At 39.7% G+C, this 72,089-nt stretch overlaps 3 protein-coding genes across 3 annotated transcripts; all 3 read right to left on the reverse strand.

Annotated features, from left to right (window-relative positions):
* Positions 1 to 4,811: 4,811 nt before the first annotated feature.
* On the reverse strand, positions 4,812 to 5,228 carry LOC138906739 (uncharacterized). Its single transcript, XM_070196256.1, has one exon. It carries the CDS (start codon positions 5,226 to 5,228, stop codon positions 4,812 to 4,814), a length of 417 nt encoding a protein of 138 aa, XP_070052357.1.
* Positions 5,229 to 22,334: 17,106 nt separating this feature from the next.
* On the reverse strand, positions 22,335 to 22,838 carry LOC138906740 (NAC domain-containing protein 1-like). The gene has a single exon (XM_070196262.1). It carries the CDS (start codon positions 22,836 to 22,838, stop codon positions 22,335 to 22,337), a length of 504 nt encoding a protein of 167 aa, XP_070052363.1.
* Positions 22,839 to 24,115: 1,277 nt separating this feature from the next.
* Positions 24,116 to 33,802, reverse strand: LOC104089157 (uncharacterized). The gene is made up of 5 exons (XM_018768465.3): positions 33,692 to 33,802; positions 33,529 to 33,589; positions 29,839 to 30,002; positions 29,537 to 29,673; positions 24,116 to 24,443 (listed from the first exon to the last, which is right to left on the reverse strand). The coding sequence occupies exons 1-5, from the start codon at positions 33,731 to 33,733 to the stop codon at positions 24,320 to 24,322; spliced, it is 528 nt and encodes a 175-aa protein (XP_018623981.1). The 5' UTR covers positions 33,734 to 33,802; the 3' UTR covers positions 24,116 to 24,319.
* Between the last annotated feature and the right edge of the window lie 38,287 nt (positions 33,803 to 72,089).

Here is a 72,089-nt window from a genome sequence, read left to right on the forward strand (position 1 = left end):
GACAGGCAATCCATACCCAAGATGACATCAAAATCTACGATGTCAAGTAGTAGAAGATCCATGCTAGTCTCAAGACTCCCAATAGTAACCACACACGAATGATAGACATGATCTACCACAACAGAATCTCCCACCGGTGTGGACACACACACAGAAACATCATAGAATCATGAGGCATAACCAGATATGAAGCAAAATAGGAGGACACATATGAATAAGTAGATCCTGGATCAAATAGAACTAAACCATATCTATGGCAAACTGGAACAATACATGTGATCACTGCATCAGATGACTCGGCCTCAGGCCTAGCTGGAAAAGTATAAAATTAGGGCTGGGCTCCACCACTCTGAACCGCATCCCTGGGACGGCCTCTAATTGGATGGCCTCCACCTCTATCTGTCTGACCTCCACCTCTATCTGTCTGACCCCTGCCCCTAGCTGGATGGGCGGGTGGCAGAACAACTGGTGCTGGAATTATAGCACAGGAACCCTGCTGCTGTGAACTGCCCGATACCCGAGGGAAAAATCTAGCAATGTGTCTCGGATCACCATAAGTATAACAGGTCCTCGCCTATTATGACTGCTGACACTGGAACTGGCCATGTCAACTTGGATAACCACTCTGATAACTCCGGATGGGAGGTGCATTTATAGGAGCTGGTGGTGCATTGTAAGTTAGTTGGTCGGAATGAGACACATGAGGGCCATGACCATATGAAGCACTATGGGATTCCTGGAGCGCTGAATGAGATGGCCTGGGAGGATGGCCTCTACCAGAATTACCCCTGCCTCCAGACGAGGCACCACTGAACCCACCGAACTGACGAGGCCTCTTATCAGGACCCTGCCCTCTTTCCTGTGCAAGAACCATCTCGATCCTCCTCGCAACATTAGCAGCAGCCTGAAAGGAAATCTCACTTCCGGTCTCCTTGGCCATCTGAAGCATGATAGGGTGAGTGAGTCCCTCAATAAACCTCCTCACTCTCTCTCCCTCTGTAGGTAGTAAAAGGATAGCATGACTGGATAAATCCACAAAACGGGTCTCGTACTGAGTAACAGTCATACTGCACTGCTGTAGATGCTCAAATTGCCTACGGTAATCCTCTCTCAATATGATAGGGAGGAACTTCTCTAGAAATAGCCGTCAAAACTGCTCCCAGGTCAATGTAGGCGATCCAACTGGTCTGGTCAACGTATAATCTCTCCACCACCTCTTGGCGGAACCCGTTATCTGAAATACAGCAAAATCGACCCCACTGGTCTCAACTATGCCCGTGTTCCACAATACCTCAGGGCAGCGCTCAAGATAATCATATGGGTCCTCAGAAGGTGTACCACTGAAGTGAACTGGAAAGAGCTTAGTAAACTTATCCAGTCTCAATAAGGCCTTAGAAGACATGGCGGGCCTATCACCAGCCTGTGCTGCAACAACTGGCTGAACTACCCCAAATGGTGGGGCTGCTGGAACCTGATACCGGGGATCCATCTGCTCCGGAGCGGGAGTAGTGGGAGTTTGTGCTCCTCCCCCAGCCCGTGAGATGGCTGGTGCCACTGGAAATGTACCATTCTGGGCCACGCCCTCCATAAGACTCACCAAATAGACTAGGGAGTCCTGAAGTACTGGAGTAGCTATGAATCCTTCCGGGACCTGAACTGGTCTAACTGGTACAATCTGAACTAGAACCTCCTCCCGAAGATCCACCTGAGGCTCCACTACAGGTGCTGCTGCTCGAGCTCTAGACTGACCTCTACCTCTGCCTCTGCCTCGGCCTCTAGCACGACCGCGGCATCGACCTCTACCCTTGGTCATAGTTTCCACCGGGGGCTCTGGTCACTGTCCATCGGTAGATGTATTACGTGTTCTCACCATCTGTGAGAGAATAAGAATAGAATGATTCAATCATCGATGATAGAATAAGATCGCACGACAGAATAAGAAAGAAGTGATATTGTTCCTAAACTTCATAGCCTCTAAAAGATAAGTACATACGTCTCCGTACCGATCCTTCAGACTCTACTAAACTTACTCGTGACTCGTGAGACCTAAGTAACCCAGTGCTCAGTAGGCAACGTGTCACGACCCGAAATTTCCACCTTCAGGACCGTGATGGCGTCTAACATTTCACTTGCTAGGCAAACCAACGTTATAATAATTTAAACCATTTTTAAACAAATTAAATTAAATAGGAGTTCATTACGGAAATAAAGTGCGGAAGACCATAACAAACGAACCATCCAAATACATCCCCGAATCTGGTGTCACAAGTGCACGAGCTACTAGAATAACACAATTAAAGGTCTGAATAAAATTCAAACTATTTGGAAGATAACACACAGCTAAGATAAGATAGAAGGGGACTTCAGAACTGCGGACGCTGTGCATTTATACCTCAAGTCTCCTCTAGGTAGCTGAATCCGAGCAAATCTATGGTACGCCGCTGGAACCAACTCCAAAATCTGCACAAGAAGTGCAGAGTATAGTATGAGTACAATCGACCCCATGTACTCCGTAAGTATCGAGCCTAACCTCGACGAAGTAGTGACGAGGCTAAGACAGGACACATACATAAAAAACCTCTACAAGTATATACAAATACGAAGCAACAATAATATAATAAATAACACTTTATAAATTTGGGAGGGAACATGCGAAGGAGGATGACATAATAATTTCAGCAGGAGAATTATCACTTAGCAGTCAATTAATTCCTCAATAATAAAATGAGCAACTGATAATATAAAAAAGGTACAGCACCACCCTTCGTGATTTTACTCTCATTCCTCTCATAAACTGATAAATAAATAATAATAATTGGCACGGTATCACCCTTCATGCTTTAACTCTCTTTTGGCATGGTATCACCCTTCATGCTTTTGCACTCTCTGAAAATGGCACGGCATCACCCTTCATGCTTTTACACTCAAAATTGACATGGCAACACCCTTCGTGCTTTTACACTCTTTCTCACCATGACAATGATAACATAAATAATAAAAATGGTATGACATCACCCTTCGTACTTTTACACTCTTTCTCACAATATTCAACAATAATTAAATCAATAAAAATTTCATGAATAATGATCAAATATCAATAATGAACTTAAACAGGAATATCTTAATTAAATAGGCAATTATTCAAAATGAAATAAAATCCTCCAGCATGCTTTGACTTAATCACAACGCACAAGTACTCGTCACCTCACATATACGTTGTAGCCGCTCATTAAATCATGTAGCAAATAGACAATTAAATCCTACTCCCTCAAGTCAAGGTTAACTACGACACTTACCTCGCTTTGCAACTAAATTCAAGATTTCAATAAACCTTTGCCTCGCAAATTTGTATCCGAAATCTTCAAATCTAGTCATAAATAATTCAATATACTCAATACAAATCGTAGAAATTAATTCCGTATGAATTTACTAATTTTCCGGATAAAAATCTGAAATTCTTCTCACAAATAACAGTGGAACTCACATCTCAAATCTCGAAAAACTTTATGAAATCCGAACACTCGTTCTGAGACGAGTCCAACCATACAAAAATTATCAAATTCTGATGTCAAATGGACCTTCAAATCTTAAATTTTCGTTTTTGGAAAGTTTTACAAATATTCCAATTTCTTCCATCTAAATCCGAAATAAATGATGAATATAGACATGGATTTATGAAATATAATCATTTTTGGTTATATAACACTTACCCAATTCAAAGTCGTAAACAATCTCTTTGGAATCACCTAAATCCGAGACTCAAAACTCAAAAATGAGTAAAAATTATTAACACCCGATTTTTATGTGTTATGTCCAGCATTTTCGCATTTGCGGACAAATTTCTGCATATGCGGACCCACATTTGTGAGACAAAGCTCGCATTTGCGGAACAGGGCAGCCAAGCAGAGGTCCGTACCTGCGGTCCTTCACGTCGCAGAAGCGACTGCGCAGAAGCGCGAAGGGAGCCGCAGAAGCGAGAAAGATCACATATGCGATATTGGCACCGCAAAAGCGGGCATCACACCTGCATCCCAAGCTTCGCAGAAGCGAAGCTTCTCCCCTGGCCTCAAAGTCGCAGAAGCGACACTGCCTCCACAGAAGCAACCACGCACCTGCGGCCAAAATTGCGTAGGTGCGAAACACCAGAACCAGACATGCAAGTTTTTACAAAAATGATCCGAAACACATCCGAAACTCACCCGAGTTCCTCGGGACCTCGTCCAAATATCCCAACAAGTCCCTTAACATAATACGGACTTACTCGGGGTCTCAAATCATATCAAATAACATCGAAATTACAATTCACACCTCGATTCGGACTTTAGAGTTTCAAACTTTTCCATTTTCAAAACTTGTGCCGTAACATGTTAAATGAATCAGGAATGACTTCAAATTTGGCACACAAGTCATAAATGACATAACGAAGCTATTCTAATTTTCAAAATCGGATTCCGACCCCGATATCAAAAAGTCAAATCCGTGGTCAAACTTTGAAAATCTTTAGCCTTTAAATTTCTAGTTTTCGCTAAATGCCATAACTTGAGTTAGGGACCTCCAAATTAAATTTCGGGCATACTCTCAAGTCCCAAATTACGATACGGACCTACCAGAACTGTCAAAATACTGATCTGAGTCGGTTTGCTAAAAAGGTTGACCAAAGTCAACTCAATTGAGTTTTAAAGCTCTGTTTCTCATTTTAATCAATTTTTCACATAAAAACTTTTCGAAAAATTATACAGACCGCGCACACAAGTCGAGAAATGATGAATAGTGCTATTTGAGGTTTCAGAACACAGAAATAATTATTAAATTTAAAAATGACCTTTTGGGTCATCACACAACGAGTTCAGAATAAACTGAACCAAGAAGGATTCATCAACTTTCATCCCCAAGGTCTGAAGTCTTGCTGCAATGTTAGTCATCTCGATGATATGATTTTGCATACTACGTGACCCATTAAACTTCATGGTCGTGAGTTCAGCCATTAGTGTACCAGCGAGAGACTTATCTGCAGAACGAAAACGTTCTTCCACAAACTTCAGGTATTCCCTGGCACTTTCTGTTTGTGGAATAGTACTCTTAATGTTGTTGGCAATACTTATTCGCATAAACATAAGGCTCAGCCTGTTAGAGCGTTCCCATGCTTTATGGAAAGACTTCTCATCCGCACTGCTCGTATCAGTAATGGCAGCGGGCTTATCATTCAGCAGAGCCAAGTCAAGATCCATTATACCTAAGTGGAATTGGACTTGTTCATGCTATTCAGAGAAGTTCAATCCATTGAACACAGTAACAGACGAAGCATGCGAATGAAGAGGAATAGCTGCAAAATAGATAATACATGCTCACAAATCAATATGGATTCAGTAAAACAGTTAAAGCATATCGCAATTCTCCGTTGGGTATATACTACGACATGCTATCATAATTTAAATACCATTTAGTCTTTAATCGGTAATTAAATATTTTTAACCAAATATATATGACATCTTTGGACATACAATATATATTTGACTAAAGAATATTAATTTTACCTCATCATATTCACTATTAATAGAATAATTGATTCACCTTTGGATGAATCCTTAAGTTCTAGCAACAGTGAAATTTAATTTATCCATTAATTTTTAATTATAGGCATTTCATTAATTTTATGGATAAATTATAAGTTTATGTATGCATGGACATACTAGTTTGTCTACTTTCGCTACTAACAAACTATATAAACATAAATGCACATATAAAATAAATACCTAAAGATTTTATGCAAGTGAATATTTTAAACAATCTAATTTGATCATTTTGGTGACTAACAAACTATATAAACATTAATCACATATATTATCCATTGAGATCTTATCACTTTAATTGTCCAACAATTCAAAAGTAGAAACAAACATCATGACCTGAAGCGGAAGCGTAATGTTTGAGAGTGATAAGATACAGAATAAAATTGTCATATTATATTTTTCATACACATGATTTACATAATAAAATATGTACTTAACATATTCACATTATCAAGGTTGACTTCTTTATGTTTACTAACTCAAGCACCAAATCTTTAGCACAATCCTTATGAAAGTATTATTCTGAAGTCAGTAGCTTTAAACTTCTAAATAAACAATTTATTAGGCAGGAGACCCTCCTAATTGAAACATACCAGGAAATTTACAAACTCAATACGTTTAAATCTTTCCGTTGACGGCCTTAATATCCTTGGATATAATTATTTGATTTCACAACGATTGTTCAAGAAATACGTGCTAAGTCGATACTCAAGATAAAGAATATTGAATCTTATATTGTAAGGACTTTGTATGACAAACTGGAAGTAAACAAACTGATTACAACTTTGATGAAGAACTTTTTTCAATTAAAGCCACGATAAACTTTATTGTTTCCAATGTCTAGATCAGGTTCTTTGTCGAAAAAACTTTATCGACTAAAATCATGGCGACTTAATCGTACAATAAATGAAGACTATCAGTTCAAATAATCCAGGCTCTGATACCATATGTAAACATAAACTTAATTCATACCAGGATCTTGAACGTGATAATCTTACATAAAATTGTTACAGAAAACATATCTGAATCGTAAGTCATTATCACGAAGCAGAAGCGTTAATTGGAATTAGTTTCCCGCTCCTTGCCCTAGCTTTCGTTACCGCCGATTTTAGTGATGGGAGAGAGAATAGAAAATACGGTAACCCTAATGGGTGGGAAAAAGACCAATTTATAAAGGTTCTCACTTAATCCGGTACGTCTATCAACTAACCGATCAGACGGATGAGATTTGCTCATTAATTAAATATTAATTATGGACCTTAAACCTATTGGGCCACACACGTAGGAAAACTTACATACAAGTCCAACTACAAGGCAACTGGAGAAGTAGACAATTTCAAATTAAAGGAAAATTATATTGATGATATTTTGAAGGGATTTACCATGAGTAAAGACAAATCATACATGAGCAATATTGAAGAGAAATTGAAGTTAACTAAAGATGATACTCGCGACTTTGTTGATGCAACATATTTTAGAAAATTAATAGAGAGCCTAAAGTATGTAACTTCTACAAGGCTTGATGTTACTCATGGCATGATCAAATTTGAACACTACTAGAAATCCGGAAAAAAACGACCAACTTTGGTCGGTAATGGCCAATAACCGTCCAAAACGCGACCATTTACGTGTGGACGGTATTTTAGTGGTCGGAAAGGCATACCGACCAAAGTTGGTCGGAAATTACCGTCAACTTTGGTCGGTCAATTAAATTCAAAAAACAAAATATTGCAAAAAAAATCGACCAAAGTTGGTCGATTTTTTAATTATGTAATCAAAAGATTCACCATCTGAGAATCGAACAGGGGTCTGTATTGTGGCAGGATACTATTCTACCACTAGACCATTGGTGCATTTTGTTTTAAGACTATCTTTTATTTGATTTATACTCTTTAATTATATTTTCGCACGAAAATAACCGACCAAAGTTGACCGATTTTATTAAAAAATAAAATTACCGACCAAAGTTGACCGATTTTATTACAAAATAAAATTACCGACCAAAGTTGGTCGATTTTTTAAAATGACCGGCCGAATTAACCGACCAATTTTGGTAGTTTTTTTAATATTAATTTTTATTTATTTTAATTGAAAAACCGACCAAAGTTGGTCGGTGTCTTGAAAAATAAATTTCGCGGGACTCAAAAATAGTTTCCCGCATTTTTGCGCCAAAGAAAACCGACCAAAGTTGGTCGGTTTCGTAAAAAAAAAATTTAAAAAAAAATATTTTGAAAAACCGACCAACTTTGGTCGGTTGTTTGGCCGGTTTTTTGACCGATCAAAGTTGGTCGGTCGACCTTGGTCGGTTTTTGCCGAATTTCTAGTAGTGAAAGATCTTAGTTTAAGGGAGGCTGTTGGAAACTAAACTAAGATTAATTAGTATTCCTAAGTTGTCTAGGATTTGATATTTGGTAGTTTACTTAATTCATGTCTAGTTAGATTTTATTTACCAAATTCATATTGAAATAGGTTTTGTTAGTCTAGTCAAATTTGGTTTGTAGTATTATAAATAAGGGTGCTACTACATATTTTCTATTGTAGAGAGATAACTATGATGTAGAGAGATTCAAGAGTTTATGAGTTGTGAAAAAACCTCCTACCACGTTCTCTCCCTAGTTTAATAAATTTTTTCTATATAGCCTTTGTTGAATTTGTTGCTTGTGCCTAAATTATTTTTTCGGGTTATTTCAATCCTTCACTTACTAGGATTAAAGAAATATTTGGAGCATAAATTCTATGTTTTGTGCTATGAAGACTTTATGAATAAAAATCAGAGAAAAATCGAGATTAAAAACCCCGACTTTTATTGGTTTAGTTTAGTCTTTAGATTTATAGCCTGTTTGGCCAAGCTTCTTTTTAGGCCAAAAGTGCTTTTTGGGGCCAAAAATACTTTTGGCCAAAAATTGAGGTGTTTGGCCAAGCTTTTGGAAGGAAAAAAGTGCTTTTGAGGAGAAGCAGAAGCAGTTTTTGAGAAGCAGAAAAAAGTAGCTTCTCTCCAAAAGCACTTTTCTGAGAAATACTTTTGAGAAAAATACACTTAGAAGCAGTTTTCAAAAGCTTGGCCAAACACTAATTACTGCTCAAAAGTGTTTTTCAAATTAATTAGCCAAACATAAACTGTTTCTCTCCAAAAGTACTTTTAAATTGAGAAAAGCACTTCTCAAAATAAGCTAATTTTAGAAGTTTGGCCAAACAAGCTATTAATACCCCGACACAACTGGTTTGATTTTGGTAATTAGAAAATACGAACCAACCCGACCTATGTACACCCCTAGATATATCCATATTATCTATCGATTAACCTATTTTCTATCCGCATTAATATGGGTCAGATCAGATATTTTTATCCATTTTTACATTATTCATTTTTGACCCGCCTATATCCGACCCGTCCATTACCACTCCTAATTATCCATAGTGTTTGACACATGTTGATTAATTAAGTGGCTTAAGTATAGGTATAATAAAAACTATTTTATATTCAATGATTTAATGTAGACATTGTAGTATACATACATTATTTTCACTTTTGTTCACGAAGAAAACATGATCGAATACATTGTATCTTAGTAATGCTAGAATCGACAATAACTCAATATTAAAAGTACTACTATATTTTACCTTGTACGTGCTCTTTGCCTCGATCTTGAGTTCCTCATCTCCGAAAGCAATTTAGAAGTGAACGAAAAATGCAAATACATTATTCATTGAACTAAAAGTTTGATCTTATCCAAGAATTCTTTATAAAAAGACTTCGTCCTTTCTAGGAGAGATTTCGGCGAAACATTAGCCGTTAAAAAGGAAAAGAAGAACCAAAACAAATTGATTAGCAATTAAATACCATCAAATGTTGTGTCCACTTGTGATCTGAGATCTGAATATAGAGTTATTTTTAATAGAGAATAATTTTACCCCAAAATAAAATTTTCCAGCTCGAATCTGATTTAGCACACCAATAAAAATAACGAATATTGTGCGAGAAACAAAAAAGATTGAATAGAATTAAGTTAGCAAGATAGTCCAAAAACGTCAGCATCGAGCAAATGGGGATATTTTACTCCTTTGAAAGCCCATGCATGCACCAAGCTAATCCCCTTTGGCCACTAGACCACCACAACCTCCATTTCTTTGTCAATTGTCCAAGGTTTCCCATCACCTTTTTCCTTTATAGTTTATGATATTCTTATTCCTTTGTTCTTTTGTTTCTCATTTTTTTTTTCATTTTTCTTGCATCATCGTAACTTGAAACACGTCCATGTGGAAGAACTTTTGAATGTCAATTATTGTATGAGTTAATTTAGTTTTATAAATTGATGATGTCAACTTATAAATTATTGGACAACTCAGTGCACAAAGTATCTCGTATTCACGTAGAATTTAGAAAATGATCATGCTCAAGGAACGTGATATAGATACCCTACCCTAATGCAAACATCAGTGCTGCTTTCACCGCTCGAACCCGTGACCTATAGGACACACAGAGATAACTTTACTGTTGCTCCAAGGCTCCCCTTCTAAAGTAATTATTTACAGATAAATTTGTATAATAATTCGATAAATATAATGACTAACAAACCACATTAAGTTAAATTACACTAATTGTGTAATTATTTTTATGATATCAATGTATATATGGCGTCAATAATTTTGACTGATTAATTATATATATGTTCCTAATAAGAGTGTTAAAAATTGAGCGTCAAAGGTAATCAATGTTACACAGCGAACATCTTGCTCGCGCCTTTCAAATCGAGGATCAAAGTACTTGGACATTGACATAAAGACACAAATCTGCCACTTAGTTTATATGAACTCCACATAGCAAGAGGATCAAACCATTTCTATATCAACCTTAGTTTCATTATGTGAGTTAACAACTCATTATCAGTATTAGCATCTGGGGTCACCTAGGGTACTAAGACTATAAACCACTAAAAATTACGATGGAGTGGTAAGTATCCCTTCGTTCTTAATTAGATATATATGATTCGAGCTCTGCAAAGCTGTAATAGCTCATCCACTAGTGATATTATCTATTTGGGATTCGCCTAGGGTGTCACATATACCCTTCCTTAGGGACTCAGCGTCCTCGCTGAGGTTTGTCCCACCATCGTTCAAGGTTGTACATGGGGTGTCTCTAATACCATATGTAACAACCCAGCCACTAGTGATATTGTCCGTTTGGGCACAGGCCTGTACGGCTTTAAAACGCGTCACTAGGGTCTAAGGCTTATTTACTTATATACCCAACATCTCTCCCGTATTTTGTCGATGTGGGATTTGCCTAGGATGTCACAGAAACCGAATTAGTCAAGCTCAAAGTGGGTATGAGACATCGGGCGGAAAAAAAAATTACTACTATTTAATATTTTTATCTTTTTCATCATCTTTTCGATAATCAACATAGAAGTTTATTTTGAAATCTCAATTTAATTTCATAATCCTACTGATCATGAGGTTACTATTGTCTATTCCGATCTTTCCTGCTCTCATATTAACTATTTGAATAAGGGAATAGCCATTTTAGCCACGAGTTCCAAGTTCCAACAACCAACAACGAAAGGAAAAAAAACTAGTATAATAGTTGTAATTTAATTATTAAAGTGCCTCTTTTTTAATTCACAACTTTTAACCAAATCTATCCGAAAGCTTATCTACTAGTTTGATTGATTAATTTACCACGCGGTTATTATCCGAGGATAATTGTCTTTTTAAAATTAAGACTCAATGAAAAATTTCCTTTTTCTACCAATTAGGAGGCAAATATAAAGAAAATTAAGTTGTAGAAAGAGGTTTATGTCACGACCCAAACTCCCTCCGTATAACGTCGTGACGACACCTAGTCTCTATGACTAAGTAAGCCTAACAAATTGCGGAAATGTAACAAAAACGAAAGTAAAACTTGGCAACTAACAGCAGTGGATAACTGAATAACTAATAACAATGCCGCTCGGCATGTACAATAACCAATACTCTATAATACACAGTCTTCCCAAAACCCGAAACATCGTAAGTCACAAGCTATAGAAGGAAACTAGTATCTCTATACACCAAAGTCTAACAGAAAAAGTACGGAAGGTAAATGACATAGGAGAGAATAGATGGGGACTCCGAGATCTGCGGACGTGGCAGATGTACCTTGAAGTCTCCGTACATCAGCAAGAACTCTTAGCTAATAGTGGGGCTGATAAGTAGTACCTGAATCTGCACATGAAAACATGTGCAGAAGAGTAGCATGAGTACACCACAACGGTACCCAGTAAGTGCCAAGCCTAACCTTGGTCGAGTAGTGACGAGGTCAGGTCAGGCCCACTGATATATAATAAGTAAAGCAGGAGAATATACAGTATAATAAGAGATTAGAATTTAACAAAAGGAAACACAGCGAGGCAACAATATAACACACAGGGGTAAACAACAGGGGATCTCCCGAGATACCGTCTCGTAGTCCCAAACTAAATATACAGGGAGAACTCTCGAGGTACCGCCTCATAATCTCAAAAGTAAATATGCAGGGAGAACTCCCGAGGAACTGCCTCGTAGTCTCAAAAGTAAATATGCAGCCTCGTAGTCTTAAAAGTAAATATATAGGGAGAACTCCCGAGGAACCGCCTCGTAGTCTCAAAAGTAAATATGCAGGGAGAACTCCCGAGGAACTGCCTCGTAGTCTCAAAAGTAAATATGCAGGGAGAACTCCCGAGGAACCACCTCTTAGTCTCAAAAGTAAATATACAGCTCAACCGATAAATACCATAGCTAACAATAAGAATTTTATAGTTAAGACTGATAAAGAACAAGAAAAAATAGGAAATCAACTAGACATGCTTCACAGAGTTCAAATAAGCAGTTAAAGCACGTAGACATGTGATATTAGACAAAACAGAATAATTACGCATGTTGGAATAGCTCAATGAAGAATGAAAACAAACTAATACTCATTTAAATGGTATAACTCAAATTAAAGGAAAAACAGGTTTTTACTCAGTAAAATAATTTGGTTTTTTCAACAAATAGCCCGTGTACGTACTTGTCACCTCACGTACACGGTGCTCACATATGACAACAGTACCAAATCCTAAAGGAGTTTCCCCCACACAAGGTTAGACATGTCACTTACCTCGAACCAAGCTCAATCAATCCGTAAGAATGCCCTTTCCTTGATTATCCGACTCCAAATGGCCCAAATCTAGCCAAACACAATTGCATATCATAAATACAACTATAATAGGCTCATCTAATTAATGAAATTAATATTTTAACAAATATTCCGAAATTCGCCCTAAAAGGTCGACCGGGCCCACGTCTCGGAATCGGGTAAAAGTCACAAAATATGAACACTCATTCACTCACGAGTCTAACCATATCAAATTTACTAAAATTCGACACCAAATGGTCCTTCAAATCCTCAAATCAAACTCTCCAAATTCCTAGTCTCAACTCCCAAATTCCACCTTAAATACACACTAACTAGGTGGAAAAATAAATGGGGAAGCAAGATTATTGATTAAAAATAAGCACAAGGGACTTACTTCAAGAAATCCCTCAAAACTGCTCTCAAGAAATCCCCAAACCCGAGCTCAAAATATTAAAAATGAGCAAAAACCACGAACCCTTGAATTTAAGTGTTCTGTCCATAAATCTCGCACCTGCGGCCCATAGTCGCACCTGCGACGCCCGCTCCTGCGGAATTCTTCCGCTTCTGCAATCCCTCACGCCCTATCCCCTTCCGCTTCTGCAATCCATCTTCCACATCTGCGGATGCGCAGATGCGGTTATACCTCCACACGTGCGATCCCGCACCTGCGGTCTCCTCACCGTAGGTGCGAAAACACCAGAACTCAGATAGCTTCAGCAATTGCATAAGTCCAAAACTCAATCCGTTATGCATCTTAAACACACCCTGAGGCCCCCGGGACCTCAACCAAACATACCAACTAGTCCTAAATCACCATAAGGACTTAGTCGAGCCCTCAAATCACAACAAACATCGCTAAAAATACGAATCACCCTCCAATTCAAATTGAATGAACTTTGAAACTTTAAACTTCTACAATCGATGCCGAAACATATCAAATCGCGTTCGATTGACCTCAAATTTTGCACACAAGTCATATTCGACATTACGGACCTACTCCAACTTTCGGAATCAGAGTCCGACTCCGATATCAAAAAGTCCACTACCGGTCAAAATCTCCAAAAATTCGACTTTCGCCATTTCAAGCCTAAATCAACTATAGATCTCCAAAACACAATTCGGACACGCCCCTAAGTTCAAAATCACCCAACGGAGCTAAAGGAACCGATGGAACTCTATTTCGGAGTCGTCTTCACACAGTTCTGACTACGGTCAAAATCCTAAGACTTAAGCTTCCGTTTTAGGGAGTAAGTGTCTCAATTCACTCCGAAACCAAAAACAAGACCTCCTGGCAAGTCACATAAGCAGAAAAGATAAGTGGGAAGCAGTTAATAGGGTATCAGGATTATTACTCTCAAAACGACCGGTCGGGTCGTTACATCCTCCCCCTCTTAAACAATCGTTCGTCCTCGAACGAGCATAAATAGATACCTGAAGTGCTGAAAAGATGAGGGTAACGGCTGCGCATATCCTGCTCGGTCTCCCAAGTCGCCTCCTCGACCGGCTGACCTCTCCACTGAATCTTCACAGAAGCAATGTTGTTTGACCTCAGCTTTCGAACCTGCCTATCTAGAATAGCCACTAGCTCCTCAACATAAGATAGATCTTTGTCCAACTGGACTGAGCTGAAATCCAACACATGAGCCGGATCGCCGTGATACTTCCGGAGCATGGAAACATGGAATACTGGATGGACTCCTGCTAGACTGGGAGGTAAGGCAACCTCATAAGCAACCTCCCCAACTCGCCGCAACACCTGAAAGGGACCAATGAACCTTGGGCTCAACTTGCCCTTCTTTCCGAACCTCATAACGCCCTTCATAGGTGAAACTTGGAGCAAGACCCGTTCTCCAACCATGAATGCAATATCGCAAACCTTCCGATCTGCATAACTCTTCTGTCTGGACTGGGCTGTGCGAAGTCGATCCTGAATCACCTTCACCTTATCTAGGGCATCCTGAACCAAGTCTGTACCCAGTAATCTAGCCTCGCCCGGCTCGAACCAACCCACTGGAGACCGACACCACCTACCATACAGAGCCTCATATAGTGCCATCTGAATGCTCGACTGATAACTGTTGTTGTAGGCAAACTCCGCAAGTGGCAAGAACTGATCCTAAGCACCCCCCAAAATCTATCACACAAGCGCAGAGCATATCCTCCAGTATCTGAATAGTGCGCTCGGACTGTCCGTCCATCTGAGGGTGAAATGTTGTGCTCAACTCAACCCGAGTGCCCAACTCCAGCTGTATAGCCCTCCAGAACTGTGATGTAAACTGCGTACCCCGGTCAGAGATGATAGATACCGGTACGCCATGAAGCCTGACAATCTCATGGATATAAATTCGAGCCAACTGCTCGGAAAAATAGGTAGTCATCACAGGAATGAAATGAGCTGACTTGGTCAGCCTATCCACAATCAACCAAACTGTGTCAAACTTCCGCTGAGTCTGTGGGAGTCCAACAACGAAATCCATAGTGATCCTCTCCCATTTCCACTCCGGAATATATATCTTCTGAAGCGATCCACCTGGCCGCTAATGCTCATACTTAACCTGTTGGCAATTTAGACACCGAGCCACAAACTCCACTATTTCCTTATTCATCCTCCTCCACCAGTAATGCTGCCTCAAGTCCTGATACATCTTCGCGGCACCCGGATGAATGTAGTACCGCGAGCTGTGAGCCTCATGGAGAATCAACTCCCGTAACCCATCCACATTGTGCACACATAGCATGCCATGCATCCTCAATGCACCATCATCTCTAATAGTGACCTCATTAGCATTACTGTGTTGAACCGTGTCCTTAAGGACAAACAGATGGGGGTCATCATACTGACGCTCCTTGATACGATCATAAAGAGAAGACCGAGAGACCACACAAACTAATACTTGACTCGGCTCAGAAATATCCAATCTAACAAACTGGCTGGCTAAGGCCTGAACATCCAACGCCAATGGCCTCTCTGCTGCTGGTAGATATGCTAAGCTCCGCAAACTCTCTGTCCGGCGACTCAAAGCATCGGCCACCATATTGGCCTTCCCAGGGTGGTACAAAATGGTGATATTATAATCCTTAAGCAGCTCTAACCACCTCCTCTGAAGAAAATTAAGATCCTTCTACTTGAACAGATGCTGCAAACTCCGTTGATCGGTGTAAATCTCACAAGGAACACTGTACAAATAGTGCTGCCATATCTTCAAGGCATGAACAATAGCTGCTAACTCAAAGTCATGGACAAGATAGTTATTTTCATGCACCTTCAGCTGTCTGGACGCGTAGGCAATCACCCTACCGTCCTGCATCAACACCGCACCGAGACCAATTCGCGATGCATCACAATATACAGTATAAGACCCCGAACCTGTAGGCAATACCAATATTGGGGCTATAGTCAAAGCTGTATTGAGTCTCCTCACACTCCTCTGTCCACCTAGACGGAGCACCTTTCTGGGTCAGCCTGGTCATAGGTGCTGTAATAGATGAGAATCCCTCTACAAAATGACGGTAATACCCCGCCAAACCAATAAAACTCCGGATCTCCGTAGCTGATAACGGTCTAGGCTAACTACGCACTGCTTCCACCTTCTTCGGATCCACCTGGATCCCATCACTCGATACTACATGACCCAAGAATGCCACTGAGTCTAGCCAGAACTCACACTTTGAAAATTTTGTATATAACCTCTTTTCTCTCAGGGTCTGAAGCACAGTCATCAGGTGCTGCTCATGATCCTCCCGAGTCCGGGAGTACACCGGAATGTCGTCAATAAACACAATAACGAATGAGTTAAGATAGGGACGGGACACACTATGCATCAAGTGCATAAAAGTTGTTGGGGCATTGGTTAGCCCAGATGACATCACAAGGAACTCGTAGTGACCATACCGAGTCCTGAAAGCAGTCTTCGGGATATCTCGCTCCCGAATCTTTAACTGATGATAGCTTGAACGTAAGTCAATCTTGGAAAATTCTCTGGCACCCTGTAACTGAACAAATAAGTCATCAATACGAGGCAATGGATACCTGTTCTTTACTGTGACTTTGTTCAACTGGCGGTAATCAATACACATCCGCATAGAACTATCCTTCTTCTTCATAAATAAGACAGGAGCACCCCAAGGTGACACATTGGGTCGAATGAAGCCCTTATCAAGTAACTCATGTAACTGCTCCTTCAACTCCTTCAATTCAGGAGGAGCCATACGATATGGAGGAATAGAGATGGGCTGAGTTTCCGACAACAAATCAATGCCAAAATCAATATCTCTGTCGGGCGGCATGCCCAGAAGATCAGCTGAAAATACATCTGGAAAGTCCCTCACTACTGGGACTGACTCAACTGTAGGGGTATCAATACTGACATCTCTCACATAAGCTAGATACGCGTCACACCTCTTCTCAACCATTCGTTGAGCTTTAAGAAATGAAATAACTCTGCTGGGAGTATACTCTAACGTACCTCTCCGCTCAAATCGCGGTAGATCTGGCATAGCCAGCGTCACAGTCTTGGCGTGACAATCAAGAATAACATAATAGGGAAACAACCAGTCCATGCCTAAGATAACATCAAAGTCTACCATGTTGAGTAATAATAAATCGGCTCTGGTCTCAAAACCACTAAGAGAAATCAAACACGACCAAAACACGCATTCCACAATAAGAGAATCTCCCATAGGAGTAGACACATAAACTTGGGAACTCAAACAATCCCCAGATACGCCAAAATACGGGGCAAAATAAAAGGACACATAGGAATATGTAGAGCCTGGGTCAAATAATACCGATGCATCTCTATGACAGACCGGAACAATACCTGTAATGACAGAGTCGGAAGCAACGGCCTCTGTACGAGATGGAAGAGCATAATATCTGGCCTAGCCTCCCCCTCTAGGGCGACCTCGACCTCCCCGGCCTCCACCTCGAGCTGGCTGAGGAGGTGGGGCGGTAGCAGGTGCTGGAATCATAGCCTGAGGACCCGGTAGAGCACGTGGTGGCTGAGAAGTCTGTGGAGGTGCACCCCTCCTAAATTTGGGGCAATCCCTCGCCATATGGCAAGTGTCGCCACACTTAAAATAAGCTCTCGGAGAGCATGAATGTTGTGACTAGCTCGGGCCAGGTCTGCTGGACTGACCGCTTAAAGCACCCCCAAGCAGGAGGCACACTAGATACTAGCAGTGCATAATAAGGCTCCTGGGGCCTAGAAGGGACCGGAATACCACTGGCAACTGGAAGAGCTGAATGAACGGGGCGACTCCCATAGCCCCTACCATGACGAACTGCAACTGGGGCACGAGTACCGCTGTAACTTCTAGACTCTCGAGACCTCTTGGCCTCCCTTTCCTCTCTATCCCGGGCAAGCATACCCTCCAATCTCTTGGCAATACTCATAACCTGCTGATAAAAAATATCCATCTCCAACTCCCTAGCCATACTAATCCGGATACTGGGGTGGATTCCCTCAATAAACCGACAAACCCTCTCTCGAACTGTGGCAACCAAGGCCGGTGCATGTCGGGCCAAATCACTTAAACAAACTACATACTCTGACACAGTCATAGCACCATGGCGCAGCTGCTCAAACTCCGCGCGCCATGCGTTCCTGAGGCTCTAAGGGACATACTCTCTCAAAAATATGTCCGAGAACTGAGTCCATGTAAGTGAGGCTGCCTCGTCCGGACTACTCAACTCATAAGCCCGCCACCACTGATAGGCTACTCCTTTAAGCTAGAAGGTGGTAAAAGAAACCCCACTCGTCTATACTATGCCCATAGTATGGAGAATACGATGACACTCCTCCAGAAAACCCTGAGCATCATCTGTAGCCAATCCGCTGAAGGTAGGTGGGTGGTAATTCTTGTACCTCTCAAGTTTGAGCTGCTCTGCCTCAGAAGCGGTTGTCCTAGTCTCGTGCTGAACCGGAGCTACTGGTTGCATAGGGATGAACTTTAGGGCCTGGTCGACCTGAGCCCGCTGCTCTAGAGTACCGACGGGAGTCTGTGCTCCTCCCTCGGCCTGAGATGTGGCAGGAGCAAGTGGAATCAATCCAGCCTGAGCTAAGGTGCTGAACATGCTCAGAAGCTGGGCTAGAGTCTCCTAGAGGGCTGGTGCAGCAACATGTACCTCAGGTGCCTGCCCTCCAGCTGGAGCTACTGGGGGCTCATCTATAGCAGCTCGTGCGGGTGCTCTTGCTGCACCGCGTGGACATCCTCGGCCTCTACCCCGGTTTCCGACCTCTCGTGGCTCCAGCAGGGGGCGCGGGTGCCTGGTAATCAGATCCGCATGTATGTGTCCTCACCATATGTGAGAGAATAAAATACAGAAGTTTAAAATTTTTGATGTCAACAAATTTCGCACGACAAGGAATCAAAGAAGTATAATTTTTCCTAACAGTTCCATAGCCTCCCGAAGATAAGTGCAGACGTCTCCCCACCGATCCGCGAGACTCTAATAAACCGGCTTGTGACTCACGATACCTATGAACCTAGAGCTCTGATACTAACTTGTCACGACCCAAACTCCCTCCGTATAATGTCGTGACGGCACCTAGTCTCTATGACTAGGTAAGCCTAAAAAATTGCAAAAATGTAACAAACAAACTTGGCAACTAACAGCAATGAATAACTGAATAACTAATAATAATACCGCTCGACATGTACAATATCCAATACTCTATAATACACAATCTTCCCAAAACCCAGAATATCGTAAGTCACAATCTACAGGAGGAAACTAGTATCTCTATACACCAGAGTCTAATAAAAGAAGTACGGAAGGTAAATGGCATATGAGAGAATAGAGGGGGACTCCGAGATCTGCAGACGCGGCACATGTACCTTGAAGTCTCCGTACAGCAGCAAGAACTCTCAGCTAATAGTGGGGCTAATAAGTAGTACCCGGATCTGCACACAAAAGTATGTGCAGAAGAGTAGCATGAGTATATCACAATGGTACCCAGTAAATGCCAAGCCTAACCTCGGTCGAGTAGTGACAAGGTCAGGTCAGGCCCACTGGTATATAATAAGTAAAGCAGGAGAATATACAGTATAATAAGAGATTAGAATTTAACAAAAGGAAACACAGCGAGGCAACAATATAACACACAGGGGTAAACAACAGGGGATCTCCCGAGATACCGTCTCGTAGTCCCAAAATAAATATACAGGGAGAACTCCCGAGGTACCAACTCGTAGTGTCAAAAGTAAATATGTAGGGAGAACTCTCAAGGAACCGCCTCGTAGTCTCAAAAGTATATGTAGGGAGAACTCCCAAGGAACCGCCTCGTAATCTCAAAAGTAAATATACAAGGAGAACTCCCGAGGAACCGCCTCATAGTCTCAAAATTAAATATGCAGGGAGAACTCCCGAGGAACCGCCTCGTAGTCTCAAAAGTAAATATACAACTCAACCGATAAATACCATAGTTAACAACAAGAATTTTACAGTTAAGACTGATAAAAAAAAAAGGAAAAACAAAAAATCAACTAGACATGCTTCATAGAGTTCAAATAAGCAGTTAAAGCATGTAGACATGCGATATTAGACTAAACAGGATAACTACACATGTTGGAATAGCTCATTGAAGAATAAAAACAGACTAATACTCATTTAAACGGTATAACTCAAATTAAAGGAAAAACAGGTTGCTACTCAGTAAAATAATTCGGGTTTTTCAACAAATAGCCCGTGTACGTATTCGTCACCTCACGTACATGGCGCTCACATATGACAACAGTACCAAATCTTAAGGGGATTTCCCCCACACAAGGTTAGGCAAGCCACTTACCTCGAACCAAGCTCAATCAATCCGTAAGAATGTCCTTTCCTCGATTATCCGACTCTGAATGACCCAAATCTAGCCAAACACAATTGCATATCATAAATACAACTATAATAGGCTCATCTAATTAATAAAATTAATATTTTAACAAAAATTCCGAAATTCACCCTAAAAGGTCGACCCGGGCCCACGTCTCGGAATTGGGTAAAAGTCATAAAATATGAACACTCATTCACTCACGAGTCTAACCATATCAAATTTACTAAAATCCGACACCAAATGATCCTTCAAATCCTCAAATCAAACTCTCCAAATCCCTAGCCCCAATTCCCAAATTCCACCATAAATACACACTAACTAGGTGGAAAAATAAATAGGGAAGCAAGATTATTGATCAAATATAAGTACAAGGGACTTATCTCAAGAAATCCCTCAAATATCTCTCAAGATGTTAAAAATGAGCAAAAATCGCAAATCCTTGCATTTAAGTGTTCTGTCGAGAAATCTCGCACCTGTGACCCATAGTCGCACCTGCAACCCATAGTTGCACCTGCGACGCCCGCTCCTGTGGAATTCTTCTGCTTCTGCGATCCCTCACGCCCTGGCCCCTTTCGCTTCTGCAATCCATCTTCCACATCTGCGGATGCGTAGATGCGGTTATACCTCCGTACGTGCGATCCCGCACCTGCGGTCTCCTCACCGCAGGTGCGAAAACACTAGAACTCAGATAGCTTCAACAATTGCATAAGTCCAAAACTCAATCCGTTAAGCATCCGAAACACACCCGAGGCCCCCGGGACCTCAACCAAACATACCAACTAGTCCTAAATCACCATACGGACTTAGTCGAGCCCTCAAATCACATCAAACAACGCTAAAAACAAGAATCACCCTCCAATTCAAACTTAATGAACTTTGAAACTTCAAACTTCTACAATCGATGCCGAAACCTATCAAATCGCGTCCGATTGACCTCAAATTTTGCACACAAGTCATATTCGACATTACGGACCTACTCCAACTTCTGAAATCAAAATCCGACCCCGATATCAAAAAGTTCATTACCGGTCAAAATCTCCAAAAATTCGACATTTCAAGCCTAAATCAGCTACAAACCTCCAAAACACAATCCGGACACGCCTCAAACTCCAAAATTACCCAACGGAGCTAACGGAGCCAACGTAACTCCATTCCGGAGTCGTCTTCACACAGTTCCGATTACGGTCAAAATCCTAAGACTTAAGCTTCCGTTTTAGGGACTAAGTGTCCCAATTCACTTCGAAATCAAAAACAAGACCTCCCGATAAGTCACATAAGCAGAAAAGATATGGGGAAAGCAATTAATAGGGGATCAGGACTATTACTCTCAAAACGACCGGTAAAGTCGTTACAGTTTACGAGAGTAGAGTCGAGCTTCATAAAAAATCCAATTTGACATGTCATCGTTAAATCAAAAACGAAAAAACAAATCAAAACGTAGGGTACTGCCCAAAAATATCCATTACAATTTCACAAGCAAATTAGTTTTGACAAACACAAGCTGAGAAACTAAAGTAAATTCTAAAATTAATACAACATGAGTTTGTTGCCCCCACCCCTTCTTTTTGTCTCTAGAGATTTCTTGCTGATAATACCAATCACATAATGTGTCACTTTCCACTATAATATTTTACAATTGTTGAAAACTTTTATGCTGTCAGCTTCATCCAATAGCCTCTGTAGGGTAAAATACATTACTATTGGAGAGACTTTAGTCACATCTTAACTTATGATTAAAGAATGAGGCGATCAAGAAAATCATAAGCCTCGTAGTACCCACATGCGACAGTTCTGTGGAGCTTTTCGTCACTGAAATTGAAAAGCTGGATTTACAAAAACAGGTTGCTGGTTGAAGAAGATATTATAATTATTATTTTGGCTATTATGTTGGTGTGACACTTCCCCTAGCTGAGATTTCTCCATTTGATGAACCGCATTTGTATTAACATTGTTCACTAATGTGTAACTTTGGTCATTATCAAAACTTGTGTGGTATGAATTGTCACCTAGCAATTGTGGAATTGACTCAAAGTAATCCAATTCTAGTAGATGTGACAATGAACAACTCCTTGGCAATTTATTTGTTTGTGGTCCACTAGTAGTAGCACCAACAACTTCAATATCATTATTGGTAATCTCAATTTGAGCCTCTGACACCTCTTCTTCAGCTTTCATCATCTCCATAGTTTTTCCCAAGTTTTTCTTCTTATAAATTCGGTCCACTAGTAGTAGCACCAACAACTTCAATATCATTATTGGTAATCTCAATTTGAGCCTCTGACTCCTCTTCTTCAGCTTCATCATCTCCATAGTTTTCCCCAAGTTTTTCTTCTTATAAATTCGACAAATTAAATTACCCAATCATCTAGCTAAAAATACCCAAGAAAGGAAAAAAAGTATAGTCTAATTCGCCGAATAGATATAAACAATTCATATAACTGATCCAGATTAATTTGGAACCGAAAGGTCTTACCCTCATAGAGCCACTTTGCTTGTTTCCGATAAATCTACAGTATATCTAGATATTAGACACAACTACTTTTGTGATGAAAAAAAGGGGACAACTAGTATGTAAACATCCCGAGCATCATTTAAAGTTGAAAATTCTGTCAGTTCTGTCACACTAGTGCTCTTACTTCAAGCTCTTCACTATGTGTATTACAAACATTCTGATAAACAGATGGTTGTTGTGCCTTCAGGGCGGATCTATGTGTAAAGGATGGGGTGATACGCCACCCCCAAGTTTTGGCCGAGATTATGCAATAATATGTATATATGCATGTATATACAGAAGGAATATTGTGAAATATTTTAAGAGGCACCCTTATTAGTGAAATGACCGTAGGTACCATTGGCAATGCACTGTCATTCCACCCAAGAGGTGCGAGTTTGAATCCGGAATAACACATTTTTCTTAGAAGTTTTGTTTGGTGCATTTAAGACTCCTATAATTATAGGAGGTTTACTCTTCTTTTTTCTCTTTCCTTAATTGATGGTCTTTTTTGTTTATTAGTAGTTCCTATTGACTTTTGCTTTGTTTATTAGTACTAGTTTATTTTGAAATTTCTTCTCCTTTTTTTTCTTTAAACATTAAATATGAAATATAAAAATCTTTTTCTTTCAAAAATCTATTATTTCCTCGTAACCCCCTCCCCCCTGTTGCGCTTTCCCAACTCCTTCATGATTTATCAATAGATGACAATTTTTTTTTTTCGAGGAGCATAATTCCGGTAAATGTATTTGCAGAAACCAAAAAAATATAGAAATCCTTGAATAAGTTACCGTTCTAATCAAGAATGAAAGCTTATTTTATTGTCAGATTGCTCTAAAGTAGGATAATTGTATATAATATTGAGTGATTAATTTTCATAAAAAATAGTAAATTTAAAAATGTCTGTAAATATGTTGTTTTAATGTTTAGAGTGCTTATTAGTATAAGTTTTTGCCTTGAGTATCAAAATATAAATTGATAACGAGCCTTTTTTACTTATACAAAATGCATAATCCATAATAATTACGTAATATATTTGCTCGATCGATTTGTCTATATTAATTTCAAAGACGAATAACCCGAACCGAACCCCAACTAGACCAAACCGATTAACTTTATACCCTATTTAGACAATGTAAATTATAGCATGGCTACGTTAAAAATATTGTGGCACTCGGAGCCTCTAAATTCTATGTACCTTAATACACTATTACACGTCCTGGTTGAGCAAAGGAAAACAATGTATCTACGGCCATGCGTGTGTAGCCATTTGCACCCCAGCCAACTCCAGAGGAATTCTTTATGATGTAGTAAGATTCGCCATACAGCGAGACGCCATAACCAACGACCAGTACCGCGTGCCACGCTTCACTTCCATCATCATTACGTGTTGGAGCTTCATATGACGGAGGGTCATAAACATCCTGAAACAAAACAAAAACAAAAAAATGAAAGCAAGGGACGATAGGGGAACGCAGTAAGACAACCCCTAAGTTGTCAGCTTCAAAGAGGACATCAAACTCAATGCTGAGCTAGCAAAAAAGAAAAGGAAAAACTGGAAGAGGAAGGAAGCTAGCAGAATTAGAATTTTCAAAAGCAGCTCTGAAGCCGATATTTTCTCTTGCGATACTCTGTCTCTTCCATGGTATGGTATGGGCAGCGTTGTGAAGAGCGTGAAGCGAGGAAAAACGACATGCCCCTTTTTGCTTAAAGCGAGAAGCGAGAAGCGAAGCGCTCGCTTTTTTGAAGTAAAGCGGAATTTTTTTAAAAAAATATTAAAATAAGAAAGAACAAATGAAACGAAAAAATAAGAACTACCAAGAAGAAGGCCATTAAAAGAACAACTACATAACACATAAGAAATGCAATAAGAACTAAGAACAAAGGATATAAAAATAAGAAGAAGGACAGTATAAGTATAACTGAAACGAAAAAATTGGGCAGCATTTCAAACGAAAAAACAATGCAAGAAAATGAAGAAGAGGAGAAGAATGAGAAAGAAGAACTGAAGGGAAAAAATAATTCGCCAGCATTTCGCTGCTATTTGGACGCTGAAACAGTGAAAGAAAAAAAAAAAAAGAAGGAGGAGGAGGAGGAAGAAGAAATCACATACCTGGACCAAACTTGATGATCTTGAAGTTGAAAAGTGTGGAAAATTTGAACCCTAGGTCGCCTCTTTCTTTCTCTGTTGGTCGATAATGTTTTAAAAAAAGAACAGTTTTTTTAATTAAATAGGTTGGCACCTCCGTAATACAGAGAAGCACTCGCTTATTACGCATTGCTTCGCATCTGCGCTTCTCGCTTTTTAATGGGAAGCGAGCGCTTTTTAAACGTGCTACGCTTCAGCTAACATAAGTGTTCGATGGCTCGCTTCGCTTCACTTCTCACTTTAAGCGAGGAAGCGCTCGCTTTTCACAACACTGGGTATGGGTCACTCGGATTCTCAACATATCGGTGCACCAGCAGTTATTGAAACCTCAAGATGGACCAAGTCGGTGATGCTCAAAGCTTGCAAGGTTTTTGGGGTAAATGTTGTGGGGTTCGAACATGAAATTTTTTCTATGGTTCTTCAAATAGAACAAAAAAGATAAGCATATTCAGAATCAGAAAAGATCAATCAAGGCCATCACAAAGGGGAATAAGAAACAGTCATTAGAATTGGAAGGGATGAGATGGGGAATGAATTATGATGGTAAGAAGATAAGGGGCAAGCGGCAGACACTACAAAGCCTTTTCTGGATGAAGATCAAAATTCTAAGCTGGAATGTACGGGGTCTAATTAAAGCGGAAAAAAGAAGCACAATGAAGTCATTGATTCATAAATGGAAAGTAGATATAGTTTGCCTCCAAAAAACAAAAGTCGAAGAGTGGTTCCATACTGGATTAGGCAAGTTTGGGGCAATAGATGGGTCGACTAGGTAGAACTCAATTCATTTAGAAGAAGTGGTGGTATCATTGTTCTTTGGGACAAAAGACAGTGGCTTAATAGAGGGGTACATCAAGGCTCTTACAACTTCATGCATGTTCGAAAGCACCCAAGAGAACTTTAGATGGTACTTCACAGAGGTTTATGGGCCTCACACTAACCCAGAGAGTCTCTATGGCATGAGCTTGCATCCATCAGAGGAATATAGGAAGATCAATGGGTCATAGGGGGTGACTTCAATGTTTGTAGGTATGAGAGTGAAAGATATAATTGTATAAGGAGATCCAGGGCCATGAAATCCTCCACTGACATCATACAAGATCTGAGTATCATAAATTTGCCTCTTCAGGGGGATCATTACACTTGGTTCAGAGGTGAAGATTCTTTGCAAGCATCCAGAATAGATAGGTTCCTTATTTCCCCCAAGTGGAATGACAACTTTAAAGCAATCAAGTAACTAGCCCTTCCTAGAGTTGTCACATATCACAGACCCCTGTTATTGGAATGTGGTGATTGGGCAGCCAACCCCTCATATTTTAAGTTTGAAAATATGTGGCTTCAGGCTGAAGGCTTCATGGACAAGGTTAAGGAATGGTGGCTTAGTTATGCAGGTAGTCCAAACTTCATTCTACTGCAGAAACTAAGGTGTCTGAAAAAAGACATCACAAGATGGAATAAGGAGTCCTTTGGTCAGCTGGACGCAAGGAAGACTAAACTACTGGAAGATCCAGCTCTATTGGAGCCAGCAACTGAAAACAGACTTATGACAAAAGCAGAAAAAGAGGAATCAATGCACATGAAGCTTGAGCTACAATAGATGGCAAAGGCAGAAGAGGTTTCGTGGAGGCAAAAGTCTAGGCGTCTTTGGCTCAAAGAAGGAGACAGAAACACCAAAGTTTTTCAGGAAATGGCCAACTCTCATAGAAGAAATAACTGCATAGACAAACTCATGATTGGGGAGAAAATTAGTTAAAACAGTAAGGAAATTAAAGCTGAAATCCTGACTTTCTATCAAGATTTGTACACTGAAAATAAAGCATGTAGGCCTAGTGCTAACTTTGAAAATCTATCTACCTTAACAGCAGATGACAAGATATGGATAGAAAGAGCATTTGATGAAGAGTAGGTGAAGGCAGCAATTAACTCATATGCACCAGACAAAAGTCCGGGCCCTAATGGATATACAATGGCTTTCTATCAAGGAGCTTCAGATATAATTAAAGCTAACATAATGGGTGCTCCTAACCACTTTCACCAGTATTGCTACATGGTCAGATCTAGTAATACTTCTTTTATCACACTAGTCCCAAAAAAGAAAGGTGCAATTGAACTCAGCTACTTCAGGACCATAAGTCTCATTGGAAGTGTATACAAGATCATTGCTAAACTCTTAGCAAAAAGGTTGAAGTCAGGCATTTGGAAGTTGATCTCAGAAGAACAAAATGCATTTCTAAAAAGCAGACAGATCACAGATGCTTCACTTGTAGCAAATGAGTTGTTGGATGGGCGATTAAAGAATGGGGCCCGGGCATTCTCTGCAAGCTTGATGTAGAGAAAGCATTTGATAAAGTCAATTGGTCATACTTACTCTCTATGTTGAAAGAAATGGGATTTGGTGATAGATGGATTAAATTTAGCCTGACTACTGTTAAATACTCCATCCTAGTCAACAGAATTCCAATTGGTTTCTTTTCTCCACAGAAAGGGATAAGGCAAGGAGATCCCCTATCTCCCTTTTTATTCATCTTAGCCATGGAGGGATTGAGCAGAATGCTTGACAAGACAAAACAAATGCAGTGGATTGAAGGGTTCAAGGTGGGCAACAGTGCAGCTACCTCAGTCACAGTATCTCATTTACTGTATGCAGATGACACTATAATATTTTATGCGGTAGAGAAACTACAAGTTCAATATCTAAACCTGACACTACTTCTTTTTGAAGTCATTTCAAGGTTGCATATTAATATTGTGAAAAGTTCAATTTACCATGTGAATGTGGTGTTAATCTGGAGGAATTGACTGGAATTATAGGTTGTGGCATCGGCTCTTTCCCAACAACATATCTAGGTCTTCCTTTAGGAGCAAAGTACAAAGCAAATGAAGTTTGGAATGGAGTCATTGAAAAGGTAGAGAAAAGACTGGCAACATGAAAAATGCAGTATTTGTCAATGGGAAGGAGATTGACACTGATCAATAGCATTCTAGACAGCATTCCAACTTACATCATGTCTCTTTTTCCTATACCAAGCAAAGTTCAAAAGCAACTGGACAAAATTAGAAGATCTTTTCTATGGGAGGGCAACAGTGAAGGACATAAATTCCACCTGGTTAAGTAGTCCAAAGTAATCATGCTAAAGAACCAAGGTGGACTGGGTATTAGAGATTTAGAAAAGCACAACAAGAGCCTTCTATTGAAGTGGTGGTGGAGGTATGCACAAGAAACCACGAACATATAGAAGATGGTGGTAACAACAAAGTATAGGAAGCTGGACAATTGGAGCACAAAGCAAAGCAGAGCTCCATACGGAGTAGGGCCACGGAAACATATTAACAATCTGAAAAAAGGAATTCTTTCAAGAGGTATCTTTCAGAGTAGGGAATGGCAGCTCTGTCAAATTCTGGAAGGATATGTGGCTCCAAAATCAACCTCTAAAAGAATCACACCCTGACATATATCAGATAGGTATTGAACCTGACTCAACAATAGCCCAGAACAGAGTAGGGAACATATGGGAACCTTATTTCAGAAGGAACATGTAGGATTAGGAACTTGATGAACTCTTTGACCTCTACAGAATTATTGAAGGCTTTACTTTAAATCCTCAAATCTCAGATAGCCTAAAGTGGTGTAATTCTTGCAAGGGTACATATTCAGTGAAGGCTGGATGCAGCAAATTGTGTGCATCAAATGGAATGATTGAGAATTGGCCATGGAAGTATATATGGAGGTCAAAATATCCTACAAAAGTAATGTGCTTCTCTCGGATTGCTCTCAGAAATGCTACCTTGACCCAAGACAACTTATGCAGAAGAAACTTTCAACTAGTAAACATATGTTACATGTGCTACAACAATGCAGAATCAGTAAACCATCTCTTCTTGCACAGTCCAGTGGCAACAGATATATGGAATACGTTTTTAGCAGTTTTTGGTCTCAGTTGATCTATTCCTCAGGATATCAAGGAAGCAGTTGAAGGCTGGTGCTCGTGAAAAGTTGGAAAACCCATCAAGAAGACCTAGCAAATGATCCCAATATGTATCTGTTGGTGTATTTAGACAGAGAGGAACACCAGATGTTTTGATGGCATTTCAACTTCCACCAGCCTATTGAAATCTAAGTGTCTGATGAACCTGTTTAGTTGGAGTAACCTTTCCCTTGTAAATGATGCTATTCCCCTCTTAGATTTCATTAGCTCTCTTACTATGGCTTAATAGTCATACTTTTGGTTCTTCGTCTTAGTCAACTCTTAGCTTTATAAGTTTTTGTATTAGGAGTTAACCAAGGCTTTTCATTTTGTACTTTTTCTTCATCTTCTTGGTGCTTTTAATGAAACACTTTACTTCATCAAAAAAAAGTACTCAAGTCTTTACCATTGAAAACCCCGATTTGCGAAGCTAGGATAATGAACCATTGTTGCGGTCAAGGTATGATGTTGTAAAGCACTGGCCGCCTCATATGTCTCAATCCAGTCCCAATCCAGAATAAAAGCTATGGCTAGTCCTTGTCGCTGAAAGACATAAAAATTATATTTAAAAAAATTAATATATTTTTAAATAAATGTATTGAAAATTAAGAATCATTTACTACTTAATCGTAACACTAAACTCCGGCAATGAGAAGCTACACCCGTATAAGGATAATGATATGCAAAATTCAAACCCTCGACTCTTACATAGTTGTAAACTTTGAGAAAAGTGGTGCCATATCCTACAATGGGTAGGCATTCCAGAATCTCTTGTTTGGAGAAACTTATTGCACCAACCCGTAAAGATCTAGGGGATTGCATTTCCAACTTGGCACTAACAACATCACTCACTGCAAACGCTACACATGTGTCTGTTCATGAAACAAAACAAAACACAAGATTAGTGTTATAAAAGGCGGGCGAGTGCAGAGTGACATTTTACTGCATACGAGGGGAGAGGTAAGCCCCTAGGCATCTCAAACTATGAAGAATTCAAGTTTTTGAGCTTGCAGATCATCTCAAACTATGCTTACGGAAGCAATAACTCAACTGGGAAGCAATAATGAAATCCTATTATCGAGTATGCATTGCTAGAAATAACTCTTATTTACATATTGACTTCCATTTATATGTTTTTTATTTATTAAACATTCTGCTGTTCTTGCCTCTGCAGTAAAATTCTCAGGTCAAATGAGGAGATAACAACGATAATCTTTCAAGAACTCTTTGGGGAACTTAAAGCCTCAGAGCCCAACTTATTGTAGTCAAAGCAATTTAAACCTTTTACTACTATAAAGCCAAACCTATGCACTATTAACCAATAAAATTGACATTAATCAATGGCATATCAACAATCACAGGGGTGCAAAAAGATTAGTTAGAAAGACCTTTCGAGGAAGAAGAGGTCATTGCAGTCATTAAAGCAAGTGCTCCGGACAAAGCTCCTTGTCCAGATGGATTCACTATGGCAGTTTTTCAGAAAGCGTGAGAGATAATTAAAGTGGACATTATGGGAGCTCTTTAGCACTTCCATCAAACAGTTCACTTGGTGAGGTCTTGTAATGCCTCTTTCATAGCTCTTGTTCCTAAAAAGAAAGGAGCTATGGAGTTACGAGATTATAGACCAATCACCTTGATTGATAGTGTTTATAAGATTGCATCTAAGGTCCTAGCAGAAAGACTAAAATGAGTGATGGGAAGGCTGGTCTCTGGGCATCAAAATACTTTCATCAAATCAAGGCAAATCATAGATGTTGCATTGATGGCAAATGAAGTACTTGATTGGAGGCTAAAATCAGGGAAACCTGGTTTGATTTTCAAACTTGACATTGAGAAGGCACTCGATCAGATTAACTGGTCATACCTTATATGCATGCTCAGAAGAATGGGATTTGGGAAAGGCTGGATAAGGTGGATAAGATACTGCATTACCACAATGAATTTTTCTATCTTGATCAATGGTGGACCAGTTGGCTTCTTCTCTCCTCCGAAAGGTCTCAGGCAAGGAGACCCTCTGTCCCCATTCCTATTTATTTTAGCAATGGAATGGCTAAACAAAATGATACACAAAGCTACTCAACTTCAATGGCTGGAGGGGTTCAGAGTTGGAAATGAAGTCGAGACCTCTATAGGTGTCTCTCATTTGTTATATGCAGATGATACTCTTATTTTCTGTGGAGCTGAAAGATCCCAAGTCATGTATTTGAATCTTACTCTCATGGTTTTTGAAGCAGTTTCAGGACTTCACATGAACATGTTAAAAAGCACCATTTATCGGGTAAATGAAGTCCCTAAATTGGAAGAGTTTGCTAGATTGATGTGTTGCAGCGTGGGCTCATTTCCTACTGTCTATCTTGGACTACCACCGGGTGCAAAATACAAGTCTCAAGCTATTTGGAATGGAGTAATTAAAAATTTTGAAAAGAGACTAGCTTCATGGCAGATGTAATACTTATCTTTAGGTGGAAGAGTAACCCTGATAAACAGTGTATTGGATAGTATCTCAACCAGTGTTGTGAAGAGCGTGAAGCGGGGAAAAGCAATAACCCCCATTTCGCTTAAAGCGAAAAACGAGAAGCGAAGCGCTCACTTTTTTGAAGTGAAGCGGAATTTAAAAATAAAAAATATTAAAATAAATATACCATTTGAATATTAAAATATACCATTCTGTTAAAAACTGGGCAGCATAAAAACAGTGAAAGAAGATCTGGGCAACATTTCAACGAAGAGGAGAAAACTGAGAAAGAAGAACCGAAGGAAAAAAAAATTTGCCAGCACTTTGTTGCTATTTGGACGCTAAAACAGTGAAAGAAAAAGAAAAATAGGAAGAAGAAGAAGGAGGAAGAAGAGATCACATACATGTTGCTGCTGGTTATATGTTTAAGTTGAAAAGTGTACAAGACTTGGAACCCTACTCGCTTCTTTCTCTCTGTTGCTGTTGGTCATATGTTTTAATAAAAGAACACCTTTCTTTTTTAATTAAATAGGTTGGCAGGTGTTTAAAACAAAGAAGCGCTCGCTTCGGTCGCCTCGCTTTGCTTCAAAGCTTCTTGATTTTTAGTGGGAAGCGCATGCTTTTGCCTACCTGAGTCGCTTCATATAGCAGAAGCGGTCATAGGGTCGCCTCCCTTCGCTTCTCGCTTTAAGCGAGGAAGCGACCGCTTTTCACAACCCTGATTCCAACATACTTCATATCACTTTTTTCAATTCCAAGTAAAGTACAGAAGAAGCTGGACCAGATTAGAAGATCATTTCTTTGGGAGGAAAATAGCCAAGGACATAAATTTCACATGATTAAGTGGCCTTAGCAAAATATAGAGTACAAAATAACTGGTGTACTAGACTTGGCAACTCACCTCATGGAATAGGGCCTTGGAAGCACATCTCAAAACTATGGAGGGAATTTGAGCTCAATACAAAATTCAAGTTGGGAAATGGATCGCAATTATTATTCTGGAAGGACAATTGGATGTGGTCTATGGCTCTAAGAGATGAGTTTCCCAACCTATATAGAATAGCAAGCAATCAGGGATCTCACGTAGATCAGAACTGGAACAACAATGTGTGGGAACCTCTCTTCAGAAAAAATTTTCAAGACTGGGAGCTGACTGAACTAATGGAGCTATATGCAAAATTAGCAGGGGTCACTATCAATCCACATGCCAAGGATAGTCTTCAATGGGGGGACTCTGACAAGGGTAATTTTACAGTCAAGAAAGGATATGCTCTCTTGTGCTCCAACAAAGAACTGATTGATAACTGGCCATGGAAGCTAATCTGGAAGACAAAGTTACCTCCCAAAGTGATCTGTTTTTGCTGGCTAGCTTTGTATGAAGCTTATCTTACCCAAGACAATCTAAGTAAGAGAGACATCCAGACTATAAATAGATGCTTCATTTGCAGAATGAACCTCGAGAGTGTAAGCCATCTATTTTTGCATTGTCCAGTAGCAGCAGACATTTGGAACATGTTCCTGTCAATATTTGGGATAGCCTGGGTCATGCCTAACTCCATCAAAGATGCCTATGAAAGTAGGTGCTCTTGGAAAGTTGGAAAACCCATCAAAAAGACATGATTAATGGTACATGCCTCAATCTTTTAGTGTATATGGAATGAACGAAACCATAGGTGTTTTGATGGGATCTCAACTTCAAATCATGCTCTTAAAGTTAAATGTTTAGTGAATTTATTTAGCTGGCTTAACCAATCTTCTGTATCTAGCTGTGAACAACTTTTGGAAGTTATATGCTCTCTAGTTATAGATTAATCTTTGTATCTGAGCAGTCACCTTTTTTCCTCTTGTAAATTTTTGTCTGCATCTTCTTGATGCCTTTAATGAAAACTTATTACTTCATCAAAAAAAAAAAAAAAAAGGTCTATGCAACATTAGAAACTTACTAAGATGGTATTGATGAGCTACAGGAGTCATGAATCTCGGGCCACACCATATATGTGAAGCCTGTAAGATAGTGTGTACCAAAAATTTAAGTAGATTCATAAAAAATTTATATCTAATTCACAATGTTTAAACATAATTTGAATTTTCAAAAAAGTATCTTACCCCCACAGAAATAGCCCACCCAAAGTCTTCAACTCCATTCATTGTGTTTTTGCTACAAGAAGGAAAAAGCAGAGCATTTACTTACCTTTTCAGCCAAAAATAACCACCCCCACACCCAAAACATCTAAACATATAGAAGAAACAAATTAACTATAACTCATCTTTTCTTAAAATTGATTATACAACTAAACAAATATACAACTGAAAAATCGAATCAGATAACAAGCTCTTAATTTCACAAACATTGCAAAGAGATTAAGAAAATTAAGAAAAAGAAAAGAAAAAATGCAACAGATAGAAGAAACAAATTAACTATAACTCATCTTTTCTTAAAACTAGTCATAGAGTATGCGCGTTGCGTGTGCACCCTATTTTAAAGGTGCTAAAATTTTAAAAATCATAGAAATATTAGTATTTTAAAATATGGTTGAGTCATAAAAAAAAGTTTAAGAAAATATAAAATTCTAAAATTGGTGAATATTGAATTTTAATCGATTATAATCTCCTATGTCTTTCTTGTATAGAGTATTGATTTGTCATGGAACCATAAACCAATATCATGAAACCGTAAAATCATATTTAATTTTACGATTATGTTTGTTTCTTAACTGCTATAAGGAATTGTATGCTTCAGTTGGAATTTTGTGTGGAGACAATTAGGAGAATATTGCACGCTTAAATTTCTAATAATTTTTCGATATGGTGGAGCTTCTTTGTATGTGACATTGAAGGAATTATAGGTATATTACATAATTCAAATAAGGTCTATGAAAAACGAGCACGTTGCCAGAAATATAGCATGTACAATGGTTATCCTTAAATCTCATACCTGAGACGGAGAATAACGTGAGTAGATTCTAGGCTAACATATCCCTGTGATAGAGATTATATTCATGCCCTATTTAAAACATGGCAGTATAACACTTGTAAGACTTTCATCAAGACTATATTGACATGTTTGAATTATATATTTAAAAGCATCTACATTACAATGTAATAATCAGAACATTTACGTAGAAGTATGCCTAATAAAATAAATAGAAAATAATTATTAAAGTAAATACAAGGTAAAAACTAAAAAGAACACAAAAGCAAAAACGTATCTAACATATGCTTGAAGTTTGGATAAAGACCACCTAAAAAATATCGGCTCAGTGAGAAGAAGAAGAAGAAGAAGAAGAAGAAGAAGAAGAAGAAGAAGAAGAAGAAGAAGAAGAAGAAGAAGAAGAAGAAGAAGAAGAAGAAGAATCAAGTGGCAAGAATTGTAGGCGGGCTGAAGAAAATTTGATAAGTTAAGTAACGATTTCATGAATAAGTCAAAAAATAAAATTTTATTGCGCATAAGTAAACAGTTACTAAAATCGCTTTTGAATAAAATATGCCTCACTTTAATTCCTCAACTAGCGTAATGTAAAAAGTACTCTCTCCGAGTTTGATGTGCAGCAACTGAACGGTGAGGCCAAGAAGCTTTCACCGTCAAGCTTTCATATTGCCAAAAGGTTCTCTAACTAGGAAGAAGCTTTTAAAGGACCCCTTCCATGAAAAAAACAAATTATGCCCTAAACGAATTTTTTCTTTAACTTGAAACCTAATTTTTAGATAGTTCAAGTAAAGAAAAATTTTATAAAAGGTAAAGTATAATTGATTTTAAGTCCTAAATATTAGAATACCATATTTAGTTCAAGTAAGAAAAGATTTAGTAACTAAAATTTTAATTTATTTCTAAGTCCTAAATATTAGGAAAATAATTGAATAACTAAAATTTTATATTTTCTTTTTAGTAATTTAATATTATAAGAATTAGTGTTAATATTCATTTTTACTGTCTCAGAAGATATTTATTTATAGTTCTTTTAGACTTTTTGTTTGAGTGCAATTGTTTTTCCTTAAAATCTAATATAAAATTCGGCAGTTTTGTATTATCAAGATTTAGTGTCATTGTATATGTCTATGGCAATTTTTCATTATTCAAATTCGTGTCAGATTTTAGCTTAGGTTCCACAATGATTGCTTATTTGTTACGATCTAAAATCCATTAAAGGTCGTGATGGCACCAGACTCCACTGCTAGGCAAGCCAATACTATATACTTAGCTTAATTACTCTTTTTAGTATTTTTGAAATCAAATTTTTTTTCAATGAAATAATAAAGACAAAACTCATAGAGTAAATGATAAATAATTTTAGCAACTAAATTCCTAAATAATTCATAACCATTCCCAAAACCCGGTGTCATAAGTGTATGAGCATTTACTAGGGAGTTAAAATAAAATACAGCATATGTCCGAAATACAAATTAGACAGAAAAAATATAATAACTCTGAAAGAGACTCTGTTGGTTGCGGATCGTAATACAGAATGCAGCTCATCTATGTTCCCACAATTTTAACCACACCTCTGCACCCACAAGGCCGCTAGACATATATGTACCTGCACAATACAATGTGCAGCAAGTGCAGCATGAGTACAAAAAATAATGTGTACCCAGTAAGTATCAAGCCTAATCTCGAAGAGGTAGAGACGAGATGGCCGACTTTGACACTCACTAAGAGTCAATAATAATGGATAAAATAAAAATAGCAATATCTAGATCGACATGATTTATCGAATTTACAATGATTTTCTTTAACCAGCAGAAATAATTAAACTTCTTCAATTCCAATAAATTTTCAATTTATCAATTAGCCTCATTTACAAGAATAACAATAATTTTCTTAACAAGCAGAGATAATTAATTCTTTGAAATTCCAATAATTTTTAATTTATCAATTAAATTCCTTTAAATGAAATAATTTTTAATCTATTAATTAAATTCACAGGCTGCAATTAAAATAGCAAAGTATCGAGTAATTATTATTATTATTAGGCATGATTTCTGACGAGGTCGTACGGCCCGATCCAGAGTATCGTGTACAATGCCGAGGGACGTGCGGCACGATCCATAGATGCATCTATCATGCCGAGGCGTTCGGCCCGCTTCACAAGAAAGGAGGACATTTTCTTATGTACCTCCGGAATGAAAGTATATTTATTATAAAATCAATTCGAGAGGATGAACAATATTTTTTAACAATTAATTAATTTAAACAGAAAATTAAAGCATATGGGATTTTCATATTTTAATATTTTTACCTAACAATTCACAATATATATAATATTAATTAAATAAAAAATATAATTTGCACAAGTAATTCATGTTTTGTGTCCTAAACTACCCGGACTTTAGCATTAATAGTAGCTACGTACGGACTCTCGCCACCTCGTGCGTACATAGCCCCCCTCCCCCTCTCACAATTAGCAATAATTATTAATTTAATTATCTATGGATAATTTCCCCCTCACAAGATTAGACAAGAGACTTACCTTGTCTCAAAGTCCACTTTCCGATCAAAATGTCGTGTAAAAACTTCAATTCGATGCCGAAAAATTCGAAACTATCCAAATGTTATACAAAATAATTAATACATGTTTAATAATTCGAATTTAGGCTATTAAATAAATTATCCTAACCAAAACAGTAAAATTCCTAAAATTCACCCCAGGCCCACGTGCCCGGATTCTGGAAATTTTCGGATGAAAACGTTACCCATAATCTCAAGAACTCAAATATATAATTTCTATCCAATTCCATAACCATTTTCGTGGTTAAAATCTCATTTTTATAAAAATCTAGTTTTTTCATCTAAACCTTTGATTTCTAAGATTTACTAGTTATAATCTACCTATAATCTATGTATTTAACTCAAGGTGTGTAGAATTAACTTACCTCCAAATTGCTAGTTGAAATCTCCTCTCAAGAAGCTCTGAAATCACTCATACATGGAAGAAAAGCGAACAAAAATGGACTGAGCTTCCTCCGTTTTAAGGTTCTGCCCAAATAGATTTTTTGCACCTGCGGAGGAGTACCGCACATGCGGCTTTCGCACCTGCGGAAATTCCTCGCAGGTGCGCATTTACTCCTTTGGTCTGGCACCGCACCTGCGGACAAATTGCTCATTTCTGCGCAAGCCAAATGCGCCCATTCCTTCGCATCTGCGGTTGCTGGCAGCTCCTCTCCTTCGCACCTGCGGCGTATGGATCACACTTGCGGCTGGCCCATGCGCAGGTGCGATTCTGACAGAAGCTGGAAGCTTCAGTTCTTCTTCAAAATTCCAAAATTGATCCGAGCCTCTTCCGGTTAACACTCGGGGCCCCATCCGAATATACCAACAGGTTTGAAATCATAAAATGGACTAGCTCGAACTCACGGAACGTGTAAAACAACACCAAATCTAAGAATCATACCCCAAACCAAATTGAATCAAACTTAAGAACTTCAAGTTCTTCAATTTACTTGCAATGCGCCGAAACGTACTTAAACTATCCGGAAAGACACGAAATTTTGTGTGCAAGTCTTAAATCACTATGCAGAAATATTCTCAGACTCAGAATTTCAAACGGATTTCAATTACTACAAAACCTACTCCAAACCAAATTTTAAAGAACTTTAAACCTTCAAATAGTTAATTTTTACTATTAAGCGTCAAAACGCTCCCGAGTTATTCAAAACCCGATTCGAATATACGTCCAAGTCCAAAATTATTATACGAACCTATTGGAACTGTTAAATCCCGATTCTGGGGTCGTTTTCTCAAAATATTGACCGAAGTCAAACTTAGCCTTTTAAAGCCAACTTAAGGAACTAAGTGTTCCGATTTCAACCCGAACACTTTCAAATTCCGAACCAACCATCTCCGCATGTTATAAATTAATAAAAGCACATATGGAGAGTCTTATTTAGGCGAACGGGGTTCTAACAGTCAAAACGACCGGTTGGATCGTTACATTATTAGTCTTTGTTCTAAACTAAATTTAAACTAAACGTGTATCAACTAGAGTTATAATTTTGTTGCATAGCTTGAATAACTAATAAATTTATATAAGGTAAGAATTTAATTGATTTTAAGTCCTAAATATTAGGTCTTTTATTACACCCCGAACCTGGGGGCGAGACCGGCACTCGGTGCCTCACCTATCCTCGCATACTAACTTGCGACTAAGGGACTCTGAACATATAATGCCATACTTTGGCCATGGGCTACATTGCAAGACAATTGCGAATACTGACTAAATATCAATAAAAAGCTGGGCCGACAAGGCCGTCATAACTACTACAGCTGACAATCCAACAAAATGTACATAAAAGGCCTAGAAGCCCAACATACTGCATTAACTGACAGGATATGTCTACGAACCTCTACTGATGGATATACTGTGATCGGAACAAGGCTCTGACCTACTCATAACAAAAATATATATATATATATATATATATATATATATATATATATACAAAGATATACGTAAAGCTCTAGACCCGTCAACTCCGAAGGGTATGGAGCTTACCGATCAAGCTGAACTTGGGCAATACCTAATAAGGAGGTCTACCCGTTTGTCTGTCTGAACCTGCACGCATGAAATGCAGCGCCCCCAGAAAAGGGACGTCAGTACGAAATAATATACCGAGTATGTAAGGCACTATACTGAAAGCTAAAACTGAACTGATAATATAATAATTGAAAGCAACTGGAAGTCAATGATAATCTGAAGATATGCTTACCTGCTGATACTGACTCAACTTTCTCAATATAGTAAGTAAAATAGTTGTCCGACCTTATAAAGCTCGGTATATATATAACTGCTCTGCCGTAGTAGGCTCGCTCATAGGCGCTCGGCCATACTAGACTCTGTATCTCGGCCAACTGGGCTCGCTCATAGGCGCTTGGCCACAATAGGCTCGGTATATAACTTACCATCTGATCAGAGGTTGCCCAATAGGGGCCTGCCCATCGATTATAGCTCGATAATAATGAAAAAACTGTAATACTGTATATATAGACTCTCTGCTCTCTTGACTGGAAGAAGAAAATTCTCAATTGAATAATATACTTACAAGACTAGGAAAAATATACGTAAATTTCGGGACATGAATTTTTTTGTTTATACCTCGTTATCAAACTTGTGTAATTACGAGATCATGCAAAATGAAGGAAGAGCTTAGCCTTAACATACCTGAGTCGATTCTCTTGACAATCTCTCTAATATACGTCAATTGCGACAAAGCATGTGACAGCAAGATCGGAGTAGGAAAAAATTCGTATGATATTCTTGAGAAAGATTGCACCGTACTTCCTTAGAATCGCAAAATCTCACGTTACAGCTCCGACCATTGTAAATCACGTATGCAATCTCTCTGAAACGTGATGTTGTATCTTCACAACATTATTTGTGTAAATCACGTTGAAGAAGGCTTAAAGAATGCCAAAATGCCTATATTTGTATGATTCACGTTCAAAAGGCTTAAGCTAAGTGAATCTTATTAAATGTTCTAATAAGGTGATACCTTTCCATGTCTTTTATGAGTCATATAGTGGCTTTTATTTCCAAATTTAAGGGCTGCCACGTTCTTTTGAGTTAATTCTTATCCAAAGACAACCACTAATTATTAATTAACTAGGTAATGTCCCATTACTCAATAATTAACCAATTACCCACATAATTAAGAATTATCTCCACTTACTTAAAATATCACTTACTTTTAACATACCTCTTTTAACATACCTTGTATAACTTACTATCACGGTCATGTAGTACCTTGTATGGCACTAGTCCATAAATATCGGGTATTATAACTCGGACCGTATTTTATCCCATAATGTCAAACTTTGACGAAATTTATTTTCTTTGATTTGCTTACCCTTTCTCCTTCACGAACTTACTCATCATGTGTTTAAAATAGCATAATGCTTATAATCTCAAAATAATCACATTCCCGAACTTATGTTGATTAACTTACGATAAAATTTTAACATACTAAAATACGGGATGTAATATCTCATTCCCGAGCTTTCATCAATTCACTTATGGCGTATCTTTACGTACGAAAATATGGGGTGTAACATTATTTCCCCCTTTGGAACATTCATCCTCGAATGTTGATTGATGCACTTATCATTCTCATAACTCATAACTCTTGTGAATACTTTAATATTCTTCTAGCCATGTAGGCAACTGTTCTTTGAATAAATCCAAAGTCTAGGGTATTCCCCCTCTTTAGTCCTATTTCTCATACCATGACTTGTGGTAGAAACCTTTCTAATCCCGTAACTGTTGCTATCTTCTATCATGCAGCCTTTACGACTCTAACTTTGTATGTGCGTCTATGCGACTCTTCTCTTCTTTTTCCTCTAGCTTTTAGCCAATCTCTAGGCCTCACTTTGTAAACATATATAGAGCTTGACAAGATGTCTCTCTGGGCATCTATAGGTGTACTTGAAGTTCTTTGCTCGGTACTTTTTTTTTGTTTTGAATTTACGAATATTGCTATATCTTATTTCATAGATCCGCTTATCCATTCGTATGACTTTACTGCATCTAGGTAGGTCATACTATACCATAACTCTTACTCTGATTTATCGTTACTGAGGCTTGTTACCGAACTCCAGATTACTTTCGTTACTTATCCCATATGTATAAATTTAAGTCCTTTAATGCTTCCTCATTACTTGTTCATCTTAAGAATGACGGCTTAATCTCACCTCATACTTTGTGACTTGTGTCCATCTATTGTTGATTCACCTCAATATTGATCTATCATATACTACTGCTAACTTGATCTCTTATGTAACACTGCCTCTTGGGCTCACGTCTCATTAGGGACTTCTGGAGTAATTAGATTGATCCACCTAGGGAAGATACTATACTTCCATAACCGTATTTCATAGTATCCCAATGTGATTCACCTTACGTGGGTATTTTAATCCCGTACAATTCGTGAAATCCTCTTTAAGTCATTACTCAATCGAAGGCCCAAACGTTATTCTTTATCCATCACAATTACACCCTCATTCTACTACCAGGGCAGCATTCCATTTCTTCTAAATGCGATTAGTCTTAGACTCATTTGCGTTCATTCAGGCTATACTGAGCTTTGTATAACTTAGAGAAACCATCAGCTCTTCTTGTTTTCATGGGCTTAATCATGAGTACTTATCCATTCTCGTCACCTTCTCACTCGCCCTTTCTTATCCTTATTTTCGACTTCCTAAAACCTTGTCGCTTTACCATACTTTAGTTTGCCACTTACACATATCCATTTATACTACTCGCAACCTCCTTTCAACTTGCTTGCACCATAGATTTACTTACATTATTTCTGGAACATCGAGCTAGACATCGCATTGTCTCATACTCTTTTTTACTCTCTCTGCTAGATCTCTCGATACTTAGAAACCATAGGCTGGAAGGTATGCCACTGACGACGCTGCTATCGTTCTTGGATATTGAATTCCAGTGCTTCTAGCCTTCTATCCGAAGCATTGACTATTCACGATCTTGTGCCTTTGAGTATCTTGTACGTTGTTCACCTTTACCTTACTTACCTTAAAATCTCGCATCGTATCTTCTATCTCTTTCATGACCTCCCTTCCACATAGGTATAATTCATGTCCATAACTTGAAGCTCTATTATAATACTTGCACCTCTGGTGCATACACAATCCGGTGGGAGCTTCGTACTAACTTCTTATGAGGCTGGTACTTTTCTAACCGGCTTTATCGTAGGTCCATTATAGAATATGGTTGTTGTACTATCCCTCTGGTACCTCTGATATTAAGAGTGATCCTGTAATGTTCTCAATCACGATTTCTATAATCTTTTGGGTTCAATAATCAGATTCTTGATTTACTTTGTTGATGTAACTCTTTAGTTTTCTCCTTCTTCTGATCAGCCTTTATGTAGGCTTAAGCTACCTCCCGATCTGTAGTTCATGGTATTAGTTATTACGTTTAGCCTTTCATGGGCGCTGAGGAATATCCATGATACAGTCCTTTAATAATTCAATCCTTCGTCTATGACCTGAGCTCAATTCTTTCTTTTAACTTATACCGGAATATTCTACGATTGTATATGCTGCATGTATAAAACTCCACACTCTTAAGTGCGTTCATAACGTAACTAATTCTGGATCATTGATCGAATAATTCCTTCTGTTCCTTCTCCGCTTCCTTTAAACGTAATCTATTACTTTTCCTGGTCTTTCTTCCTCCTTGTTGCGTGCCTACTTAGCTTATCTCAGTGCCCATACATACTGGAACCCCATACAACTCATATGATATTGAATATCACTTCGTATTTTATCATTAGCCACGGTGGGTGCCACTTTCTTATGGAGTGCATGCAATGTTGTGTGGAGACTTGTTATTACACAACCATTTCCTCTTTAGGTCACTGAGCTTAGGTTGAAGCCTTCTTCCTTACTTTCTCAGCTAGTCTTTTATTATAGTATTTAGGGAGGACCCTCTGACTCTTATAAAGCTGTGAGCTTATTACAGACCTTTTGATATCCTTCCTCGCCTATAATTATTTGTAGTTACTTATCTCTACGCCTTTATGCTTGTAGGGTTTCCTCTGAACTAGTATTTTGACTGTCCTCTCAGTGGCACTCTCTTTCCCGTAATATTCATACGGTACCTTTAACTACCCCGACTCCTATCTGAATATATCTTAAGTATTACAATGACATTACTGCGAGGCTAAAATTACTATATTGGGTTTTACTATGCTTATCTTGCACGATCTGTTGATTTGTCTGTAACCTCTTGTCTAGCCATAACTAGGCTCTTCCTGAATCAACTGCTAACTAGTCGTTGGCCCATTCTTATATCAATATTCCGCGAAATCTTTCTTGGGTTATCCCTTTATCTTAACTTACCTCTCGCACTGGCTCCTAATCTATCAATAACATTTCAGGCAGGAACCCTTACTTCCTTTCCTTGACATCATGTTTGCATAATGTTCTGGAATCATAGCATATCTATAGGATTTGAATAAGTGCAATTCCATCCCTCTCTCATTTTTATCGCATTGTTCCTTTACCATTCCATAGTTACTAAAACCACTTAATCCTAACTTAATGCCACATTACTCCATATTCCCCTATTTAGGGGAGTACTAAGATTCAGTGCTACGATGATCTATGTATAGATGTTTTATCTCTTCATCTTTGGCGTCTTTTCACATTATCGATAACCCTTACTCGCCTTGTGGTAATATTTCTGGACCAAGGATAACAAATTTTCTTACTCGCGAGGGTGTAACTAGCACACACAATCCATTAAGCTTAACTTTGCTCACATTGCTTGCTTTAGGAAAGCTTCTTCCTGAATGACCATTCTCTGAATTTCTTATGATTCTTCTTCTGTTGTTCATTCTATCATCGCCGGAATGCTATCTGAAATTCTCATGATGCCGACCATTACCAAATCACGCAGTCCCTAATTCATGTTTAGTTTATCTTGTTCACCAATCCATACTGATTTCTATTACTCTAGAGTCTAACTTTTCCTTTTGGTAATCACGTTAGAGCCACACACCTATTTCTCGAAATGAGGATGTGACTTTATGACCTATACCCTTTTGTTGCCTCAAGGCATGTTACCTCTCGTGTTTTCCTTTCCTTGTCTATAGACTCTGTAATATTGTCATCCTTTTTTATCTACCGTCGTCATCCATGTATCACATCTTACTCATAATTCTTCATTAACTCCCTTCTTATTTCCCTACTAATATTTCTGTTTATCATTTTATTCTGAAAACTTTAACAAGATATTCTTTTACTTTTAGCTCCCCTTTCCCTATCTATTGGCTCTTCGGGTTGCCTAATATTCTCTCTCTACTAGGGACGGGAGCCATACTAAGGTAATATTTATCCCTTCCAAGATGCCAGTGTCTATCCTTATAGTACTCATATCTAGCTATACTATTTTAGAGTACGCCATCTGGGTGTCTCACAAGGAGGTCTATTAGCACCTTTTTAATATCCTTCGAAAATGTCAACTAACGCAAATAATCCATACACTATTTTGGGTTACTCTAACCCCAGCCGGATCCTGATATCCCGTCCTTCTCTTAAACTACACATGTTAGCCCCCGTTGGGCATAACCGAGATGGATGTGGCTGATTGCACATACCTTTGTTACTGTTGAAGGTAACTTAGAATGCTTATATCTCTCTTCCTGAATTGTAAATAATGATCATCTTCACTAACTGTTGAGATTTGTATCCTACTTCATTTTGCTTCTTTTACTTATTGAGATTTGTATCTATCTTCTGAATGTCTCATTGCCTTTCACCATAAAGGTGGATAGATATTCATGTCTTAAGGCTCCTTATCAATAGACTTAGTACACATATGATTTACTGAAGACCTTACATTTACTTATCACAAGCATCATGAAAAATTGATTTCCTCTGACTCAACTCTTCCATAACTACATTTAATCTCTTACCAACTGTCTTTCTAGATGTAGGCATCGTCGTATTATGGATAAGATAGAGTTTAGGAAATTGAGTTCTTACAACTGAGCTCTACCACACGATCTAGAATAAGAAGAAAGAGTGACAGTCCTAAATACCTTGTAGCCTCCTGCTTATAAGTTTGGTACACGACACACCCATAAACAAGACTCTACTAGACACGACTTGTAGACTCCCTAGGACAGAACTGCTTTGATACCACTTCTATCATGCCCCGAACCCGGGGGCAAGACCGGCACTCGGTGCCTCACCTATCCTCGTGTACTAACTTGCGACTAAGGGACTCTGAACATATAATTCTATACTTTGGCCATGGGCCACATTGCAAGACAATTGCGAATACTGACTAAATATCAATAAAAAGCTGGGCCGACAAGGCCGTCATAACTACTACAGCTGACAATCCAACAAAATGTACATAAAAGGCCTATAAGCCCAACATACTGCATTAACTGACAAGATATATCTACAAGCCTCTACTGATGGATATACTGTGATTGGAACAAGGAACCGACCTACTCATGATATATATATATATATATATATATATATATATATATATACACACACACACACAAAGATCTACGTAAAGCTCTAGACCCGGCAACTCCGAAGGGTATGGAGCTTACCGATCAAGCTGAACTTGGGCAACACCTAATAAGGAGGTCTACCCGTCTGTCTGTCTGAACCTGCACGCATGAAATGCAGCGCCCCCAGAAAAAGGTACGTCAGTATGAAATAATATACCGAGTATGTAAGGCACTATACTGAAAGGTGAAACTAAACTGATAATATAATAACTGATAGCAACTGGAAGTCAATGATAATCTGAAGATATGCTTACCTGCTGATACTGACTCAACTCTCTCAATATAGTTAGTAAAATAGTTGTCCGGCCTTATAAGGCTCGGTATATATATAACTGCTCTGTCGTAGTAAGCTCGCTCATAGGCGCTCAGCCATACTAAGCTTTGTATCTCGGCCAACTGGGCTCGCTCATAGGCGCTCGACCACAGTAGGCTCGGTATATAACTTACCGTCTGATCAGAGGTTGCCCAATAGGAGCCTTCCCATCGATTATAGCTCGATGGTAATGAAAATAGTGTAATACTGTATATATAGACTCTCTGCTCTCTTGACTAGAAGAAGGAAATACTCAATTGAATATTGTACTTACAAGACTAGGAAAAATATACGTAAATTCCGGGACATGAATTTTTTTCTTTATACCTCGTTATCAAACTTGTGTAATTACGAGATCATACAAAATAAAGGAAGAGCTTAGCCTTAACATAACTGAGTCGATTCTCTTGACAATCCCTCTAATACACGTCAATTGCGACAAAGCATGTGACGGCAAGATCGGAGTAGGAAAAAATTCGTGTGATATTCTTGAGAAAGATTGCACCGTATTTCCTTAAAATCGCAAAATCTCACGTTACAGCTCCGACCATTGTAAATCACGTATGCAATCTCTCTGAAACGTGATGTTATATCTTCACAGCATTATTTGTGTAAATCACGTTGAAGAAGGCTTAAAGAATGCCAAAGTTCCTATATTTGTATTATTCACATTCAAAAGGCTTAAGCTAAGTGAATCTTATTAAATGTTCTAATAAGGTGTCACCTTGCCATGTCTTTTATGAGTCACATAGTGGCTTTTATTGCCAAATTTAAGGGCTTCCACGTTCTTTTGATTCAGTTCTTATCCAAAGACTTTAGTCTTTATCCAAAGACAGCCGTTAATTATTAATTAACTAGGTAATATCTCTTTACCCAATTATTAATCAATTACTTACACAATTAAGAATTATCTCCACTTACTTAAAATACTACTCACTTTTAACATACCTTATATAACTTACTATTACGGTCATGTAGTACCTTGTATGGCACTAGTCCATAAATACCGGGTATTATAGCTCGAACCATATTTTATCCCAAAATGGCAAACTTCGACGAAATTCATTTTCTTTGATTTGCTTATCTTTTCTCCTTCACGAACTTACTCATCATGTGTTTAAAATAGCATAATGCTTATAATCTCAAAATAATCACATTCACGAACTTATGTTGATTAACTTACGACAAAACTTTAACGTACGAAAATGCGGGGTGTAATATCTTATTCCCGAGCTTTCATCAATTCACTTATGGCGTGTTTTTACGTACCAAAACATGGGGTGTAACATCTTCTTACACAATTTAACAAAGGAACAATTAGATAATGCAAAATTTTAATTGATTTTAAAATTTTAAATATTCGAAAAATAATGAAATGACTATTTTGTTTAGCGTGAACTTTATTTTTAAAGGACAAAACAGGCGAACGATATTTCGCTAAGGGTTTTCGTGCTTTTAATATAATATAGATAGATATAGATATAAATATAGATAGATAGATTGATTATACGACTAAACAAATATACAACTGGAAAATCGAATAAGATAACAAGCTCTTAATTTCACAAACATTGCAAAAGAGATTAAGAAAATTAAGAAAAAGAAAAGAAAAAATGCAACAGATAGAAGAAACAAATTAACTATAACTCATCTTTTCTTAAAATTGATTATACAACTAATCACATATACAAATGGAAAGCAATCGAATCAGATAACAAGAAAAGAGCGTACGAATTGGAGTTACCTCTCCTTCGAAAAACCCTAACAGAGAGAAGAAGTACCTTTAAAATAAGCCTTTCTTTTCTTTTTTCTTTTAAAAAAAAGGATATAACATAATTGCAAGCGAAAATTTCCTCCCATTTTTAGGGACTTCTGGTCAATTTTATTTTTTAAATAACCAGCCATAAGTTTTAAAGTGACAAAAATTAGTTTAGTGACCGTGTAAAAACAATCAGGGACTTCTAGTCAATTTTATTTTCTAAATAACCAGCCATAAGTTTTAAAGTGACATAAATTAGTATAGTGATCGTCTAAAAACAGTCATAAGTTGAATTAAAAAAAAAGGACAGCACGGTGTACAAAGCATCCGGCATTTATGAAGGGTCTGGGGAAGAGCCGCACCCCTAGGCAGGGGCGGATGTAGAGTTTTGCCGCCAGGTTCATCTGAACTCAGTACTTTAGACGCGGAACATATATTTATATGTAAAAATTTATTAAAATTACAACAAATGGTAGGTTTGAACTCATAACTTTAAAAATACAATGGGTTCAATACTAAAAAACTTAAAAATTGAACTCATAGAATCTAAATTCTAGATCCGATAATTTAATTTGATCTAAAAATGAGGAATTAAAGTGATAATTTGCGTTTATCCAATAAAAGGAGAAGAAATATTTTGCTTCAGAGCAGAAGAATTGCTTCATGAAGCAGAGTTGGGTAACACCGTTTGTTTTTGAACACATTGTGTCAGTGAGACTAAAGGTGCTCCACTTTAGCATACTTAAGGGACTAAATATGCTCAGGGTTATATTTGATTGACCAAAATAGACTGTAACGACCCGACCGGTCGTTTTGAGCATTTACACTTTGCTCGGTAGTTTGAGGGCATGAGTAGCTCCGTATGATGTATTATGACTTATGTGAATCGTCGGCTTTGGGTTTCGGGTTATTCGGAATTGATTTGAAAGAATGATTCTCAACTAGAAGCTCCAAATTTGAAAGGGTTGACCAAGTTTGACTTTTTAGCATTTGACCTCGGATTAAAATTTTGATGGTTCCATTAGCTCCGTTGGGTTATTTTGGACTTAGAAGTGCGTCAGGATTGTGATTTGGAGGTCCGTGGTTGAATTTGGCTCGAAATGGCGAAAGTTGAAATTTTAAAAAGTTTGACCGAGAGTGGACTTTTTGATATCGGGGTCGGATTCCAATTCCGGAAGTTGGAACAGGTCCGTAATGTCGAATGTGACTTATGTGCAAAATTTGAGGTCAATCAGACGTGATTGATAGGTTTCAGCATCGAATGTGGAAGTTTGAACTTTCAAAGTTCATTGAATTCGAATTGAGGTGTGATTCGTCGTTCCGATGTTATTATGTGTGTTTTGAGGCCTCAAGTAGGTCCGTTTATGTTATGGGACTTGTTTTCATGTTTGGACGGGGTCCCGAGGGGCACGGGCGTGTTTCAGATTGATTTCGGATCATTTTTCTTGATTTTGGTACTGTTGTGTTCTGCTGTTTTCTGGTGTCTCAGTTCTTCATCGCATTCACGCAGCAAGTGTCGCGAACGCGTAGTGTATTTTGATGGCAGCAACAATTGTTCTTCGCGATCGCGAAGTATGTCTCACGTTCGTGTAGAGTTGGGGCAAGTCCTCTTCGCGTTCGCGTATGGAGGATCACGTTCGCGTAGTGTTGAGGTTGGCAGCTGGGAATTTGAGCATTCTTCTATGCGATCGCGTAAGGTTAGTCGCGTTCGCGAAGCTTTGGCAGCAGTGTTTATCGCGTTCACGTGGGGTGCATCGCAAACGCGTAGAGACTTTTGTGGCAGTGTGAGTTTTATTCATCGCGAATGCGATGGTTTTCCTGCGTTTGCGAAAGAGGACGTCTGGGCAGTGTATATAGTACTCTATTTCGAAAGTTTCAGATATTTTTACATTTTGGGAGCTATGGAGCTCAGATTGAGGCGATTCTTGGAGCAATTTTCATCACAAGGATTGGGGTAAGTGTTCTCTACTCGATTTTGGTTATATTTCATGAATCTACCTTCGTTTTAGGTAATTGGAGTGTGAATTTAAAGAGAAAATTGGGGGTTTTGGCCTAAAGTTTCATAATGTGAATTTTTGAGTTTTGAACATCAAATTGGAGTCGGATTTGAGTGAAACTAGTATGGTTGGACTCGTAATTGAATGGGTTGTTGGATTTTATAAATTTTATCGGGTTCTGAGGTGCGGGCCCTGATTTGGCTTTTAGCCGATTTTGGGCTTTTGATTCAAGATTTGATCTTTTCGATCGGGATTGGTTCCTTTAGCATTGTTTGATGTACTTGAGTTGTTTTTGGTTAGTTTCGAGCCGTTCAGAGGTCCGAACACACGGGATGGCATTTTAGAGCATCGCTTGGCTTGCTCGGTGTTGGAATTGGCCTGTTTGAAGTAAGCAACTCTTCTAATCTTAGTGATGAGGGTATGAAATCCTGTAATACGTGTTATGTGATTGGTATTGAGGTAACACACATGCTAGATGACGGGCGTGTGGGCGGGCACCATGTGAATTGGGACTCTGTTGTTTCTATGGCACTATATAGTGGTCCTATTTTGTTGATATTCGTGTTTTCACCGTGTTATAAAGTAATTGAGTTGTCTATCATACAAGATATCATGTTTAGGCATTATGCTGATACTGTTTGGACCCATAATGGTCGTTTCTTACTATCATCTCACTGATTTTATTGACAGATTTGAATTCTGATAATTCCAACAAGTATGGTGATTTTGGACATAGGAGCGTGTCCGAAAAATTATTTTGAGGTCCGTAGTGGAATTAGGCTTAAAATGCCGAAAGTTGAATTTTTGAAAAGTTTGACCGGGGGGTTGACTTTTAGATATTGGAGTCGGAATCCGATTATGAAAATTTGAATACCTCTGTTATGTCATTTATGACTTGTGTGCAAAATTTAAGGTCAATCGGACATGATTTGATAGGTTCCGAAGTCATTTGTAGAAATTAGAAATTTCAAAGTTCATTAGGCTTGAATTGGGGTGTAATTCATGGTTTTAGCATTGTTTGAGGTGATTTTAGGGTCCGACTAAGTTCGTATGGTGTTTTAGAACTTGATGGTATGTTTGGTTGAGGTCCCGGAGGGCTCGGGTGAGTTCCGGGAGGGGGGGGGGTTAACAGATCATTTTTGGCCTTGGTGAGATTGCTGATATCTGATGCTGCTTTCTTCTGGTTTCCTTATATGCGATCGCATAGGTCAATCCGCGATCGCATAAGCTTATTTGGGGGAGGGATATTTTTTTTCTATGCGGTCGCAGAGGAAGGAACGTGATCGCGTACGTGTATTAAGCTATGCTTCGCGAACGCATGGATGAGGCCGCGTTCGAGTAGAAGGATTTGAGCAGAGGATGAGGGGAGGAAATGGGTCTGAACGCGTTCGCGTAGGTTTGAGAGGCAGTGTTTCGCGTTCGCCTGGGGTCAATCGCATTTGCAAAGGGACAAATTTTGGGGCAGTCTCTTTTGTGCTTCGCGATCGCATAGGGTCAATTTTTGGCAGTGGAAATGTGTGCTTCGCGATCGCGTGACTTGGTCCGCGATCGCATAAAAGAGAGGTCTAGACAGAAAGTTTAAGTTCTGAAAATGGGACTTCGTCCCATTTTTCATTTTTGACGGATTGGAGCTCGGGAAGAGGCGATGTTTGGGAGATTTTCAAGAAAAATAACGGGGTAAGTGTTCTTAACTTAATATTTGTCAAATTACTCGAATCCATGGTTGTTTTTAACATTTAATTGGTGAATTAAATTGAAATTTTATGAAAACCCTCTTGGTTTAATTTGGAGATTTGAGGGTCGAGTTGATGTCGGATTTGAGTAAAATTTATATGGTTGGACTCGTGGTTGAATGGGCGTTCATATTTTGTAACTTTTGTCGGGTTCCGAGACGTGGGCCCTACAGGCGATTTTGAGCTAAATTTTGGATTTTTATGAAAAATTAGTATTTTTGTATGGAATTAATTTTAATAAATTTTACTGACTGAAACGAATTATTTGTGACTGATTCGAGGCTTTCGGAGACCAATTCTCGTAGCAAGGGCATAGCGGAATAAAGAATTACGCGGTTTGAGATGGTAACCGTTTTAAATCTGGTACTGAGGGTATGAAACCCCGAATTATTGGATTATGTGAGTATTCTGGAGGTGACGCACATGCTAGGTGACGGGTGTGTTGGCATGCACCACAGCAATTGGGACTTGGTCCATTCCGTGAAACTGTAAAGTTGTATAACTTGTTGCTAGCTATATGCTCTCTCTGTGTTATAGAGATTTGATTGTAAATTATGTTATAAACCATGTTTAAGCTACATGTTGGTACCGTTGGGACCCACAAAGGTAGTGTACATGTTGAACTATCTGCTTAATTGTTGTTTTGTACTCAGTCACAGTTTACTTGTTTATTTTATCTCAGTCTCTATTGTTCATTATTGATGCATCATATCATTGTTGTTTGGGCTGATTTCATGATTATTGAGAGCCCGAGAGACTGGAGAGATTTGTGACTGAGTGAAGCCGAGGGCCTGATTGTGAGATATTATATTATAGCAGTCGAGTTGGCCGTGTGGATCCAGATATTGATACTATAGCACGTGAGTTGTCCGTGCATTACGTGAGTTGGCCATGCAGATTATAGCGATTGTGATGTAGGAGCCTCTCCGGAGTCTATACACCCTCAGTGAGCACGGTTACCCATTGAGTGTGAGTGCTGATGGCTGAGAGTTGAGTGGTTAAACTGTTGTGACGAGTTGGGTATCTGTTGCCTGAGAGGCTGTACTTGCTTTCCATTTGTTGTTGCACTTAGTTGCTATCTGTCATTGTTGTGAAATTCTCTGAAAGATCTTATATCTGGATTACATGAACTTGAGCTGTATAAAATTGATTTGACTTAAACTGCTGGATTTGAAAGCATGTCTATTCTTTGCTGGAATTACTGAAAGTGAACTATAACTGTGTAGCTCATCACTAGCTTCAGTTCTTTATTTATTATTGTTACTTACTGAGTTGGTTGTACTCATACTATACCCTACACTTCGTGTGCAAATCCAGGTATTCCCGGACATAGCAGGTATTGATTCTTTCGCATAGTCGACTTTTCGGAGATTCAGAGGTAGTTGTCGTATTTCGCAGACCTTGCCTCTCCTTCCCTACCTCCTTATTTACAGTATTTGGTCTCAGACTATTATGGACCGTATTTTCCAAACTTGTATTCATATTAGATGCTCATGTACTCAGTGACACCGGGTTTTGGGAAGTGTTCGTATCAATATTTGTGGGATTTTGTATTGTATATTAATATTGTATTTTCAAAGTTAAAGAGAAATTGTGGTTTATGGAAATTATCGGCTTATCTAGTATTGAGATAGGCGCCATCATGACAGGTTGGGATTTTGGGTCGTGACAAGTTGGTATCAGAGCTTTAGGTGACATAGGTCTCACGAGTCATGAGCCCGTTTAGTAGAGTCTTGTGGATCGGTACGGAGACGTCTGTACTTATCTTCGAGAGGCTGCAAAACCCTTAGAAAAAATTCACTTTCTTGTATTCTGTCGTGCAAATTTGTTGATTCCGGAAACTAAATTTCTGTTATTCTAATCTCTCACAGATGGTGAGGACACGTACTACTGGATCAGACGGTCACCCACCAGTGCCACCAGTTAGGGCCGAGAGAGGCCGGGGCCGTAATAGAGGCCGGGGCTGTGGTAGAGGTCGAGGTGTAGCTCGTACCACAGTTGGGCCAGCACCTGTAATACCCCCAGTTGCTATAGCTCAGGCACCAGCTGTGCCTATCGAGATTTCAGGTCTTCAGGAGACTTTGGCCCAGATATTGGCAGCTTGCACTAGTCTTGCTCCGGTGGTTTTGACTCAGGCCGCACCTGCCACTTCTCAGGCCGGGGGAGGTACTCATACCCCTGTTGCCCGTACTCCAGATCAGGTATTACAGGGACTTTAGATACCGGGGGCACTACCAACCCAGCCGGCTGCAGCTGTTCAGGCCCGGTAGTTCCTATTTTGGAAGATGATGAGCAGAGGAGACATGAGAGGTTTAAGAGGCTTAGACCTCCACCATTTAGCGGTACTGAGTCAGAGGATGCTCAGGGTTTTCTGGATAGGTGTCAGCAGATGCTTCGGACAACTGGTATTCTAGAGACCAGTGGGGTCTCGTTCACTAGTTTTTAGTTTTCTGGGGCTGCCTTCATATGGTGGGAGGCTTATGAGAGGCGCAGACCAGTTGGTGTAGTACCACTTACATGGCAGGAATTCTCCGTTCTCTTTTTGGAGAAGGTCATGTCGTAGTCTCGCAGAGAGGAGCTGCGCAGACAGTTTGAGTAGTTACGTCAGGATGGCATGTCTGTGACACAGTATGAGATGAGATTTTCTGAGTTGGATCGTCAAGCAGTCTGGTTGGCTCCCACTGATAGGGAGAGGATTAGGAGGTTCATTGATGTCCTCACATATCAGCTGCAGTTACTTATGACTAGGGAGATGGTGTCTGGTGCTACTTTTGATGAGGTAGTTGACATTGCTCGGCAGATAGAGATGGTTCGTAGCCAGGAACGTGGAGAGAGGGAAGTTAAGAGGCCTCGTGGTCCAGGTGATTATATAGGGGTTCCTTCAGGGGGTCAGTTTTACCGTGGTAGGGGTCGTTCTTACAGACACGCTCAGACAGGTCGTCCAGCTCATCGTGGTGCATCAGCTAGCCACAATTCTTACAGTGCTCACTCAGGCCAGTCTTCATTCAGTGCACTACCAGTGCGGAGTTCTCATCATGCCTCGTCCGCTCAGGCTTCTACAGGTAATTCCTCGGGATATCAGGAGCAGCAGTTCCGTCAGAGGAGGGGTTGTTTTGAGTGAGGGGAATTTGATCATTTCAAGAGAGTGTCCTATGTTGTTGAGTGGGTCTCCACAGCAGAGTCCTCGACTAACGACACCGGCACCAGTAGTTCCACCACCGGCCCAGCCAGCTCGGGGTGGGGGTCAGGCAGCTAGGGGTAACCCAAGAGGGGGAGGCCGATCAGGTGGCGGTCAGGCCCGATTCTATGCTTTTCCTGCCAGGCTAGATGCTGTTGCCTCAGATACAGTGATCACATGTATTGTTTCAATGTGCCACAGGGAGGCTTCTATATTATTTGAACCCGGTTCCACTTATTCATATATATCATCGTATTTTGCTCATTATATGGATATGCCCTGTGAGTCCTTAGTTTCACATGTTTGCATATCTACGCCGGTGGACGATATTATTACTGTGGACCGTGTGTATCGGTCGTGTGTGGTAACTATTGGGGAACTGGAGACTAGAGTTGATCTCTTATTACTCGGTATGGTTGATTTCAATGTAATCCTGGGAATGGATTGGTTGTCTCCATGTCATGCTATTCTGGACTGTCACGCAAAAATCGTGACGTTGATGATGCCGGGGTTGCCAAAGGTTGAATGGAGAGGTTCTCTAGAATTTGTTCCTAGCAGGGTAATTTCTTATTTGTAGGCCCAATGTATGGTTGGAAAAGGATGTTTGTCATATTTGGCCTTTGTGAGAGATGTTGATGCTGATACTCCTATTATTGATTCAGTACCGGTCGTGCGAGATTTTCCGGATGTATTTCCTACAAACCTGTCAGGTATGCCACCCGACAGGGATATTGACTTCGGTATTGACTTGGTGCAGGGCACACAACCCATTTCTATACTTCTGTGTCGTATGACACTAGCTGAGTTAAAAGAGTTGAAAGAGCAACTTCAGGAACTACTTGAAAAGGGGTTTATTAGGCCTAGTGTGTCACCTTGGGGTGCACCGGTTCTGTTTGTGAAGAAGAAAGGTGGTACTATGCGGATGTGCATTGATTATAGGCAGTTGAACATGGTTACAATCAAGAATAAATATCCTTTGCCGCGTATTGATGACTTATTTGACCAGCTTCAAGGAGCGAGGGTGTTCTCCAAAATTGATTTGAGATTGGGGTATCACCAGTTGAAAAATCAGTATTCGGATATTCCAAAAACGACATTCAGAACTCGTTATGGCCACTACGAATTTCTTGTGATGTCTTTTGGGCTAACCAATGCCCCAACAACATTTATGCATTTGATGAATAGTGTGTTCCAGCCATATCTTAATTTATTTGTCATAGTAGTTATTGATGATATTCTAGTGTACTCACGTAGCCAGGAGGAGCATGCATAACACTTGGGTATTATATTACAGAGGCTGAGAGAGGAGAGACTTTATGCCAAATTCTCAAAGTGTGAGTTCTGGCTTAGTTTGGTGGCATTCTTGGGACATATAGTGTCCAGTGGAGGAATTAAGGTGGATCCGAAGAAAATAGAGGCAGTTCAGAATTGGCCCAGACCATCTTTAGTTACTGAGATTCGGAGTTTTCTCGGCTTGGCCGGTTATTATCGTCGTTTCGTGGAGGGATTCTCGTCTATTGCATTGCCTATGACTAAATTGACCCAGAAAGGTGCTCCGTTCAGGTGGTCGGATGACTGTGAAGAGAGCTTTCATAAGCTCAAAACAACTTTGACTACAGCTCTAGTATTGGTGTTGCCTACAGGTTTAGAGTCTTATGCTGTGTATTGTGATGCGTCGCGTATTGGTCTCGGCGCAGTGCTGATGCAAGACGGTAGAGTGATTGCCTATGCGTCCAGGCAGTTAAAGGTACACGAGAAGAATTATCCAGTCCACGATCTTGAGTTAGCAGCTATTGTTCATGCCTTGAAAATTTGGCAGCATTACTTGTACGGTGTCCAGTGTGAGGTATATACCGATCATCGGAGTCTACAACATTTGTTTAAATAGAAGGATCTTAATTTGCGGCAGCAAAGGTGGTTGGAGTTGCTTAAGGATTATTATATCACCATTCTCTATCATCCCAGATAGGCCAATGTGGTGGCCGATGCCTTGAGTCGTAAGGCGGAGAGTTTGGGCAGCTTAGCATACTTACCGGTAGCAGAGAGGCCTTTAGCCTTGGATAATCAGTTTGTTAAATTGGATGTTTCCGAGCCGAATCAAATTTTGGCCTATGTGGTTTCTCGGTCTTCTTTATATGATTGCATCAGAGAGCGCCAGTATGATGATCCACATCTACTTGTCCTTAAGGACACGGTTCAGTACAGTGATGCCAAGAAAGTCACTATTGGAGATGACAGTGTATTACGGATGCAGGGCAGGCTATGTGTGCCTAATGTAGATGGTTTGCGTGATCTGATTCTCTAGGAAGCTCATAGTTCACGGTACTCTATTCATCCAGGTGCCGCGAAGATGTATCAGGATTTGAGGCAGCACTATTGGTGGAGGCGAATGAAGAAAGATATAGTTGGATTTGTAGCTCCGTGTTTAAATTGTCAACAAGTAAAGTACGAGCATCATAGACCAGGCGGATTACTACAGAGACTTGAAATTCCAGAGTGGAAATGGGAGCGTATTACCATGAACTTCGTAGTTGGGCTCCCACGGACTTTGAGAAAGTTTGATGCTGTTTAGGTGATAGTAGATCGGTTGACCAAATCTACGCATTTTATTCCAGTTGGTACTAATTATTCTTCGGAGCAGTTGGCTGGGATTTATATTCGCGAGATTGTTCGCTTACACGGTATGCCAGTGTCCATCATTTTAGATCGGGGCACGCAGTTTATATCGCAGTTTTGGAGAGCAGTGCAACGAGAATTGGGCACCCAGGTTCAGTTGAGTATAATATTTCACCCTCAGACTGATGGACAGTCCGAGCGCACTATTCATATATTAGAGGATATGCTACGCACTTGTGTCATTGATTTTGGGGGTTCTTGGGATCAATTTCCGCCACTCGTGGAGTTTGCTTACAATAATAGCTATTAATCGAGTATTCTGATGGCTCCGTATGAGGCTTTGTATGGGAGACGGTGCCGGTCTATGGTGGGTTGGTTTGAGCCGGGTGAGGCTAAGCTATTGGGTACTGACTTGGTTCAGGATGCTTTAGAGAAGGTCAAAGTGATTCAGGAATGGCTTCGCACGACACAGTCTAGACAGAAGAGTTATGCCGACATGAAGGTTTGTGATATTGTTTACATGGTTGGGGAGAAGGTTCTGCTCAAGATTTCACTCATGAAGGGTATGTTTAGGTTCGGGAAGAAAGGCAAATTGAGTCCTCGGTATATTGGGCCTTTTGAGACTCTAAAGAAAATTGGAAAGGTGGCTTATGAACTTGCTTTGCCACCTAGTCTATCAAGTGTTCATCCAGTGTTCCATGTATCCATGCTTCGAAAGTATGTCGGAGATCTGTCTCATATTCTGGATTTTAGTGTAGTATAGCTGGGCGGTAATTTGACTTATGATGTGGAGTCGGTGGCTATTTTAGACCGGCAGGTTAGAAACTGAGGTCAAAGAGAATAACATCAGTGAAGCTGCAGTAGAGAGGCCAACAAGCCAGAGAAGCTACTTGGGAGATTGATCAGAAGATGCGGAGAAAATATCCACACTTATTTGAGACTACAGATATTATTCTAAATCCGTTCGAGGACGAACGTTTGTTTAAGAGGGGGAGAATGTAACGACCCGGCCGGTCGTTTTTAGTATTATAACTATGTTCTCCCATTTACTGCTCAATTTATGCTTTATAGTTATTTTATGACTTACCGGGTTAGTTGGTTCGGGTCCGGAAGGAATTCAGAATGAAATGAGACACTTAGTCTCATAATTAAAAAGTTAAGTTAGAAAAGTTGACCGGATGTGAACCTATGCGTAAAAGACCTCGGATTTGAATTCTGATAATTCCAACAGTTTCGTATGGTGATTTTAGACTTAGGAGCGTGTCCGAAAAATTATTTGGAGGTCCATAGTGGAATTAGGCTTGAAATGCCGAAAGTTGAATTTTTGGGAAGTTTGACCTGGGTTGACTTTTTGATATCGGGGTCGGAATCCTATTCTGAAAATTGGAATACCTCTGTTATGTCATTTATGACTTGTGTGCAAAATTTGAGGTCAATCGGACGTGATTTGATAGGTTCCGGAGTCATTTGTAGAAATTAGAAATTTCAAAGTTCATTAGGCTTGAATTGGGGTGTAATTCATGGTTTTAGCATTGTTTGAGGTGATTTGAGGGTTCGACTAAGTTCGTATGGTGTTTTAGGACTTGATGGTATGTTTGGTTGAGGTCCCGAGGGGCTCGGGTGAGTTTTGGATGGTTGGGGTTAATGGATCATTTTTGGCCTTGGTGAGATTGCTAATATTTGCTGCTGCCTTCTTCTGGTTTCCTTATACGCGATCGCATAGGTCAATCCGCGATCGCGTAAGCTTATTTGGGGCAGGGATATTTTTGTTCTATGCGGTTGCAGAGGAAGGAATGTGATCGCGTACGTGTATTAAGTTATGCTTCGCGAAAGCACGGATGAGGTCGCGTTCGCATAGAAGGATTTGAGTAGTGGATGAGGGGAGGAAATTACTCTACGCGATTGCGTGGGTCTGAACGCGTTCGCGTAGATTTGAGAGGCAGTGTTCCGCATTCGCATGGGGTCAACCGCGTTCGCAAAAGGCCAAATTTGGGGGTAGTCTCTTTTGTTCTTCGCGATCGCTTGAAATAATCCGCAATCGCATAGGTTCAATATTTGGAAGTGGAAATGTGTGCTTCGCAATCGCGTGACTTGGTCCACGATCGCATAGAAGAGAGGTCTGGACAGAAAGTTTAAGTTCTAATTTTTGACGGATTGGAGCTCGGGAAGAGGCGATTTTTGGGAACCTTTCAAGGAAAATAACGGGGTAAGTGTTCTTAACTCAATATTTGTCAAATTACCCGAATCTATGGTTGTTTTTAACATTTAATTGGTGAATTGAGTTGAAACATTGTGAAAACCCTCTTGGATTAATTTGGAGATTTGAGGGTCGAGTTGATGTCGGATTTGAGTAAAATTTATATGGTTGGACTCGTGGTTGAATGAGCGTTCATATTTTGTAACTTTTGTCGGGTTTTGAGATGTGGGCCCCATGGGTGATTTTTGAGCTAAATTTCGGATTTTTATGGAAAAATAGTATTTTCTTATGGAATTAATTCCAATAAATTTTATTGACTGAAACGAATTATTTGTGACTAGATTCGAGGCTTTCGGAGACCAATTCTTGTGGTAAGGGCATAGCGGAATAAAGAATTACGCGGTTAAAGGTAAGTAACAGTTTTAAATCTGGTACTGAGGGTATGAAACCCTGGATTATGGGATTATGTGAGTATTCTGGAGGTGACGCACATGCTAAGTGATGGGCGTGTGGGCGTATACCGTAGGAATTGGGACTTGGTCCATTTTGTGAAACTGTAAAGTTGTATAACTTGTTGCTCGCTATATGCTCTCTCTGTGTTATAGAGATTTGACTGCAAATTATGTTATAAACCATATTAAGGCTACACGTTGGTACTGTTGGGACCCACATAGGTCGTGTACATGTTGAATTATCTGCTTAATTGTTATTTTGTACTCAGTCATAGTTTACTTGTTTATTTTACCTTCAGTCCCTATTGTTCATTATTGATGCATCATATCATTGTTGTTTGTGCTGATTTCATGATTATTGAGAGCCCGACAGACTAGAGAGATTTGTGACTGAGTGAGGCAGAGGGCCTGATTGTGAGATACTATATTATAGCACATGAGTTTGCCGTGCGGATCCAGATATTGATACTATAGCACGTGAGTTGTCCGTGCAGCACGTGAGTTGGCCGTGCGGATCCAGATATTGATACTATGTCACGTGAGTTGTCCGTGCAGCACGTGAGTTGGCCATGTAGATTATAGTGCTTGGGCTGTAGGAGCCCCTCCGGAGTCTGTACACCCCCAGTGAGCGCGAGTACCCATTGAGTGTGAGTGCTGAGGGCTGAGAGCCAAGTGGTTGAACTGTTGTGACGAGTTGAGTATCTGTTGCCTGAGAGGCTGTACTTGCTTTTCATTTGTTATTGCACCTAGTTGCTATATGTCATTATTGTGAAATTCTCTAAAAGATCTTATATCTGGATTACATGAACTTGAACTGTATAAAATTGATTTGACTTAAACTGCTGGATTTGCAAGCATGTCTATTCTTTGCTGGAATTACTGAAAGTGAACTATAACTGTGTAGCTCGTCACTATCTTCAGTTCTTTATTTATTATTGTTACTTACTGAGTTGGTTGTACTCATACTACACCCTGCACTTCGTATGCAGATCCAGGTGTTCTCGGACATAGCGGGTGTTGATTCTTTCGCACAGTTGACTTTTCGGAGATTCGGAGGTAGCTGCCGTGTTTCGCAGACTTTGCCTCTCTTTCCCTACCTCCTTATTTACAGTATTTGGTCTCAGACTGTTATGGACTGTATTTTCCAGACCTGTATTTATATTAGATGCTCATGTACTCAGTGACACCAGGTTTTGGGAAGTGTTTGTATCAGTATTTGTGTGATTTTGTATTATATTTAAATATTATATTTTTAAACTTAAAGAGAAATTGTGGTTTATGGAAATTATCGACTTGCCTAGTATTTAGATAGGCGCCATCACGACAGGTTGGGATTTTGGGTCGTGACACATGCATAAAGGTACATTTCCTTCTGCTACCCAATTGTGGGGACATTTATGATTTTACATGTATCTTGACATGTAGGCATAGAGACGTACTTTCCTCATGCTATCTAAAAATGAGATATCTTACTTATTATTGAAAGAAATTTTGGGAAAATCACAGTTTTCAAACTTACTCGTATTTTGGCTTTTTCGGTAAAAGATTTGGGTTTTCACTAAGATACTTGAAAAGAAATGCCTACTTTTCTGGAAATGTGAACAAACTGAGCCTTTTATTTCTGAGATACTCTTTTATTACTTGTACTATGCTGTTATGTTGATTTGTGGAATATTGGTGTTGGACCCGACCTTCGTGTTAGCTCGTCACTACTTTCAACCTAAGGTTAGGTTTGTTGCTTATTGAGTACATGGGGTCGGTTGTACTCGTACTACACTTCTGCACCTTGCGTGCAGATGTTGGCTGCTGATGTTGATGTATTCGATGGGAGCTGGATTAAAGATGTACCTGCATCCTGGCTGTTGCTGCCTCTTGTTCATGGTAGCTTTAGATCTGTAAAACTCTATTTATGTACTATTCAAATAGACTATGTATTTATTTCATTTCCGCTTTGTAAACTCTATTCTTAGAAGCTCATGATTTGTACTACCAGTTCTTGGGAAATGTATTAGATTCAGATATTTCTTTACTTAATTACTTCATTAATTATTATTTGAATTGGTTAGTGGTTAATTGGCTTACCTAGCGGGTTGAGTTAGGTGCCATCACGACTAGTCAGATTTTGGGTCGTGACATTGACCTACTCCTTGCATCTCAGACATTACAACCTACTCCTTGCATCTCAGACATTCTTCCCTTGGTCGACTAGAAATGTCCTGATTGTCTCTTTCCGCCACTGTATATGCGTCTACCATTTTTTCCGATGAGACGGAAGAAGAAGTTGCTGCCACATTCTTGGGAGTCGAGGTTTTGCGGCTCCTATGAGAGCCAGTGCTCGACTGAGTTGGAGAGGAACCAGTAGATGGTTGTGACTCTAGCTTAGGGTTTGGACTAGATGGTGTATGGATTGTAGGTTCTAGCATTGGGGTTTCAATAGGTGATGACACAGTGGGGACAATGCTTAGAACAGTCTAAGTCTCCATATTTTCAGACATGATGGAGGATAGTGAGAGTTTGATGGAAGAAGAGAGTGTTTGGTTTGAAGGTAAACAAGAAATTTTGGCTTTGATGTGAACAGTTATGATAGTGACTGTGAGAGAGGTTATTTAAGAGGGGTGAGGGACCGATTAGGAACGGGTATCAAGTTGGGTAGACGGGTCGTTTCATAATGGGTAGGACGCTTGAGTTCTAAAAGAGAAAGGAAGTATTGACATTTTAATGACATGGCAACATTTCAGCCGCTAAAAAGATGTGGATGAGAGTACATAGAAACTACTAATCTGTGTCAAAGGAACTAGGTTCCCTGATAGATTTTGTAAATGTGAACTTCATCCTTTTGACTGAAATGCGATATCATTGGCTACTTGTTTGCTCTGTAATCGTCATGTGTGTCTACCTTCAATGGTATAGAGATGAGTTAGACTTTGCCAGAAAACACTTTCTAGCTATTTTACCTGTACATTTCTTTCATAGCCAATCATCGAGGGACCAGGTCCCTAGCTAGATTTCATCAACCCTAGTGCCAAGCAATTCTTTTTAAGAGTGCTTTCTGCTCAGAGCTTTGGTGAAGATATCTCCAATTTGATCTTTTGTGCTGCAAGACTTTATGCAGATGAGCCCTTTCTTAACATTGTCTTGAAATATTCTAGTTGCTACTTGATCCACAGCAGTTGAGCACAATAAGAGGCAGCTGCCACATACTCAGCTTCAGCGGTTGAAAGGGCCACTGAGTTTTGTTTTCTTGTGCCCTATGAGATTTGACACGAGCCCAGAAAATGTGACATACCATAAGTGCTTTTCCTATCCACCAGATAACCAGCATAGTCAGCATCAGCATATCCTATTAAGCCAAAGTTATCTCCTGAGGGATAGTAGAGAACCAGGTCCTGCGTTCCTTTGAGATACCTCAGAATTCTCTTTGCAGCCTTCAGATGAGACTTTTTTGGATTGGATTGAAACCTGGCATAAAGTCCCACACTGAAAACAATGTCTGGTCTACTTGCTGTGAGATACAGAAGTGGCCCAATAATGCCTCTATACATAGTCAATTCCTTCTTCTTGATTGTACCCTTGAACTACTAACCTTGCCTTATTTCTTGTGGTGTTTCCAAACTCATCAAGTTTGTTTCTAAATACCCACCTGGTTCCTATGACAGTTCTGTCAGTAGGTCGAGGAACCAGGTGCCATATACTGTTCCTCTCAAGGGGGTGATCATATTTTGAATTCCTAAGTCAAGGGGGTGATCATATTTTGAAGAGGGTGTGAGCTTTTGTGCTTCGAGTTGGACACCTGAATCTCATTATGAGAGGTTCTAGATTCTTCTGCATATGATCCATGTGTCCCGTTCCTCACCTCAACAGCTGGAGTTCCATGTACAACATCCACAACTCTGTTTTCTGCTTTAATTATTGTGATTGAGAGACCAGGTTCCACTATGTCAGCTGGAGATTCAGCTGTGCCATTGTCATTTGATTCCTTGACCTGACTCATCATATCGGCCTTTTCATTTTCCATGTCAATAACTTCACCAGGGAAATTTGATAACTCCCCGTCTTGATCAGCCTTATCATGTGCAGCTTTTCCAAGAGGGTGTTGTGCTTCGTAAAAGATCACATGTATGCTTTCCTCAACACATTGAGTTCTTTTATTTTATACCTTGTAGGATTTGCTTTGTGATGAATATCCAAGAAATATTCCTTCATCACTCTTGGCATCAAACTTTCCCAGAGCTTCCTTTTTGGGTTTGAAGGAGGATCTGATCTGCTTTCCTTTTGCAGATGCATCACACACCTTGTGATCTTTGAAGCCTGACTTAGGCAATCCACGAACCAGGTCCTTCCTGACCAACTTGTTCAGCAATGTAAAACTTGCATGGCCCAACCTTATGTGCCATAGTATAGCGTCATCATCCACAACACTCAGACACGTGAGATCCCTATTATGTAGTGACTCAAAATCAGCGACATAGATGTTCTTGTATCTTTTTTCCATCAGGATCACATCACCAGTCACAAGATTTGTGACTATGCAGAGTTTTGACACAAATTCCACCTTGTTGCCTTTGTCGCAGATCTGAGAGACATTCAACAAGCTGTTGTAACGACCCGACCGGTCATTTTGAGCATTTTCACTTCGCTCGATAGTTTACGGGCATGAGTAGCCCGTATGATATATTTTAACTTGTGTGAATCATCGGTTTAGTTTTTAGGTTATTCGGGACTGATTTGGAAGAATTATTCTCAATTAGGGAGCTTTAAATTTGAAAGTATTGACCAAGTTTGACTTTTAGCATTTGACCTCGGGTTGGAATTTTGATGGTTCCGTTAGCTCTGTTGGGTGATTTTAGACTTAGGAGCGCGTCTGGATTGTGATTTGGAGGTCCGTGGTTGAATTTGGCTCGAAATGGCAAAAAATAAAACTTTGGAAAGGTTGACCGGGAGTGGACTTTTTTATATCGGGGTTAGATTTTTGATTCCGAAAGTTGGAGCAGGTCCGTAATGTCAAATGTGACTTGTGTGCAACATTTGAGGTCAATCGGACGTGATTTGATAGGTTTCATAATCGGTTGTGGAAGTTTGAAGTTTCAAAGTTCATAGATTTCAATTTGAGATATGATTCATCGTTTTGACGTTGTTATGTGTGTTTTGAGGCCTCGAGTAGTATCGTGTTATGGAACTTGTTGGTATATTTGGACGGGATATTGAGAGGCTCGGGTGAGTTTCGGATGAGGTTCGGATCATTTCATTGCATTTTGGATTTTTGCTAAGATTTCTGGTTATGGTGTTTCTGCATTTGCGGAAGAGTGGGAGCAGATGCGAGTCCACAGATACAGACAATTGGCCGCAGAAGCATAGCAGGCCATGAAGGATAGGGGTCGCAGGTGCGAAGAAATTTCCGCATCTGCGGTAGTGCAGATGCGGACAAGTGGACGCAGGTGCGGGGGTAACCAGGAAAGATTGACTCCGTAGAAGCGAGGCCAGGGCCGCAGATGCGCGTTAGCAGGTGAGGAACCTGGAGCGCAGGTGCGGTCCCTAGAGGTGCAAGTGTCTTCCGCAGAAGTGGCATTTTCACCGCAGATGGGGCGTCGCAGGTGCGACAATAGGCCAGCAGATGCGAAAAGTCTGGGCAGAAAGTTTATAAGCGAGGGTTCGCGATTTTAGTTTTATTTCAACATTTTGGACTCGGACTTAGGTGATTTTGGAGAAGCTTTTCGAGGTGATTATTGAGGTAAGCTTCTTATACTCATTTTGGATCATAAAACTTGTTTCCCCACTGATTTCCTCACCTAATTAGTGATATTTTGAAGTGAAATTTGGGGGTTTAGGGCTTGAGAATTTGAGGGTGCATTTTGGGGATTTGGATGGCCAAATGGTGTTGAATTTTGATAAATATGGTATGGTTAGACTCGTGAGTATATGGTCTTTCGGGTTTTGTAAATTTTGTTGGGTTCCGAGGTGCGAGCCCGGGTTGGACTTTTGGCCAATTTTGGGCTTTTGATTCAAGATTTGATCTTCTTCGATCAGGATTGGTTCCTTTAGCATCGTTTGATGTATTTGAGTTATTTTTGGTTAGTTTCGAGCCATTCGAAGGTCAGAACGCACGGAATGGCATTTTGGAGCATCGCTTGGCTTGCTCAGTGTTGGAATTGGCTTGTTCGAGGTAAGTAACTCTTCTAATCTTAGTGCTGAGGATGTGAAACCCCGAAATACGTGTTATGTGATTGGTATTGAGGTGACGCACATGCTAGGTGATGAGCGTGTGGGTGTTCACCCTGTGAATTGTGACTCTGTTGTTTCCATGGCACTGTATAATGGCTCTACTTTGTTGATATTCGTGTTTTCACCATGTGGTAAAGTAGTTAAGCTGTCAATCATGCTAGATATCATATTTAGGCATTATGTCGATGTTGTTTGGACCCATAGTGTTCGTTTCTTGCTGTCATCTCACTGATTTCATTGATATATCGTACTCAGTCATATTCATGCATTCATATCATATCTCAGTCTCAGTTGTTGTTTATTGATACATCATATCATTGTTGTCTGGCTAGTTTTATGACATTGTGAGCCCGTGAGTGAGACTGGAGAGATTGATGACTGAGTGAGGCCGAGGGCTTGAGTGAGAGTGATATTTTGGGATCGGGCTGCACGTCGCAACATATTATATTGATTATATTATTGGATCGGGTTGCACGCCGCAACAAGCTTTCAGGCTTTATATATATATATATATATATATATATATATATATATATATATATTATTGGATCGGGTTGCACGCCGCAACAAGCCTTCGGCTATATATATTATTGGATCGGGTTGCACAATGCAACATTATAGTACTTGGGCTGAAGGAGCCCCTCCGGAGTCTGCTCACCCCCAGTGAGCGCAGTCGACTATATATATGTGGATTGGGTTGCACGTCGCAACAGGTCTTATGGTCATAAATAGATCGGGCTGCACGTCGTAGAGGGTATTGTACAACGCTGAGTGATTGAGTGTACTGAGCATAGTGAGAGAGAATGCGAGACAGTGAGATTCAGTACTCTGAGAGTGTGAGTACATGAATTCATCATCGAGATGCATTGCATTTGACATGCGTACTTGAGATATATGCATAGAAGTGCATTTTCTTCTACTACCCAATTTTGGAAATATTTATGATTTTACCTGTATCTTGACATGTAGGCATAGAGAAGTACTTTCCTCATGCTATCTGAAAACGAAACATCTTACTATTTGTTGAAAGGACTTTTGGAAAAAATCACAGTTTTCAAACTTACTCGTACTTTGGCTTTTTCAGTAAAAGATTTTGGATTTTCACTGAGATACTTGAAAAGAAATGCCTATTTTATTTTTGGAACTATGATCAAACTGAGCCTTTTATTTCTGAGATACTCTTTTGTTACTTGTACTATGCTGTTATGAACTGTTGTGGAATATTGGTGTTGGACCCGACCTTTTTGTTAGCTCGTCACTACTTTCAACCTAAGGTTAGGTTTGTTACTTATTGAGTACATGGGGTCGGTTGTACTCATACTACACTTCTGCACCTTGCGTGCAGATGTTGGTTGTTGATGTTGCTGTGTTCGATGGGTGCTGGATTGAAGATGTACCTGCGTCTCGGTTGTAGCTGCCTCTTGTTCGTGGTAGCTTTAGATCTATAAAACTCTGCCTATGTACTTTTCAAACAGACTATGTATTTACTTCATTTCCGCTTTGTAAACTCTATTCTTAAAAGCTCATGATTTGTACTACCAATTCTTGGGAAATGTATAAGATTCAGATATTTCTTTACTTAATCACTTTATTAATTGTTATTGGAATTGGTTATAGGTTAATTGGCTTACCTAGCGGGTTGGGTTAGGTGCCATCACGACTAGTCGGATTTTGGGTTGTGACAGGTGGTATCAGAGCTCTAGGTTCATAGGTTCTACAAGTCATGAGCAAGTGTCTAGTAGAGACTTGCGGATTGGTATGATAACATCCATACCTATCTTCGAAAGGCTACAAGACCTTTAGGATATACTTTCCATCTTTCTTTCCTTATCGTGCGGCATTGATTCAGCTTGAAGCATAACTCTTTGAATTCCTTCCACGCATTCGTATGCACATGTGAGCGCTCGGTATCGGCTGTGCGCCGATGACTTGTGATCCTATGGTTGAGGTACAAGATATGATTTTGGTGTGCTGATGATGGGCCTGTCTTGAGGACTTGAGGCCGAGTTTTGACAGTTGCTTGAGCACAGAGATTTTGATTGTGTGAGCACCTATTTTTGGACTTATACGCCCGGTAGTGTTCCTATGAGTGGAATTTGTGGCTCGATGAGAGGTAGAATGACTATGTGGTGAGTATGATGTGACTGCGAGATGCGTTCAGATTGTTCGAATGTGACGAGAAGAGTTTACTTGAGATGTAGCAAGGACTATGGGGTGTTTGATTTTTGTCTTGATTTGGCGTATGGTCTCAAGTTATGGGTGTGTTGAGGGATCTCTCATGTTGTTTAGTTGTGGAGTGAAGTAGATTCTCATGTCTTGTTTATGAGTTCAGAATCAAGAAGATTTAGTGATTGTGTAGTAGTCGTGACTGTGGAAGGGTATAGAGAGATGTCAGTTTGAGGCAGAGCAGGCAGGTTATCTCCTGCGAGGTGTCCTGAGGTTGTGTGATCCTTATGATGTTTTGTAGAGAGTTCTCTTTTACCAGTGAATGATATATGTTGCAATTTGAGTTTAGATCGCTTGTGGAAGTGGGCTTGACTATTACAAGGGTGAATGCGAGATTTGCAGACGATTTGAGGTATTATATGGTTTGTGTTACATGGTCTTGTGAAGGATTTAATTGAATTTTAGTGCGGGATTCTGGCAATAATAGAGTATGAGTATCGTGATGTTATCGACTGTTTTGTTCTTTGGCTTTGAGCCAAGTAGGGAAGTCTGCTATCGATGGGTTCTCAATGGTTTTTACCAAGGTTCGAGGGGTATATTTCCTGCTGGCGTGAGGAGCATGTAGTGTATAGTGAATTTCTCCTGGATGAAATCAAATGGAAGGTCCTTGGCTAATTGAGTATGTAGTTGCCCGTGACTCGGAGCGGACTATGAAGTTCTAGTATTTTTCATATGATAGCATGGTATATACGGTATGTTGTGTGGGATTGAGATTTACGTGAGTGGGATCACAGTTCTATTTGAAGCATGGACGGTTTCAGATGACTAAGTAAATGATATTACTATTTGGTATGGCTTGATGAGAGTATACATTTCAGGAGGGGCAATGCGTTTTGATGTATGGATACTTCATTGGTACTGCGACACTCTTCTGGTTGATCGACTGATGATATTCGAATTTTGCTATGTGTCACGGAAGAATTTTAGAAGTATTTCTCATGGGGTGATCGTGTATGAGATATGTGTTAGACATTCTGGCGGTGGAGATGGAATCATATATGGTGATTAATGTATTTTATGGATTTGGAGGTTGGGAGTTCTCAGGAGTAGATTGTTTCATGGTTGTGGACTGTGAGGTTGTGGATGAAGCTAGCCAGATGATAGTATATGTTATGATTCAGTCATTGTGAATTTTCGGAGGGTTATTTATCCATGTGTGGGTTCCCGGAGTTGATTTGGGGGTCCATTTGTAGGCCCAATTAGGGTGTGTATTCTACACCGATTCGGATTGGTTGGATCCATACTGCTATTGTTGAGGGATGCGCCATTCGGTTGTTGTTGAGCTTATTCGTGTTCCGATATGTTCGGTGAGTTAGTTTTCTATGCTACGAGGGGGTTGTGATTCATTGGTTTTAGGCATACATGGTGCGGTTTTGTTGTGGTCGTATAGCAAAATTTGAGCTAGATGAGTAGTTGGGTACTGCATGATTGATTGCGTATTGGTTATGTCCTTTCAAGTTTTGGGTGGCATTGTGTCATTGGCGTCTCCGTGGTTATGGTAATGCACTTTGAGTACTTGATGTCGGATAGCGCGCGGTTATTGAATTTGAGCATGGTGGCTGAGGTATTTCATATAGACCAGTATTTGGATAGGGTCGCTCATTGCAGCAGAGTTATGTGGAAATATGATCCTTTGTGTTAGATTCGTGTGTTATGGTTCTATGGTGTGTGATGGGTTTTAAGCATTTTGTGGTGGTAGTACTTGATGAGCTTGCGAGACGGTTCTCTCGTTTGAGTCATTTTCCGTGATTGAGTACATTTAGAATGTTGCTATCTGGTGCACGGATTGCACGGGTTATGGCTTTAGATTGTATTGACGTGTAATGTCACTAGAGTGGTCGTGTTGGATGAGATAAGGTCATTGGACCTAGAATGGATGCTATCAGATTTGATTGTGGTATATTTGGAAGGATAATATCGGAAGTCGACTTAGAAATTGGATATAGTTTTTGTAGACGGAGAGGGAGCTCCATGACCTGTTGATCTAACGAATGGTTATGAATTCTACATGTTTCTTTCATCATCGGCAGTGTACAAAGTTTTTAGAGCGAGGCTTTGTTTGATATGAGGTCTATTACCGGTATTGGGTTATTTTGAGCAGCTACTGTGATTTGAAATTTTCGTTATGAGTATTTGAGTTATATGGTACATCATGTGATTACATCTTGGGTTATAGATATGGCTTGATACAACTTGTTCAGACTTATACAGTATGTAGATGAGAGATTCCAATCGTATAGAAATTATGGATGTTGAAAATTGGATTCTAAGGTTTATGGGCTAGATTGAATTAAGAACTACAGTTATGTTGTGTTGTCGAGCCAATATAGGATAGGGTGACATGAGATCACCCCCGAGTATGTGTATGGCAAGGTTATACGGCGGTTTGATGACTTTGAGAACAACCCCGGACACGTTCGAGGACGAACGTATGTTTAAGTGGGGGAGGATGTAACGACCCGACCGGTCGTTTTGAGCATTTGTACTTCGCTCGGCATTTTACGGGCGTGAGTAGCCCCGTATGATGTATTTTGACTTGTGTGAATCGTCGGTTTGATTTTCAGGTTATTCGGAACTGATTTGGAAGAATGATTCTCAACTAGGGAGCTTTAAATTTGAAAGAGTTGACCAAGTTTGACTTTTAGCATTTGACCTCGGATTGGAATTTTGATGGTTCTGTTAGCTCCGTTGGGTGATTTTGGACTTAGGAGTGCTTCCGAATTGTGATTTGGAGGTACATGGTTGAATTTGGCTCGAAATGGCGAAAGTTGAAATTTTGGAAAGGTTGACCGGGAGTGAACTTTTTGATATCGAGGTCGGATTTCCAATTCTGGAAGTTGGAGCAGGTCCGTAATGTCAAATGTTATTTGTGTGCAAAGTTTGAGGTCAATCGGATGTGATTTGATAGGTTTCGGCATCGGTTGTGGAAGTTTGAAGTTTCAAAGTTCATAGATTTCGATTTGAGGTGTGCTTCGTCGTTTTGACGTTGTTATGTGTGTTTTGAGGCCTTGAGTAGGTCCATATCGTGTTATGGAACTTGTTGGTATATTCGGACGGGGTCCCGAGAGGCTCGGGTGAGTTTCGGATGAGGTTCGGATCATTTCATTGCATTTTGGATTTTTGTTAAGATTTCTGGTTCTGGTGTTTCCGCATCTGCGGAAGAGTGGGCGCAGATGCGAGTCCGCAGATGCGGACAATTGGCCGCAGAAGCCTAGTAGGCCATGGAGGACAGGGGTCGCAGGTGCGAAGAAATTTCCGCATATGCGGTAGCGCAGATGCGGACAAGTGGACGCAAGTGCGGGGGCAGCCAGGAGAGATTGACTACGCAGAAGCGAGGCCAGGGCCGCAGATTCACGTTCGCAGGTGCGGAACCTGGAGCGTAGGTGCGGGACCTGGAGGTGCATGTGACTTCCGCAGAAATGGCATTTTCACCGTAGATGCGGCGTCGCAGGTGCGACAATAGGCCCGCAGAAGCGAAAAGTCTGGGCAGAAGGTTTATAAGCGAGGGTTAGCGATTTTAGTCTTATTTCAACATTTTGGACTCGGACTTAGGCGATTTTGGAGAAGATTTTCGAGGTGATTATTGAGTTAAGCTTCTTGTACTCGTTTTGAATCATAAAATTTGTTTCCCCACTGATTTTCCCACCTAATTAGTGAGATTTTGAAGTGAAATTTGGGGGTTTAGGGCTTGAGAATTTGAGAGTGGATTTTGAAGATTTGGATGATCAAATGGTGTCGGATTTTGATAAATTTGGTATGATT

Source organism: Nicotiana tomentosiformis, chromosome 1 (assembly GCF_000390325.3).
Source record: "Nicotiana tomentosiformis chromosome 1, ASM39032v3, whole genome shotgun sequence".
Taxonomy (NCBI): domain Eukaryota; kingdom Viridiplantae; phylum Streptophyta; class Magnoliopsida; order Solanales; family Solanaceae; genus Nicotiana; species Nicotiana tomentosiformis.

Excerpts from the sequence above, each read along its gene's own strand:
- LOC138906740 (XM_070196262.1), bottom strand. The coding sequence starts at position 22,838 with ATGGAGATGATGAAGCTGAAGAAGAGGAGTCAGAGGCTCAAATTGAGA.
- LOC138906739 (XM_070196256.1), bottom strand. The coding sequence starts at position 5,228 with ATGGATCTTGACTTGGCTCTGCTGAATGATAAGCCCGCTGCCATTACT.
- LOC104089157 (XM_018768465.3), bottom strand. The coding sequence starts at position 33,733 with ATGAATGGAGTTGAAGACTTTGGGTGGGCTATTTCTGTGGGG. Across the intron at positions 33,590-33,691 it reads GGTGGGCTATTTCTGTGGGG|GCTTCACATATATGGTGTGG; the intron begins GTAAGATACTTT and ends ACTATCTTACAG. Across the intron at positions 30,003-33,528 it reads AGCTCATCAATACCATCTTA|ACACATGTGTAGCGTTTGCA; the intron begins GTAAGTTTCTAA and ends TTTCATGAACAG.